General features: G+C 47.0%; 2 protein-coding genes across 10 annotated transcripts; both read left to right on the top strand.

Moving 5' to 3' along the window:
• The first annotated feature begins 6148 nt into the window (after positions 1–6148).
• LOC118998774 (UDP-glucuronosyltransferase 3A1-like) lies at positions 6149–23826 on the top strand. Of its 2 annotated transcripts, XM_037063174.1 has the most exons (7): positions 6150–6507; positions 7373–7474; positions 9997–10108; positions 13223–13754; positions 17638–17866; positions 18962–19181; positions 22885–23826. In XM_037063174.1, the coding sequence occupies exons 1-7, from the start codon at positions 6417–6419 to the stop codon at positions 23159–23161; spliced, it is 1563 nt and encodes a 520-aa protein (XP_036919069.1). In that variant the 5' UTR covers positions 6150–6416; the 3' UTR covers positions 23162–23826. The 2 variants fall into 2 exon arrangements, with proteins under 2 accessions (XP_036919071.1, XP_036919069.1); XM_037063176.1 differs by lacking the exon at positions 7373–7474 and having other exon boundaries at positions 6149–6507.
• A 1676-nt stretch (positions 23827–25502) lies between these two features.
• On the top strand, positions 25503–55031 carry CAPSL (calcyphosine like). Of its 8 annotated transcripts, none has more exons than XM_037063168.1 (6): positions 26098–26298; positions 36139–36275; positions 42139–42316; positions 42600–42809; positions 47317–47492; positions 54740–54826. In XM_037063168.1, exons 1-5 carry the CDS (start codon positions 26182–26184, stop codon positions 47488–47490), a joined length of 816 nt encoding a protein of 271 aa, XP_036919063.1. In that variant the 5' UTR covers positions 26098–26181; the 3' UTR covers positions 47491–47492; positions 54740–54826. The 8 variants fall into 8 exon arrangements, with proteins under 8 accessions (XP_036919066.1, XP_036919063.1, XP_036919062.1 ...); XM_037063167.1 differs by having other exon boundaries at positions 47317–47518; XM_037063171.1 differs by lacking the exons at positions 26098–26298; positions 54740–54826 and adding an exon at positions 25503–25593 and having other exon boundaries at positions 47317–47655.
• Positions 55032–55420: the final 389 nt, after the last annotated feature.

The following is a 55420-nucleotide window of genomic DNA, read 5'->3' as shown; positions in this document are numbered from 1 at the left end:
GTGCAGCCTTCCCGAGGCAGGCCCAGCCCTCCAGTGGGGCTGTGAACATGGACCCCAAGCCCAGGCACCGGTGGAAACAGACCACCGGGCTTCAGGGAAACGCTGTGCATTTCCCGGTCAGACCTAAGCATCAGTCCCGCCTGGATGTGTTGCTGCTCTGACCCCCCAAATTCCTGTGCATGGACTGCATGCCTGGTGGCCTGCGCATTGGATACCATTGTTCACAATTGTTTCTCCAGTTTCCAAGAGCATTTGACGGAGTTCAAATGAATACAATTGCACTATTTTTCAATAACAAACACTCGAGCATTGTGTTTCTCATACCCCTTATTGTAAGGGGTATGTTTATTCCATTTTGGATTTTGTTTTGAAACTGTGTTCATACGGACACTCAGTAGAAAAGTACTTATTTCTTGCCAGTTAACAACAAAAACCTTTGACCTTTAGTTTCCAAGATGCACCTTCAAAGTTCTCTTCATAACTGCCTTGACATTTGGGGTTCTGTTAATTTTCTTTTGCTTTTTTGTGTGTTTTCACTTCTACTTGATTTGTTTTTATACCGTGTTCATGCATTGGAAGAATTAACATCATCAAAATGTCCATACTACCCAAAGCAATTTACAGATTTAATGCAATACCTATTAAAGTGCCGATGGCATATTTCACAGACATAGAACAAACACTTCAAAAATTTATATGGAACTACAAAAGACCACGAATAGCAGCTGCAATTTTGAGAAAGAAGAGCAAAGTAGGAAGGATTACAATACCTGATATCAAACTGTACTACAAGGCCACTGTAATCAAAACAGCCTGGTACTGGCATAAAAATAGGCACATAGACCAATGGAATAGAACAGAGAGCCCAGAGATAAACCCAAACCTCTACAGTCAATTAATATTCGACAAAGGGGGCAGTAACATAAAATGGAGTAAAGATAGCCTCTTCAACAAATGGTGTTGGGAAACCTGGACAGCCACATGCAAAAAAATGAAACTCGAGCACCAACTTACACCATACACCAAAATAAATTCAAGGTGGATAAAAGACTTAAATATAAGCCGGGAAACCATTAAAGTCCTAGAGGAGAGCATTGGCAGGAAAATCTCAGACATTCCACGCAGCAATATTTTTACTGATACGTCCCCTAGAGCAAGGAATATAAAGGAAAGAATACACAAATGGGATCTCATCAAAATTAAAAGCTTCTGCATGGCTAAGGAAAACAGTATCAAGATACAAAGAGAAGCAACTGTTTGGGAAAACACATTTGCCAATGATACCTCAGACAAAGGTTTAATCTTCAAAATATACAAAGAACTCACTCGACTCTACTCAAAGAAGACAAGCAACCCGATGAAAAAATGGGCAGAGGACTTGAACAGACATTTCTCCAAGGAGGACATACAGAGGATCCAGAGACACATGAAAAGATGCTCGATATCGCTAGCTATCAGAGAGATGCAAATTAAAACCACAATGAGATACCACTTAACACCAGTCAGAATGGCTATCATAAACAAAGAAACAAACAACAAGTGCTGGAGAGGTTGTGGGGAAAAGGGGACCCTAGTTCACTGTTGGTGGGATTGCAGACTGGTACAACCACTATGGAAAACAGTATGGAATTTTCTAAGAAAACTAAAAATGAACGTACCTTTTGACCCAGCAATTCCACTCTTGGGAGTATATCCTAAGAACCCTGAAACACCAATCCAAAAGAACCTATGCACCCCGATGTTCATAGCAGCACAATTTACGATAGCCAAGAGTTGGAAGCAACCTAGATGCCCATCGGTAAATGACTGGATCAAAAAACTATGGTACATTTACACAATGGAATTCTATGCTGCAGAAAGGAAGAAGGAGCTCCTACCCTTTGCAAATCATGGATGGAACTGGAAAGCATTATGCTGAGCGAAATAAGCCAGGCAGTGAAAGACAAATACCATATGATATCACCTTTAACAGGAATGTAAACAACAAAACAAACAAGCAAGCAAAATGTAACCAAAGACACTGAAATACAGAACGTGCTGACAGGGTCCAGAGGGTAGAGGGGAGAGAAGCACAGAGTAAAAGGGGATGGACTCACATGAATAAGTATGAAGGACACATGGACAATAACTAAGACGGGGGGCGGAGATGGGAGGGAGGTGGGGAGCACTGGTGGGGTGCAGGGCTGGGAATACAAGAAAGAAAACTGTACTTGAACAAAAGTTAAATTAAAAAAAATTTAAAAAAAGTTAAAAACAAAAAAATAAATAAATAAATAAATAAATTTCATTTGTTTTGCACGGAAAAAATACAAGGTCTGTCCAGGAAGTACCCAGGCATGTACTATGAAAAATAGAGACATTTATTGACAGAGATACAAGAAACATTGAATATAGGACAGCAATACCTCAGTCCTCTTCAAAGTAGGCACCCTGGGACCTCACAATTCTCCCAATTGCCATCAGCTGCCCTATTGTATTTTCCTGAATCTCATCAACAGGCTGAAATCTCTTCCCTTTCAAAGATGATTTTAGTTTTGGTAAAAGCCAGAAGACACAGAGTATCAAATCTGGGCTGTAGGGGGGCTGAGTCACCTGGGTGATTTGATGTTTCACCAAAAAACTGCACAAGATGTGATGTGTGAGTGGGCATGTTGTGATGAAGCTGCCAATCACCTGTTGCCCATAGCTGTGGCCTTCTGAATCATCCAAATAGTTTCTGCCAACGAATGTTCAAGCCTGACACAAAATTTGATGCTGATTCATTACTCAGCCATTTTGAATGCAGTGGCCACACAGTGCACATGCTCATTCAATTTCATCTACTGCCCCCACTGACTAGTACAGAGAAGTTGTCATTGTTCACACATGTGCATTCCAGTCCACTCTCCTTGGCTGTCAGGCTGCATTGATGTCAGGCAAACCGTTCTCATTATGTTAACAATGGCTGGACTTTTTCAGTACAGACCTCGTAGATGTCAAGCTCTTCCAAACTTGATCTCTAGATTCAGTGTAATCCCCAAAGTTACTTAGTAGATATTGACAAACCAATTCTAAAGTTTACCTGGGGAGGTCAAAAACCCAGAAGAGCCAACGTGATAACTAAAGGCAAAGAACAAAATCAGAGGGCTGACACTACCCAACTTCAAGACTCAATATAAAGCTATAGTAATAAGGACATTGTGGGATTGGTGGAAAAAATAGACAAATGTTCAATGGAATGAAACACACAGCCCGGAAATATTTCCACGTAGACATAGTCAATTGATCTTCAACAAAGGAATAAAGGCAATTCGACGGAAAAAGGAGCCTTTTTGACATGTGATTCTGGAACAACAGACAACCACATACAAAAAGTGAGGCTACACACTGACTTTAAAACGTTCACAAAAATCAACTCAAAATGGATCATAAACGGCCCCAGCCAGGGGATTCAGTTAGTTGGAGCATCATCCTATACACCAAAAGTTTGCGGGTTCAAGTCCCCTGTCAGGGAACGTACCTAGGTTGTGGGTTTGATCCCTGGTCCAGGTGCAGGAGGCAGTCAATTTTGCAGTCAATTCTTTGCCTTGGGAGGCAAAGAAGCATGACCTTGGCTGGGGGTTTTAAAAAAGGACCACAAACCTAACACTTTAACACGAAACTAGGAAACTTTGAGAAGGTAATGTAGGAGAAATCAAAGTGACCTTAGACTTAGGAATGAGTATGTACATCACACAAAAATGTATGTTTATGTGAACCATGAGGCATGTACAAGAATGTACATGGCAGCATTAGTCATAATAGCTTCAACCATGAACAGTTCAATCCGCAGAATGGATTTATTCATTCCACGTGCTAAACGCATAAACACCAACATGAAAATGAATTAATTACAGCTATGCAACAGAACAGCTGAAACTCATAAAATGTGGATCAAGAAAAGCCAGGCATAAAAAAGAATTTTGTGTGATTGTACTTAGATAAAGTTCAAAACCAGCCAAAACTGAATTGTAGAGTTAAAAAAAATGAATGCACTGGAGTAAAACAAAAAAATTATGGAAGATACTTCCACACATATTAAGCTACCGCCTACCTTTGGGGAGGAGGAAGGGCGTAGTGACCAGGATGGAGCACCAGAGAAGCTTCTGGATCACTGCCTGTGTTCTCCGTCTTGGGCGGTGGTTTAGCGGAGTTCACTTTGTATTGAATTGCTGAGCCGGATGTGCTTTTGTGTGTGCTTTGTTATATGTCCATGTCATTTCATATCGAAGTTAAAATAAACAGAATTAAATTATATAACTTAGCATGTAAGGAATGGAGGAAGCTGCGTTGCAGGGTTTTAAGGTCATGGTGATACCCAGAAGGAGGAGAGATATGACTGTGTTACAAAACAGACACACAGGGGCCTGGACACCGGAAGATGGTATCCTAATACTGTCTGGACCACCTACTGGGCTCGATTGCCCGCTACCAATCAGAAAGACATCTCTCAATGCCAGAGATTTGTGGGGAAGAAAAAGGAAATGTTTATTTAATGTTATATGGACTTAAGTGGTGACCTAATGTCTTCATTAAAATATCAAAGTCCTTTAAGATACCCACAGACACACATAGCTCTCCCTTCTCCCCCTGCCCTAATTCAGGGTACCGTAACTCAGGAAACAGCACACATCCGTGTTTCCAGGCTGCTGTCACCCTTAGCTGTGTCACCGTCCAAGCAGGATCTCTAATTAATCCAAAGTCATGTGGCACCTTCTCACAGTCTGCTGGCAAGAGTTCTTTTACCCATTTTTCCAGGCAAAGTCTCTCCTGCTTCCCAGGCCACCTGTCCAAAGGGCGCACCCAAAGCTGCCTGGGCCTCTTCTACCAGAGCTGCAGGGGTCTGCACTCTGGCCAAACCTCGAGGTCTCCATTCTTCCACCAGAGCCAAGAGGGTCCTCACTTTGTCAAAGCCGCGTGTTTCTCCCCCCAATGGCTGCTGTGCCTGGGTTTCAATCCCCGTGCCCATCTTCCTCTGTACCCCTATTTCTGACTCCTCCCACAATCAGTTACACCTGCCAGCATTCCTATATTATTCCAAGTTTACTGAGCTGCCATTGTGAGTCTGGGCAGGTATGGCCCCATGTCCTGGAGCTAATCTTCTCTAAGCTCCCACACAGGTGCTGTAACTCAGGGGACCTGCCCCCCAGTTACATCTTGGAGGGAAGTGACTTCCATGCCCCTGGCTCCAAGCATGGCCACAGCTATTTAACATATTCAAGTGACCTGCCAAAGGCTATAGATATGTTAAATGACCATGTCATGGATTAGCTGCAAGGCTGTGGCTGTACAAAACAGCCCTGCATGTTCCTGCTCCATGTGTCCCTTCCCCCTACTCACACCTGTTGGGGAAGGGGTGGGGACATCTTATATGTCTCTCCAGTATTTCCTAGACACTTTGAGTTCTGGACCCCATTCCAAATCCCTTTTTTAGGGCCCCCTTCTTGGCTGCACCCTGTATCAACTGGACTTTTTTAAGGATGCATTCTATCATTTGGTGATCACTAAAATAACAGCAAAAATAACAGGATATAGCTTCAAATAGAGGACGGATGGAAAGATCTTTTACAAATCCAATTTATTCAAAACTGCAAAAGAACAGAAACAGCCCCAAACTAAATGTTATTGTTTAGAAATGCATTCATAACTGGTCAAACTACAAAAGGCGCGTGAAGTGATTTACAGTACTTTTTCGGTCAGTGGTATCACTCAGAGGCTAGTAAGGGCAATGTTTTGGGTCTTCACCTGGGTAATTTTTTAATACATGCTGATAATATCTATCTCTCTGCTCCTCGAGCAGGCAGAACGCCCGTGCCTGCCCGGCGACAGGTGCTCACTGAATCTGTGCTGACCCGGTAGACGAAGGCAGGGGTCTGCTGTCGGTCCTCGGCCCGCAGCGAGTTGCGCAGCTGCTGGTTATCCGTAGCAATGGTGGTGCCTCCTTAAGCGTCGCCCCCTCTAGGGCTCTCCCTGCGGCGCAGGGGCGGGGTTGGAGATTCGGTGGGTGACGCTATGAGAATGAGTAAGAAGGGTGCGCGACGGGGCACTCAGAAGTCGGGAGAAAGGCCCAGAGGAGGGGACGTGGAAAACCCGAGGGTGGACTGGGCTTGCAAAAGAGCTGGCGCTGCTCGTGCTGTCACCTGCCCGCCTCCAGGAAGGGAGTTTCTCCCACGTGGTTTTCACAGATGCAGCCCAGTCCGGGATTTCTTGGCAGGATCCAAGTGATAAGCCAGCAGAGCAGGAACCTGGGGCGAGAAGAGGAGGGGCGGGTGGTAGGGAAGCCTGGCCACACACCCTGGCTCTGATCCCTGTGCTCTTTGGTCCCGGCGTGTGCGGTGATCGCCGTGCGGGGCCCCGGGGCACACAGGCTGTGGCTCGGCGCGGCAAGGCAAGTCGGAATGGCTGGGCAGCCCGTATGGCTTCTGCTCTGCCTGCTGTCCTGGCTGCCGCTCCTGGAAGGTGCCAAAATCCTGACGCTGTCCTTGTTCGGTGAGTGAGCGGAGGCGTCACGGAGCTCGCTCCTGGGCTACTGGACAGAGAGGGACCCTGCTCTCTGGGACCTGTCCGGTCCTGGCTGCAAGAAAGCTGCCCCGAGGGAAAGCACCAGGACTTCCCTGAAGCTGAGAACAGGCCAGGGAGAAGGGGCAGCCTGCCTGAGCCGAAGTCCTAGGACTAAGGACTTCGACTACAGGACGTACCTGTCCTGTAGGTCTCTCCTTATTCCCTCATGCAACCCAGGCCCGCAGACTTAAGGGGGTCTGGACGGTGGGCTCCAGGTATCCAGAGATGTCTGACTTCCAAGGGGAACCACGCTGAGGCCCCAAACAAGTGCCTCCTGCCGAAAGTATTCACACTACAGGGAACTTGCTAGTTCCACCTGGGTCTCTGCACGGTGGCTTCCTTGTTTCACTTTTTGGCCATTTTCCGGTTTTCCCCGTGGCAAAGAGTTCCCTGGAGGAGGATCTCAACAGTAGCCCTGATTTGCCGCCTGCCGTGAGAGGCCACCTGCGTGCTATCCTGTGTGGTGCACGATTGGGAGACATGGCCCTTGTTACAGTGTCATCTATTTCCTGGGAGGGGGATGCCTTAATCTCTATGCCCACCAAAGCTTGTCGCATTGACGCAGAGCCCCTGGGTCACAGGACAGGGAAACTGTGTAGATAGTTGTTGGAGGCAAGGCTCAGAGAGCCAGAAGTCAGTCAGCAAGGGCTCGGAGGGTCCAAGCAGGAGCGGAGGAGCAGAATGAAGCTTTGTTCACCATCCCACCAGGCCTTATTCGGAAGCTGCCCCATCCTGATCCCCCATCCTGGCTTTTCTCTCTATGCCCCTCACAACGCTGACGCCTTACTCCTAGGGGGGAGCCATTATCTCCTGATGGACCGGGTGTCTCAGACTCTTCAAGATCATGGGCATGACGTGACCTTTCTGCAATCTAGTGAACTGAGTTTCACATCAGGTATCATAGCTTCTATTCCCCGCCCCCCATTTACTTATTTTTAGAGAGCTAGAAAAGGAGGGAGGGAAAGAGGGAGAGCAATGTGTGGTTGCTTCTCACACCCCTCCCCGCCTAGGGACCTGGCCTGCAACCCAAGCAGGTGCCCTGATGAAGAACCGAACCGGTGACCCTTTGGTTCTCAGGCTGGCACTCAATCCACCGAGCCACACCAGCCAGAACCAGGTATCATCACTTTGGACCAGTACTGTCTAATTGAAATATAACGAGAGCCACAGATACAAGCCCCATAATATAACTGTTAGAATTCCAGAAGCCAGATTTTAAAAAAATTAAAAGAAACAAGTCAAACTAATTTTAATAAGATATTTTATTTAACCCAGTATATCCAAAATACCATTTCAACATATAAAGAATGTAAAAACCATTAATGAGATCTTTTACATTTGTTTGCATGAAGTCTTTGGAATCTGATGTGTATTTTACAGTCTATACTGGCCACATTGCAAGTGCTCAGTGGCTACCAGTGACTAACAGTTGCTGGACTGGACTGTCGCGTTTGGACTCTCCTTCCGTAGATGATAAGATAGGAGTGCCTTGCCTATGTTAAATTTTCTGCCAAACTTTATTTGAGTCCTGTGAACTATTATAATAAAAAAGGATATGTTTGTTGGTGCATGGTTACTGAAAGGCCCATCTTCCACCCTGACTTCAGCAAAAGAGTTTGAAGTGCTCTTTGGCTTTGCCCCTTGGCCTCGGTGTGCCTCTTCCTCTCACCCCGCACCTGCATCTTCACCTCTCCAGGCAAACGCTCCATACACAGTCCCATAATTGAAATGCCACTTTGTTCATGCTGCTTGAAACCTTGCCTCTAGTTTACGAGGATTGGATCAAGATGGTTGAGAATGCTGAGAATCTCAGGAAAAGAATGCAGCGAGATCACAGTGGACACTGATTAAAAACCTGACGCAGGAAACATTTTCAGAACCAATATACACAAGTCTCCATACCGAAAAGTCCCACTTAGCGCCTCATGCAAGGAATAAAAAAATGACCCACGGCAAGGCAAATCATGGTGCAATTTCAGAGTACCAATGACTAATAAAAAGCATCCTAAAACTTTTCATATACTCCAGTGATGAATAAGACTAAAAAATGACATCAAGCTTCTTAGCACTGGCATTGCACACAGGAAATCAGCAAGATTTTACAATAAAATAGTCTCAAAATCTTTGCTTACCATATAAATGAAAACCTCTCAAGAAGTAGAAGTAACTACAGGGTTAAGTCTGACCGCAATGACAGGCTAACCAAGGAAGGAGAAGACAAAGTGGCAGAGAACAGACTTGATGCAACAAAAGTTCAGCAGATTTGCTGTAAAATGTCAGCTATGCCGTTGGCCGGGCAATGGCGGGTCAATGGCCGGTCAATGGCTGGTCAAGGTTGGATCAATGAAAGGAAGCAGGAGGAGCATCTCCGGGGGAAAAAATTATTCAATAAATTGACCTTATTGAAAATTGCATTAAGAGAATATTGGGGGGAATTGGGAGATGGACCAGTAGGCCCAGAAACAAAATGAAACAAACACGACTAAACAAATAAAAAGGGAAAGCAATTACTTAGCTGCAAGGCATTTGGGGAAATCTCAGTGGAAGTGTGAGATGAAGAATTGATCACAGACTCTCAGGACCTAACAGGACAAGAAAAATAGATTTTACAGAATTAGTTCAGGAAACTCACTAAATGGCAATAGCTACAACAGTAAGGAAGCACAGCAACAATACCCTGGGGATGGGGGGGGGGGAATCGGGTTTCCAGAGTTGCCACAATGTACTGTTCAGAATGTTCACTTTCAACAACAACAAAAAACAATGAGACGCACAATACAAAGAAACAAGAAAAATATGTCAACAGAAAGCAGGGAACAGAAACGGTTCACGAGGAAGCCCAGGCAATGTATTTACTAAACAAAGACTTTAAATCAGTGATTATAAAACTACTTAAGGAACTACAGAAAGTTGCAACTAAAGAACTAAATGAAAGTATGAGAACAATGAGAGCAATTGCTTATAAGTCTGAGGTTTTCTTCTTTATTATTATTGATTTTAGAGAAAAAGAGACACACAGAGAGAGAGAAACATCACTTTGTTGTTCCACTTATTTATGCATTTACTGGTTGATTCTTGTTTGTGCCCTGGCCAGGGGTCAAACCAAACCCTGGGTGTATTGGGATGACGCCCTAACCGGCTGAGCTAGCTAGGGCGTGAGATTTCTCTTGAGGATAAGAAATGTTCTAAAATTGATTGTGGTGATAGTTGCACAAGCCTGCAGACTTACTAAAACCCACTAAATTGTACACTTTTCAAGGGTGAACTTAGGATATTTGAATTATATTGCAATAAAGATCTTTTAGAGAGGAAATTTTCTGAGAAATAAGGGAAAGGACTAAATTGAGTTTTGACATTCCTTTTGATATCTATAGGTGTGTGACATTTAATCAATTTTTCTCTTCTGTGTCTTCTTAGGTTTTAAAGTGGAGAAAAAATACCAGGTTGTCGTTTGGTCTCCTCCTGAAGACTATAATCAGGAATACAAAAAATATGTTGATTTCTTTTTAAATGAAGGTTTGCAGGGAAGGTAATCATTTTTTATTTTAAGTACACATACAGCCATTATATTTGAGAATTATGAATGGGTGAATGAATGAATGGGTGGATGGGAATATCTCAATCATCCCTGAACCTGTCATTTCAGATAGTCTTGGGGATGTGGCACTCTGGCTAACATTCCCAGCACGTTCAGCTTTCAAGCCCCAGTGAGTAAAATTTATCCTTAGGAACTGGGGATGAGGGGAATGTCACCCTAAACATCAATTTAAAAAAATAATAACAAACTCCTCACGTTGCTTTTAATCTCTCCATCTCAGGGCTAATGATGGGGAACTCATCGTTTCATTGTTGGGTAAAGTCATGGTTACTCTCTTTCACTTCCTTCTGTCCCTTTCTCTTCCATAATTTTTTGATGATAAGCTCACTTGCAGAGATTGATTTTTGCGGAATTTGAATCTGGCCATTTATAATTCATTCAATGCAGAACTTTGGGACTCGCTCTCCACCTTACACAGAGTGAGTCATGAGGCTCAACGCTAGAAATGCCACTCATCTGAAGCTCAAAATAAGAAGAAAGTACTCATCTTAATTATGAAAGCATTGCAAGGAAAACCATGCCTGTCCGTGTTAATTATGTCCTTGCTCCTCCTTCATTTCTGCTCAAAAATGCTGCTCCTCAGTCGAGGCATTTTATGTACTACCTCCTCCATTTTACTTACTCCTTTTCTCTAAACTTCTCTATACCACTGTCTTACTACTTCGTTGTGTACTTTGTCTTTTTCATTAAAAGTATTCATTGGAGATGTAATGTGTGCCAGGTAATGTAGGTGTTAGAGATAGAGCAGAGAATGAAAAAAATTGAAAAAAACAAATAAACAACAAAAAACCCAACTGACCCCAATGCTTCCCTCTCTTCTCTTCTCCAACCAGAGTGTGTGGGGAACACACACTTTTAGAGTGTGTCCCACGCAGCCTAGCACTGCATTTCTGCAAGTCTTTTCTCTCCCCATGTTAAGTTAATGTTTGTATTTTCATGAGCTAGTGTCCAGAAATTTATCCTGCATGCCCTCAGTTTCTCTAAACTATCCCATGTGTTACTTCGAATGTTTTTTTTTGAAGTTTAATTAAAAAACCCCCACCATATTGGCAGCTAGACTAAGTAGATGGTTTCCACACATTCACAATGCCTAGTTCTTTCTTTTGAAGTACTGAGAACACTTATTAATTTTTAACTTGTTATTTGGAACGCTTTGCTCAGCATGTGCGTTTTCTGTTACACTGTAAGCTCCGTGAGGACAAAGGCCAAGTTTTCCTGTCATAGTACGTGGCACATGGTAGCCACAAGGACACATGTATGGCACTGCAGATCCAATCTGCAGGTCAAGAATTATTAAAATACTAGACCAAAATATGTCGCATCTTTCTTGACTAGCTTTTGGCAGTTACTGAAGCCTTTGATTTGTCCCATATATAATTAGGAAAATGATCCTGACTCGAGCGTTGAATTCAAGAAGCTTCTTAGGCTACTCTCTTTATGGCTTTAGCTAGCTGTTTTTTTTTTTTTTTAATTTCAATTTTTGTTGTTTTTTTGAATGACCCCATCAGAGCACCTTTATCAAATTCACTCCTTGGCCTAAGCTGACTATGCATTTGCTCACCTTTGTTTTCCCCTCATAATGTCAGGTCCTTTAGGAAGACGCCGTCTGTCCGCCCATCATGCTGCCGAGAAGCCAAAGAAGCTTCTCTCGCTGCCCCAACCATCATTGGCCACCATCCGTGCAGAAAAGATTTGTTTTTACTGACACCAAAGTTGTAACAACTTTTGTCCCAACGCTATTTCACTTCGTCTTACTCTTTCCTCTGAACCAGCGTTAAATATAGTTGAGCCATTACAAAGTATGCGGATGATGGTGCACCCGCCCCTCTTACGTCAGGACAGATGCTCGTTTCCTCTCTCTCTCCCTCCAGGATAGGAATTCTCAGTGCTGTCTGCACCTTGCAGTCGCTTGAGGAGCTTGGAAGGAATACTTAGGTCTGCGTTCCACCTTCAGCATGTCTTGTGTATATTATTTTTGGTGCACTGCAGACACAGACATATTCGTAAAGCTCCACAGAAATGAAACAGTCAGAGTAGAGACCTGCCGTGTCTCTGCCCCCCTCCCTCATGTCACGCCAAGGACAGAAGGCAGGGGTCTAAGTGTTGGGTCTTCACTTTGGCAAAAGGCTGACTGCCGACTCAGTTCACGAATTGACTGCCTAATTCCTGGGCATAGGAAATGGGATATCACTTGTTAGTTGATACTCTGTATGATTGTAGCACACGTTTAAACATTATTATGAGAAAATTCAATAAATCCTCCCTCAAAAAAAAGAAAACCTCAAGTAAAGGCTGCCAGTGGAGTTAATCCTCAGTGGGGTTTTAGGACTCTGTGTCACAGAAAAGGCCCTTGGAAATGGAGCAAAGTACCAAGTTCTTATTGACTGGCCTTTAACAGGGGCCCCTGGCAACAGAGACCGTTTGGGAGGGTTTTCTGCTGGTGAAGTGTGAAGCTAAGGGCTGAAAGTGGGAGCCTGGCAGATGTCCCTGGCACAGAGCTTCTAGAGGAAAATGCTCTTCCCGTGGGAGACGCTGTTCCTCCCCTTCAGTTCATGGGACCCTGTCATCAGGGTGCTCACGTCCCCAGGAAAGCAGGTCCTACACTTGAGAGCACTTGAGAGCAAACCAAGTCAGCTGATCCTCCAGGCTCACACAGAGCCGAGCATACTAAGTGCGCTTCAGCCTTCAGCTCTTAGAGATAGATCAGAGACACTGGCCGTTACTCGTCAGGTCCCCCGGAGCAAGAATGGCATCAAAATACGGGTGGGGTGAGGAGAAGAAAGGAGGAGGGAAGAGAGCAGGGTCGTTCTAAGCATCCAAAAGAATTGTAGCAAAGACAAAAACAGGGGAGAGCCACGGTGGATCTGGAGGTCAGAAGAACACCAGTGTCTGGAGCAGAAAGTTCTCCCGCGAGAGCAGCAAGGCGGGCAGATGGCTGCAGGGTGGGGGTCGGGGGGGCTTTTCCTCATGCTCCAAGAGTCTTTCGGGGGTTTTCCGTTGCATCCCTTCCGTTAATATTGAATCTCTCTCACTTCTATTTTTCAGAGACTTGCTTACAAACCTGCTGAAGTTCATGAAGCTGCATGCAATGCAGTGCAGTCATTTGTTGAGAAGCACAGATATCATGGGTGCCTTGAAAAATGCGAGCTTCGACCTGGTGGTGATTGATGGCTCGGACAGTGGTGCTTTCCTGCTTGCCGAGAAACTTGGACGCCCTTGGGTGGCCATACTTCCTGTCACGTTCGGGGGCCTGAGTTTTGGGCTGCCCGAGCCTGTGTCTTACGTCCCGGTGTTCTCGTCCCTCCTGACAGATCGCATGGATTTCTGGGGCCGAGTGAAGAACTCTCTGATGGTCCTCATTTCTGCCTGGGTAGAATGGTCTATCAGTGCCCAGTTTGATGACCTGATAAGAGAACATTTTCCAGAAGACTCTAGGCCAGTGTTATTTCATCTCCGACGAAAAGCAGAACTGTGGTTTGTTAATTCTGACTTTGCCTTGGAGTTTGCCCGGCCCCTGCTTCCCAACACTGTTTATATTGGAGGTTTAATGAGCAGACCTGTTGAACCAGTACCCCCAGTAAGTAAACCCTAGTACTCAGACATAATGGAAGTGTAGGTTTCTCTTTGAAAGACAGTGCTAAATGGTTGTACAAGGTGATTGCACAATTTTGGGGCGGCACCAAGCAGCGCCCCAGAGTTTCGGTTATTCCACATCAAACACCGGTCGCAGTCGGTCTTTTTACATTAGTTCTTCTGGTGAGGGTGCAACAGCCCCTCCAGTCTCCATGTTCATTTCACGTGCTGTCGATTCTGTTGAACGGTTCTCTATCTGTTGATAGTCATTTTTTAATTTTCCTTTCTGAATTGTTTGTTGATCTTTAGCCCATTTTTAGTTAGGGTGTTTGTCTGTTGATTGTAGATTTGTGAAGGTTCTTTATATGTTCTGGATAAAGATCTTTTCACACTGTGAATACTTTTCTCAATCTGCAGATTGTTCATTCAATTTCTTACTGTTGTGCTTCGATGAACAGAAGCTTTTGTTGGGTTGGCCATTTAGTTCATTTAGTTTTTTTCCTACGATGACTCTAGTAGCACCTGGTTGTCTTTAACTCCAATCAAAACAATTTTGTTAGATTGTATTGTGACAGCTGGCATATCAGCCTGCATTTTAAAAAAACGTATTAAAACTGGTCCATTTTTGTGCAGCCATTTTAATATTGGAGATGGAAGAAAATACACAACCTTTCCAGCATATTATGCTTTATTATTTCAAGAAAGGTAAAAATGTAACTGAAACACACACATACGCAAAGATTTGTGCAGTGTGTGGAGAAGGCGCTGTGACTGAGTGAATGTGTCAAAAGTGGTTTGTGAAGTTTCTTGGTGCTATTGACATTTGGGCCAAATAATTCTTTGCCATGGGCTGTCTTATGCATTGGAAGATGTTTAGCAGCACCCCCAGCCTCTGCCCACTAGAAGCCAATAGTGAGAGCTGACATACTCAAAATATCCAAATCAATAAAGTTATTCGCAAAAATGAAAACCGCATTTTTTTATTTTATGGAAAAAACTAAACAGACTTTTTAGCCAGCCCGATATAGTTCATGAAGCCTGGTTTATCGATGTTTTTCTTGTGTGATCCGAGAAATCTCTGTTGATCTCTAGGTGATGAGGATATTCTCCTGTGCTTTCTTTTTCTACAGGCTTCACAGTTTTAGATTTTACAGTTAGGCATATGATCCATCTTGAGTTGTTTGTGCATGAATGAATGTAGAGGTCTATGATATTTTTTCAATGGTCAGTTGTTCTTCTGTCTTTTTGATTCTCCGAGACACAGTCCCAAGTGCTTAGGTCCTTAATACGTGCTCACTAAAGGGTCACTTCTGTTATGAATTGGTGGGGCTAGTGAGAAACCCAACTCTCATTTTGTCTTCTAACTATTGCTTCTCCCCCAGCCCTGTAGCTTTACTAAATACAGAGCTCGTTCCAGCGTCTGAACTTCAGCCCCCAGAAAGCCACACCCAACCCACACTACAACCTCTTGTTTGTAGTCAGCCAACAAATGTCTTACAACGGCTGCCTGCTGGGGCTTACCACAGGGTTCTCAAATTGTTGGACTCACTTGGGGATTTTTATGAAACTACCAATGCTGAGGGCCCACTTCCAGAAATACTGACTTAATTGCTCTGAAGTGCAGCTTGGGCATTGGGAAGTTTTATTTTTTAAGCTTCACCTGCGGATGTGCTCTCTGATTTAAGAGAGAGAGAGACAGAAACACTGATGCGGGGAAGAAAGATGGATCTGTTGCTTCCTGTACTTGCCCTGGTGGGGGATCAAACCCACAGCCTGGTGTGTGCCTGGCTCTTCTGGGGTGCAGGGTGACGCTCCAACCGTCTGAGTCACCCAGCTCGGGAGCATTGGGAATTTTTTAAAGGCGTCCAGAAGATTCTAATTTTTAGTTGAGGTGGAGAATCATTGACTTAGAGGAATACTGGGGAACATTTGAGAGGGCTGTGCCTGATACTGGGGACAGAGCTATCGTGAGGAGAAATATTTCTAACAACCAAACAGCTCCCGCTTCTCAGACACAAGGTGATTAATGTGTGGGACCTGGCGGCTGCCACGGGCACCTCGTCAATTCTGTCTGCTGCCGCACTGTCAGCCTCTCCCAGGCTGAGCCCGGAATCCCGCTGACTCCAGCCAGCTGGACCCTCCCCACTGGTGCTTCAGAGCCATGCAGTCACACTGTTAGCTTTCCTCCAGGTGTGGTCCTTAGCTCATCTTTGTCAGCTTCTCCTGGGACTGTTGTTAAAAATATAAATTCCAGGCTTCACCCCACCAGACCTACTAAATCAGAATCTTCAGATATGGATCCTGGTAATTTATATATATATATATTTTAAAGAGCTTTTACTTATTTTTTTAAGAGAGGGAAAGGGAGGGAGAAAGAGAGGGAGAGAAACATCTTGGTTGCCTCTTGCACCGACCCAACCGGGCACTGGGTCTGGGCAATGCTCAACCTGCTGGCTGGGCCACAGCAGTCAGGGTCGGTGACGGACATTTTAAACAACACCCAAACTGCCTGTCTGCAGACTCGATCTTTGAGAATGTAAGACTGACTGAGGCTGTCATTATTTGTTACTCTTTTCTCCATAGTCTGTGCTGTGTCCTGAAATAAATGAAAAAACTAAGTTATTTTCACTATGAATTCTGCCCACGACTATTCTAAGAGAAACGCAGTAGAGGAGAATCTTTGTTCTCCCTAAATGTTGCTCTATTTTGCTGTTGGGTAGTGAGAAGAATTTGGACTTCAGGGTCAGACACAGCTTGAACTGCATTCTGGTTCTACCATTTACTTGTTGTATTCCCTCAATCAAGTGACTCATCTTCTCCGAGCCTCAGCGCCGGCGGGTGTAAGAGGAATAACGCAGCGCTCGGGACTGTTGGGGTGCCTGGGTGAGACGTTTTTAAGGATTCCCTTGAAGTGCTTGGCACGTGTTGGGTGTGGCTAACTGGTACCGGTCAGCATTGCTGTTCTTACATCTTCTTCATGGCTGGTGAACAGGAGCAGAAAAACCAGACACCAGCTGCTTGGCTTTTACGGGGAGGCAAAGGTCCCGCTGCTCCTGCGGCTGTGATGCTCCAGGCTGTGAGTGGGGTTGCAGCTTCGGATGCATTCCTGAGAGCACCCCTGTCTTTTTCACCAGGGCTTGCCTTTCCCTACAGCAGCCACCGCAGTGGGAAGGGGCAGTTTCACACTGTGAGGAGCAGCTTGTGGAGCAGAGAAATGTAGGGTGTGGTGAAGAAAGACCCTCTCTGAAGTGCGCTCTGAGAACATTGAGTCGAGCGGAGGTTGAGAGGAGCACAAATGCCCTCGAACTTCACAGCTGGCCTCTGGCAAAGACCACATAGGTGTTTGCCATTGGCAAGCTGGAAACTCTTAGAAGATTGGGGAGAACTCGAGATTACATTGTGTACATGTGACACAGGCACCACGTGTCTTTCTCTTTCACTGCCCTCCAGCACTGCATAGCTCGGCTGCCTCCCCAGCGAGGTAGATGGGGTCCAGATGCTGACCACGTGGGGGTCCTGCTCTTGTCTCCCAGGTTCCTCTGGGGCAAGCCCTTGTGCAGGGGGAGGGCTGCTGGTGATACAGCCCTCAGGAGGGTGCTATAAAAACTGTCCTATCTTCCCTTCTGACCTATAAGAGGAGAATTTGAAATGTAGTGCATCAAATTATGAAGCCTGGAGAGAAAGGGTATACTATTTTTGTGATCCTGATGAATCAAGGCTCAGAAAATCTCTTTCAGGCCAGTGGGCTTCAGCAGATGGTAACCTGTAGAAGGGGGAGTCTTTGATTTACCGTGAACCGGGGAAACCCACATGAAAAGTGGGCTCTGTAAACAGTGTGACTCTTATTGGCAGCCAGGCAGCAACTTTATTGTCTTTCCTGTCCCCAGGAATATGAGAAGTTCATTGCCAGCTTTGGAGATGCGGGTTTTGTCCTTGTGGCCCTGGGCTCCGTGGTGAGCAATTTTCCACCCCAGATGCTCAAGGAGATGAACAGTGCATTTGAACAGCTGCCTCAAGGGGTGATATGGAAGTGCAGCCCTTCTCGCTGGCCCAGAGACATCAAACTGGCAGCAAATGTGAAAATCGTGGACTGGCTTCCTCAGAACGACCTCCTGGGTAAGGGCACCCTCCCTCTGCAGGCAGCAGCCAGCAGCCAGCAGCCAGCAGCCAGGTCTGTCTTTCTCTCTCCTGCTCCTTTTGCTTTAGGGCGTATTTGCAGCTCTCACCCGTGTCTGGGCACTGCACCATTGTGTGAAAGGAAAGCATCTGGTAACAAAAGGCAAAGCATCAGAACAGGCCGGCCCTTTGGGGTCACTTCCTGCCCCTTGTAAGCGAGACCCGTGACCTGCAGCCACTAGTGTTATTGGGGTGAGGTGACTGTGGCCTTCTGCAATGGACAGGTGATCAGGACTAGCCAAGGCATCCAGGAAGCACCTATAAATGTGTGGGGCATCCCTGTACACGCCAGGAGGGGAGTCTCTGTGGCACAGCAGCCCGGGGCCACCTGTGCATCACACACAGACCCACATGTGGACACTGAGCTAATGCTCTCTCAGCAGAGGCGTGAGGGACTCGGGTGCCACGGTGTCTTTCCGATGTGACAGAATTCCTCCTTGTCCTGTCTGGGATGTCATGATGGCATCTCTGAGGGGTTCCCTCTCTGGCCCATGCTGCATTCTGGGGACACCTCGTGTGCATAGCTGCAGTTTGGGTCAGTTACGGGGTAAACTGGAAATACAAATTTTTGGTTCTACCTGAGCAAAGGTACCTCAGTGGCCTGTGGTCGAGCCCCAGAATTGCACTTTACAAGAGCCCATGGGGGGTTTCTGAGCCTGGGATAGACAAATGCTTCCTCAACACTTTCTTTTGCTCCAAACGAGAGAGAGGCAGTGTAACAGGGACTGGCAATACTAAGGCACGAAGCAAACCACCCCCCCCCCCTCCCCGCTTAACAAAGATGTGAAGGGACAGTGGGCGGATCAGTAGGCGGAGGCTGGGAGACAGTGCACTCACTGTTGTCTCTGGTTCAGGCCTTATACCCGTGTTTCTGAGGATGCTCACAGAGTGCCTCCCGGGAGGTCGACTCTTCACATGGGTTCCCAAACGCCTCTGGATTCTTCCGCTACCATGGTTCCCCGATGCTGCTGCTTGTCCAAGTCCTGGCATTGCTTTCTTCAGTATCATCCTCGCTCTCTTTCTTCTTTATTCTAGCTCACCCAAGCATCCGCCTGTTTGTCACTCATGGAGGGCTGAATAGCGTGATGGAATCTATCCAGCATGGTGTGCCCATGGTGGGGATTCCTTTGCAATGGGACCAGCCTGAGAATATAATTCGAGTGGAAGCCAAAAATCTGGGTGTTTCCATCCGAATGGAGCAGCTCACGGCGGAGACCCTGGTTCGTAAAATGAAGCAAGTCATCGAAGACAAGAGGTGTGTAGTAGACCTGGCTGGAGGTCCTCCTCCCCTGAAATAAGATAAAACTCAGCCTTACGATGCCTGCTGACCTATTTTCACCCAAGGCCAAGGTGAAGAAGTGATCCTCACGTTTCAGTAAGAGGAATTTGGGACAGATGTTAGGGAGAATTTTCTGCCTTTAAAAGATACTGGACACAAGTTCTTCTCTCAGAGTCTGTGTTCTCTTGACATGCTTAATGTGCAGTTCGAACCAGGTGCGGGGCAGGGGGGTTCATTTCACTTCTTCAAATACGGATTTCTTTCCCATAGAGGACTTTGTCCTTAGCTGTTCCTGGACATTCTTTCCATTCGCCTGCTATGACACCTCTTCAGAGAGGCCTTCTCTGATCCACCCAGGCACCCTGTGTAACTTCCCTCACAACATGGTTCATACTTTATAGTTCTGCTATCTACTCACTTACTCATTTCTTGACCTTCCCTCCAACGAGAATGGAAGCTCCGTGAGCAGAGGGGCCCATATCTTTCTTACTTCCCACGGCCTACCTCATTGCCCTGCACAGAGCAGGCACCAGGAAGCAACTGGTGGATGAAGGAAGAATAAGTCAATACGAATCCTCTGAATCAGGGTCCAAGAAACTCACTTCGGTGCCCAAGGTCTGTGAGGCCCTGGATTGTGAACTGGTAAAAAAGAAACATGTATCTGCACATATACATTTTCTAGAGGGTGCTTTTATCATGTTCATCAGATTCTCAACACAGTCTACTAAGGTCCAGAAAGGCCAGGAACTGTTGCTTCTGGAGGGGTCATTCTATCCCTGGAGTGGTCTCTGGAGGTTGTTCAGCATGATGCCTGGGGGAGGGCGGGACCCAAGTGACCCTTTCGGCACTCAGCCCCCTTCCTGGCTGGCAGCACATGCTTGCAAATGAATAAATTAAGTGGCACAGGCTACTTAGAACCAAGACTTCAGAGCCGGCCTTTGTGTATCAGGGTGGGGCTCTGGTCCGAAGGACTCCCTGGGCTCCTTTCCTCGGCCCCAGAGGTTCTCAGAATCCGTGCCTGCTCTTGCCTGCGGCCCCCCTCACTGTGTGAGGCTGCCTCCGCACCAGGAAGGGACATCCATCCTGCATGGATGCAACTTCAGGTCATGGCCACAGGCCTGCCTGACATGGGCCCCAGCAGGCTTGACCTTATTACTGTATTTTCCTAGTCATCTTTCTTACCCCCTTTCCTATTATTGCCTTACTATATTTTTCTTTTCAGTTACAGTTAACACGCATTATTATAGTAGTGTCAGGTGTACACTTGGTGGCTAGACATCACATAACTCACTGAGTGATCATCCCGATAGATCCCGTACCCGCCTGGCCCTGAACGTTGTTTGCAGAACGTTACTGACTATATATACACTCTCTGCGCTGTGCCCTGCACCCCGTGACTGCTCTGTAGCAACCGGTTTGTACTTCTTAATCCCTTTCCCATTTTCAACCTGTCTCCCCAACCCCCTCCTTTTACTCTCTCACTTTTGAAAAAATTTTTATTTATTTATCTTTTTAGAGGGGAAGGGAAGTAGAGAGGGAGAGAAATATCAATGTATGGTTGCCTCTGCCGAGGACACACAATGTATCATGTGTCCCCTGCCGGGAACTGGCCTGCAACCCAGGCATGTGCCCTGATTGGGAATCGAACCGAGATCCTATACTCTCTCACTTTTATCTTCTCAAAACTCCAGCGTGTTTTTCTCACTCTCAATGTACGCTCTTCTTTGTTTTATTTTCCTGAAAGAAAAGACAGAGGAGCCATCAGCAAAGAAGTTCTACATGTGCCCACCACCAAATTTACCAGCCTGCCTGCCTCCCTGCCTTCTCTTCTCTCCCTGCGCTTGTGTCCATGTCCCAGGGAGGCCAGGCCCCGCCCTGGGATGGAGGGTCTCGGCCTCTCGCCCCTCAAAGCCCTTGCTTCTGCACTCTGTCCCACTCTCTTCTGCATCATGTGCTTTTTCCTTTCTTTTGGAACATTTTTATCAGTTAAAAAATTGCTGTAATAACTCTCATGCTTTTCTTCAACTTTTTATTTTGAGATGTTTCAAACTCTCAGAAAAGTAATGAGAATAATGCAATAAGCACTTGTCTACGCTTCACCTATATTGATCACTTATTTACATTTTGCTTTACTGTGTTCTCTCCCTGGGTCCCTCTCTTTTTTCTGCAGAATGTTATAATGGGTATAAATGGCAGAATTCTTTGAGAATTTGTTGCAGATGTCATCATACTGTCCCTCTAAAGACTTGAGCATGAGTCTCCTGAGAAGGAAGCTGTTCCTGCATAACCACCATACAGTTATCTGAGTACAGGAATCCAGCTTCGGAGGGTCCTGGACTTCAAACAAGCTTTCTCCATCCTTCCTCGCGCTGTCAGACCTGCTTTCCAAATCTAGGCTCTCCTTTGCTGCAAACTCTTTCAAGGAGCCATCCAGCTCTGCCACCTCTTCCTCTTGCCTCATCCGTCATCAGCTTCAGGAAGGCTCCCTCACTGCACCAAACGGTTCTCAGCCAGGCTGCCAGTGGTGTCCATGCTGCCAAAGCCAATGACCACTGTCAGTCCTCATCTTGCTCATCCCACCAGCATCCTTCCTGCCAACTGGTCACTGCCTGGTCCCTGCACAGGGACTTCAGTGGACCCAGACACTGTAGTCCGTTTCCCCCCTTCACTGGCTGCTCCTCCTCAGTCAGCCTCCTTGGCCGATTTCTCTCCAACCCCACAGTCCCCAGACTTTGCAGGGCTCCACACCAGGGCCTGGTCCTTGGGTCTCATCTCATTTGTAATCCACACTTAACTCGTGGGTTCTCGCCAGTCTCATGGTTTGGAATACCCTCTATAGACTATTAATTTCCAAACTGATGTCTACAACCCAAACCTCTCTGCTAATTACAGTAATCTTTCGCCTTCCTGACGGGCATCTCTCCTTCACCATCCGGTTGGCATCTCAAATGTGCCATGACCACAGACGAACTTCGGGCTGCTCTCAACACTCTTAACCTGCTGGCCAGATACTCCCCACTTCCGTAAATTGGGACTCCACTTTTCTTGGTTATCAGGCCCAAAATATAGGTGCCTTTCATTTAACATTTGTAAAAATTTGAATAACAAACACAAGGAAGAATAAGAGAGATTTTATTTTGTTATTATTCCAATTTATAAAATTATTTGTTGTTCTCGGAATTATAACTCAAAGAACTTGCTAATTTAGAATTTATTTTGTAATGATTTGACTTTACTTAGGTCGTGAAACTTGCAAGAAAAGTCCAATTTGGGAATCCTTCAGAGGTTCATTCCAGGATGGTCAGAATCAGTGTGGGCCTCAGAATTGGCTGAATATTTAACCTGTGGCCTTTGACATTCCTCTGAACTGAGGATGGCATTCGGATAAGGGAGGGGCCAAATTGGGGTTACAGAAGTAGGTGGGCAAAACACAGGGTTTGTTCTTGGATTAGTATCTATTAACTATCGTAGCATTTTTCATACGAACAATTGTAAGCCTGCTTCGGCCCCACTCTGTGTATGCATGCATACATACAGAGTGTGTACATACATGGGTATGTACAGCGTGAGTACATATCTATGTGTATATATAAATAAAATATGTATATGTTATATATATATAGAAGATACATATACACAAATACATATGCGTATTTCCTGTGTGTGTGTCTGCCAACAGGTACAAGGCGGCAGCCGTGGCCGCCAGCATCATCAGGCACTCCCACCCCCTGACCCCCGCCCAGCGGCTGGTGGGCTGGATCGACCACATCCTCCAGACAGGCGGAGCGGCGCACCTCAAACCCCACGCCTTCCAGCAGCCGTGGTATGAGCAGTACCTGCTGGACGTCTTCTTGTTCCTGCTGGTGCTCACCCTGGGCACCGCGTGGCTCTGTGGGAAGCTGCTGGGCCTGGTGGCCAGGTGGCTGTGTGGGGCCAGGAAGCTGAAGACGGCCTGATGCATGGTGCTGACTTGGAGGGGGGTGTTGGTGTGGGGGTCACCGTTTCTCAGGAGCCTTCCACCAGTTCTGGCAGCCCCTGTTCTCCACATCACGTTCATTTGCTAATTTTTGCTACAAATTCCTGCTCTCCGGCTTCTTCCTATGCTGGAAATTCCTTACTCAGCACAGTTGCCTTCTTTGCTTGGCAGTCGGCAGGGCTCAGTCTTTGACACTGTCGCTGGAAAGTTTGGACCTGTGACCCTTGAAGCCCATTTTCTTCATCACGCCCCTCTCCGAGGCACCGATACTGCTCCGTTTCATCGTTCGGGTCGTGTCTCCTCCGAGTCTCTCCCTCCTTCCTGCTTCCACTTGTCACAGAATAACGAACGCCCAAGACAGGTGCTTGACTTAATCTTATGTTTTCTATTTGCTTCTCTTGCAAACTGTCAAAGCTCAGGAAGCCTGTGCTTGTGCCCTCGGGGCCTGATGTGCAGCTTTGTAGGGGTCCGTGTCTGGCCCCCCTGCCTCCATGCCCCCCCCCCCCCACACAGAGCCCTCCCAAGTCTCTGAGGACCAGCTTTGAGACTGCGGGGCAGTCATGGCCAGAAGGGGCCCTGGTCCACTTTCTATCACTGTGCACTATTTTTTATTTTCCATTAAAAAAATAAATTCATGAAAAAGAAGTGCATTTCTTTTTAAACTAATGGTGCCTTTGTACCTTTTGACAGTGGTGTCTTTCTGTGAGTGGCGGGCTGTTGGGAGCTGCATTCACTGGGGCAGAAACCAGAAAAACAGAGGCTGGAGCTGCTCGGGATTTATTTCTTCTGTTTCTCACGCACAAAAAATTATATACGTAAGCTGACTCTAAAATTTCAAGGTAGTCATTTTGGATCCTGTCAGCACTTTGGAATTTGAGGCAAGAAAAGGGAAACCTGGAGACAGAGTTAAACCAGCCCCTGGAGCTGGGTCTGCTCTTTTTAAAGGGATTTCTCACATGTTTCTTCTACCCAGAGTCTTCCAGGTAAACCCCATTAGTCAGAGACCCGAGTTGCCTGAGCACTCCAGGCTGCACGGAATGTCTAAGAAACATCTCCCAGCCCTGACCGCCCAGCTGGGGGCACCACTACTCCCACTAGCTTGGGGGAGGGGTGTTGGGAAGGAAAGGAATGACCTATGGGTCACAGGTGGAAACTAGCGCCTTGGTCACCTGTGGAAGGCAGGCAGGGCGTGGCTGGATTAGCCGTTCAGTTCCGTCTGTGACCCTGTGACTTGGTGACTTCAAGGGCAGTCTTAAACCCACGGCACACGGCGGTGGGTGGAAAGCAGACCCGTCGGAGGGGTGAACGTGCTAAACATGAGCAGCGAGTCTTTGCCGTTGCGAGGCGGGTTGAGCCTTCCAAGTTCTTTCATCTCCTTACAGTCACTGAGTGGGATAGCAGTGTCATTTAGAAGGGAAGGACACTCACCAGAGACAACCCCAGAGGGAGAGGAGAGCCGCTGTGCAAATCAAGGCAAGAGCCTCAAAGCCTGCTGCCGGCTCTTGGGGGCTGCAGCCCCCCGCCAGGGCACAGGACTCCCCGAGTGAAGGCTGCCTGGTTTCAGCCCCGCACAGGCCCCTCCCGTGGGCAGCCCTTGGCTGTGAATGCCCTGCCCTACCCCGTGGTGGTTCTGGCTGGTGCGGTCCTCCCTCCCAGGCCCACACGTGTGGAGGGCAGTCTGATGACCGGCCAAGGAGGTATCTCGGGATACTCTGTCTTAGGGACGTTGATGCCCCTGACACCCAGGGAAGCTCCTTTCCGAGTGCCAGGCTGGCCATTAATCACTTTATTTTTCTAAGTCCTCAGATGAAATGTGCCGACTGTTAGAAAAACACCTATCAGTGTACGGTAGGCACAGGAGGAAACGGCATCCTACCGGGGGCGGTGTGGACCAGGAGGGAGGGCTCTCCCTCACCGGCAATCGCACCTGCCTGCTCCAGTGTTGTGCTTTGTCACCTGCAGCGAGTCATGGGGACAACAGAAGGGCAGGACGGCATGGCCTAAAAGAATTAAGAGAGTTGCTGAACATTCTTTTATAAAACAGGTGAGGCAAGTTCTGATACCTTTCTTGAAACCAAAGAGTTGCCAGCAAAATTTCTCGCTGGCTTCCCTCTCAGGGTAAACAGCTTGGGCTTTCTCAGTCCTCGGGTTTTCTAGGCAACAGACTTGTAAACTTGAGAAAGGGTAAGGCCAGGATGGGGATGGACAGCGACCTGAGCCAATCAGGCTGTGAGTCTGCCTCAGTGATTCCAAGCCGTCCAATTGGCAGGAGGAGGGCAGACCAGAGGGTGTGATGATAGGTAAGAGGGAGGAGAAGGCTCAGGGGAGGGGAGGGGACCTCTTCCCAGACCTAAGAGACAGCGTCCATAGTTTCAGTTCCAAGCAACTGGTGGCAACAGGCTAGCATTTAAGGTAAATCAATTTTAAAAAAAAGTCCTATGTTGATTTAATCACTTTCTTATGTTTAGCCAAAAAATGAGAGAGAGATATTGAAGAGAGATGTTCCTTTTTAGAAGGAAACTCTAAAGGTTGATGAGATTCTTGGCTGTCAGTCTCGGGGGGAGGGTGGAGTGGGGGTATAGCTTAGCCCCAGGAAAGGCTTTGCCCCCTGGGAAGAGGAGCGGAGATACAAATGCACAGTGAGAAACCCCACTCAGGAAAGGGGAAGGGCGTGAACGGCACTGTGTGGTAGGTACTGGAGTGTAAAGTGTTTGGGTGACCTGCGCTACCTGGCTGGCATGACGGCTGATGAAACTCAGCCTCAGGCAGGTTCAATCAGGGAGGAGAGAAGTTGACAAGGAGGGTTGGGGACGAAGGTGCCGGAAAGGAGTGGTCCAGGCGATGTGCTGAAATGTCTAGACCGGAGAGGGAAGGAAATATCCATGAGAACGCGGCAGGTAATGGCTATGATGGAAATGCAGGGTCAGGATTCTAGAGGTTTCGTAAGGTCACGGGCATCTGTGGCTGGCAGAATGAAACCGGAAGGTGACAATGTGAGAGATGGTCTGGGAAAGGCATGCGGAACGGAAAGCGAGAGCAGAAGGTGGTAAAAATCACAGCGCTCCAGAACCTCACGGCTACATGGATGGACTGTTGATGACCTCTGAGGTGGCCCAGGTTGGTGGGGACACTTGGCATGGAGAGGATGTCTCAAAGGCAGCATTCAGAGTGTCGGGGATTTAGGAAGGGACAGAGAAGGGGTCACCATGCATGGTGGCATTTCAGAGACTGCAAGCTTCCTTATACCTAGAACTGGGGGTAGGAAGTACCTTTATCTGAGAAGACTACAGAAGCAGAATTTCTTATATAAATTCAGGTACCAGCTAGGAGGAAGGCATTGTCCCAAGCAGTCTCATGGCAGGAAATGGATGGCATATCCAGAATTGGTAACGGAGAAGAGTTTAAAGACAATTTACAAAGATGTGGGGAAGGCTAAGGGATATCGATAGGGAATGAGGAAACGCGGCGGGGTTGCCACAGTGAGGAGGGAAAATTGTCCTTAGACCTGAAGGTCCAGAAGAGGAGCAGGTTCGGGTCTACAGGGAGGGCTGCCTTTGGTGGAAGATCGTGGTCAGTGGCCACTGTCGCTGGGCAGAAGGGAAGCTGGGAACAGAAACTCTCCAGCGGTCTGGCTCCTCCTGCCCTCTGATTGCTTGCTGGTGCCTCCCATTGGTTGGACCTAGCAGGAAGCCAGGGAGCAAGGACATCTGGCAAAGGCAGTTGGCAGAGGTCAGCCTCCTGGAGCCCAGCTGTGGATGGAGAAGGGATTGGGGCGGTGGGGGCTGGGCAAACAGAACACTGAGCCGACTGCGAAGATCATCTGTTGTTGAGAGGCCAATGGGACTTTGGAGATTTACAATGGGACAGGGATTGAGAAAAGCCTGGGTGCCTCTTATCGGCAGGTGCCCTTGGTCTCAGGGGGGGCATGCCTCTGTCAGTATCTTGTGCTGGGGATGGAGTGCCTAGGAGCAAGGAGTGGGGGTGTTCAGCTTGGGGAATACAACCCGGGTTCAAGCGCTGCTTTAAAGGTGTTAATTTATGAGTGAAGGCGTTACCTTCCTGAATTTTCCTTGTAAAATTTTGCTCTCCATTCTAATCTCAGACGATTTCGTATAAAGGAAAGCAATGAGGTTGCTGAGAGCAGGGTTGTGTATCAGACACAAACGCGCTGGCTTGGGGAGCGGACGGCCGGTTGGTGACCGAGTTGGAGAAGGGCCACGAGCTGCTTCTCCCACCCCTGACACCGGGAGAGTGGGCAGCACTCGTGGCGTTCTTTGGAGCCAAGTCCCTGGCTCATTTCTTGCCACAATTCCATCGCCTCTGGTCTTAGAATAATTAAAAAAATACATCTTATAACCTGAAGTGAACGCAAGCTTTCCTTATACTGCAAACTGAAAAGTGGCCTGGCGAGAGGAGGGCAGCCTGCGGTTCAGAGAGGGGGTTGGAGATGCTCTCACCATCTCTGGAAGCCCTGGGTTGGGTGCGGCAACGTCTGGAGGCCTCTGCCCGGGCAGCAGCCTCCTGTGGGTGAGGGAGCCAGGTGCAAACTCGCCAGTGACTCACCGTGTGCCACTTCTTGCCAAGAGTGCTTTTGGACTCTGTCTTGTTAACCAGCTTGTCCTAGTTTTTATGTGCGAATGGTTGGTTGCAACTTGTTGGAAAAAAGACTATTTTCTGACGTGTTGTGTATAACGTACAGAACACCCCTGGGGGAGCAGCAGGTTCCAAAGACGCTGCTCAGAATCTCCTTCTGCCGTGCTGCCCGCACCAGAGCAGCCCTGCTGCTCCTGGTTCCGCTGTGCCCGCATCTGGCAATGTGGGAAGAGCCACGCACCCTCTAATACACATGGGAGCACTTTGCAAACTGTAGGAGTTATCAAAATCTACTTTATACCAGATGCATTTCCTGCCCTAAACAAACGGACTGTGAACAACTTGTAAAACACAGGCTGTCCCTTTCACAGCCGTTGAAACACATAAACAAATGTGTGGCTGTTTTCCAAAAAGTCTTTACTTACCAAACTGGGTAGACTGGAACTTTGGGCCAGTGGGCAGTGGCTGGATGTCCCAGATCCAGTTTATCTTGGGTTATGTTGCCCTGAACTCGGAGTGCCCTTGGTCTCTGCCCATGGAAAGGTGGGTCTTATTTGCTCTGAGGGATCAGGGATTGAGAAAGGAAGAGTCATCTATGTGCTCACTTCTGCTCCCTGGGCTCACCTTAGTAAGGTTACTTAGGACGCTCCATCAGTGGGTGAGCTGGCTGCTCCCGACGTCTCCAAAAGCCCCAGGGTCCTGAGAGCTGACCCGGAAGTGCTCACACCCTTACTTTCTGGAAAGACACTAGTTCTTCTGCCAAAAGTGGAAGAAATTGCCAGTTGCCTACTTACTAGCCGGTCTTCTGTCTTCTCTTTGTAAACAGAACCTGGGGGGTGGCAAAGTACCCAGCCCGAAATCAGAGTTCCCAGCTGTCTCAGTCTGTTCAGGCTGCTGCAACAGGACACACAGACTAGGTGGCTTGTGAACAACAGACATTTATTTCTCACAGTTCTGGAGGCTGGCCAGCCTCAGGCTGAGGCACCAGCATGACTGGGAGAGGGCAGTCTTCCTGCACACAGATAGCACCTTCCAAAGGCCCTACCTCCTAATACTACTGTCTTTATGAGTTCGGACTTCAATCAATGTTTGAATTCTGGGTGGACGCAAACACACAGACCACAGCTCTAGCCTTCTTTGCAGGAGTGGCCAGTGAGATGTAAGTGGAAGGGGTTGGGTGGCATCTGCCGGGAACCATTTAGAAGGAGCCGACTCATCTGGGAGCAAATGTGATCTTGCTCCCACCTCTTTCTCTTTTCTGTTGCCTGAAATGTGGATGTAATGGCTGGAGCTGCCAGGGCTCTTTTGTAACTTTGGGCAACTTTGAGGGAAAAAAACATGGTTAGAAGGATAGTAGTTTCTCTGGGGCTTGATGACTACCTGAGTTGCCTTTAGACTTTCTTTTACAAAAGTGGAAAATAAACCTCCATCATTTTCAAAGGCAGCCTGTTTCTGTTAGGAGTAGCTGGGTGGAATTCCTGCCCGATAGGCCGGCCCACACCGAGGCCTTCACTCCGGTACCGAATGTCTGTCCATGACCACTTTGTGATTTTCTGCAAGTATCTGCTTAAAGCACTTTTCACCCTTAGAGGGTGAGAAAAGGATTTTCACCCTTTTTTCATCTCATGACATATAAACTAATTCCTAAAATTCTTCCCCACACCAAAAAATAGATTTTCTGCCATAAAAAATAGGTATAATTTTGATCCATTCGCACCAGATGGCTGTTGCTCTGTTGGCTGTTGTTGCTTTTTCACTTGACAATCTGAGGAAAAGGAGGCAGCGCCCCTGGCTACACGGTCAGGTGTTGCGTGTTTTAAAACTTCTCGTGGCATACCAGCAGGCCACAGCACGCGGGCAAAACTATCGTGGTTTAGAGCATGAAGGATGCAAGTAGTTGCTGGCTTTCTAAATGGCTATAAAACAAGCATTCAGTAGACAGATGATTCCAAAATAAGCATGGAAAGTGACTGTCAAATTGTTACTCAGGAAGTGATTGTGTGAGCTGCAAAAGGGAAGAGGGCAGGCAGGGCTGTGGCCTCTGCTTCCGTCTCAGAGCAGGGGAACAGGCACCGCTGCAGTTTGTCCCTCCAGCGGGTTGGATGTCACTGAGGCCAAGGCCTTGTCAAACCTGACAAAGTGGATGATTAAGAAAAAAATACCTGGTAGGCTGGTTCCAAGAGTACAATCACTGAAGCCAGGGAGTCTGGAAGACAAGTTTCATTTTTTATTTATTTTCTTTTTTGGAAAACAAATCCAGCCAAAGCGTAGGGTAGGTTAGATAGTTGCTTATCCGGCTTCTTTAACACCTTCCATCTGGCAGGCTGCCTGCCTCAGCCTAGATTGCAAGAAATTTCTCGGTGAAAACCCCAGAGACTTAAGGCAGAGCAGAAGGGGAGAGGGAGATGGAGACTGCGAGGAGAGAGCTCCTGAGAGAGTGCCTGTGGCTGCTGATTCCCCGGGGAAGCTTGTCACAACAAGGGCCCTGGAACTCTGGGGCCTCTGTGTTTTATTAAACCTGGGTTTGTAGTGTACTGTATTAGTTACACGGGTCCATGAGTGTCCTGCTAAGCAGTTTCTCTCACTCTCTTCCGTAGCCAAAAACGTTGAGAGGCTGTTATCGAGAGAAGAGGTTATAATGGAGTTACTCTACTTCTCTTCCCAGCTCTCAGGGCGAGCTGAGCCTCTCCTCACTGGATTGGTAGTTATTTTACCCAGGTGCAGGTCAGTATGTAGGGCCACCCCAAACACTGCAGGAATCAACTTTTGCCAGTTGTAACAGTTAGGAATTCTTTTGGCTGCAAGTAACAGTGGCCCTGACCAAGGATGGATTAAACAAATAGAAGCTTATGTTTCTCACATGACAGGAGTATGAAGTTAGGCAGTTGGTTATAGCTGACCCAGTAGCTCAGTGATGTTAGGACTCTACTTGGGTATCTCTGATTCTCTTAGCCCTTCCCTCATGATTGCATAAAGGCTGCCATACTCCCAGATATTGCATTTGTGTTCAAAGTAGGAGGCGAAGATATGAGAGTGTTCTCTCAGAGCCCTCAGAACTTGCAGTTGGATCTTTCTGGCCAGCACTTGTTTCATGTGGCCTCGACTGAAACTGAAATGTATAAAGAAAGCACATTGGAATGACCTTTGGATCAGCAGTGTCTGGGAAATCATCTGTCAGTCAAATTCAACAAAATTAAAGCTACCCTGAGGAAGGTAAATGCCTCATTCATTGGTATGGTGTGGCACATAATGAGTATTTAATAAACCTGTGTTGAATTTAGTGCCCGGCCTACAATGAGGCAAGGTGGATACCCTGGGTGAACTAATTAAGAAAGTGCTCACTCTCAGGCTTGTGCATGTGCAAAGTTGACATTCGTCTGATCCTGAGATTGAGGGCCTCCTTAAACATCACGCCTTAGGCACCTACCTGACCTAGCTCTAATCCCAACGGCCCTGGAGGCCCAGGTCTTTCTCTGGAGCCCGGCTTCCGTTTGGGACTGGAGATTCTTTGTGGTCATTGTCAAGGGCTCTCAGAGCATGTTTAGCAGCATCTCTGGCCTGTACACACCAAATGCTTTAGCCCGCCTCCCTACTGTTCTGACAACCAAAAATGCCTCCAAACATTGTCAAATGTCCCCGGTGGGAGGCGGGGCAAAAATCATACCTCTTTGGGGTCACAGCTCTGTAATATCACCTGACAAATTAGCGCAGTCTCTCGTGTGGCCGAAGTGCCCAGGGTGCTTAGATGGACTGAGCTCAGATGGGTTCAATAAGAGAACTCAGATCATGACACAGGCCTGTCACTCTCTCTCTCAGGGGGCTCCCTGGTGTTCCCAGCAGAAACCGCGTCTCCCTTCAAGGTGTCCTTGTCTTTCCTTTCCGACTCAGGGGAGGGGCATCCCGCTCACCTGGGGGTCACCCTGGGATCTAATGCTTATCCCGGAGGGGCACTTTCCAAGGGCAAACTTCTGAAGAGCCCAGGTTGTTGCTATCTGTTGTGCAGTAGTAACTTGTTCAGTGAGTGAACTGGGTCAGAGCGGGGGCAACCTGCGCCTTCAAACGTGGTCCGTGGTGTGGCCTTTCCAGTACAGAAAGGCCCACGGAGTCGAATCAAAATTTCAGCCTCACACCCAGTTCCCAAATAGAGAGAGAAAGAGTAAAAACACCTCATGTCTGTCATTTCCATGGGGACTGGTCCCTACGCTCAGGGTCAAGACTGAGCTAGCAGAGATGGGAATAGTTTTGACTTGGATGTGAACTTGATACAAGGCAAATATGGGTCCCACCCCCTGGGAACCAGAGTGAAGCCCCACGAGTTCCATCAGTGACTACGTGGTACATTGGCTTTTTCCTTTCTTTTCTCTAAAACACAGAAGGTGTTCTAAAACCCCATGGAACTGTTATAGCAACTCCAGGCCGATTAAAATGGCTGATGTGATGGCTCAGGTATTTAAATTACACAGGTCCCTAACAACGTTAAGGTCAAAGTCAGGACATGGCCTGGCTGGCTGTGGGGAGAGTGGGCTTCCAGCTTCCGGGGCAGGAGAGGCCTTTGGAGGGGCTGGACTGCTCTGTGGGCCATTCTCACGGTGGGACGTGCCATCTGCTCAAAGGGACAGTCTCCTCACAGTGGGTGCCAGGGACCATTTGGTGCACCCCTGCCCAGCTGCTCTCCCTCCTCAGCCAGGGGTTGGGGGGTGCAGGTCAGGTGGGACAAGACTGCCTGTCTTCTCTGGGCACCCACATACTCACAGTACCTTCCTGACACCTAATTCTGCCCCTCCCCCCTCTTACACAGGCCAACTCCCTCTGAAGTTCACCGGAGCTCACCACCTCCGCTTCGGCTCCTCCACGCCACCCTCCTTTTCATGAAAGAGACGTTGAAGAGTATTGTCAGAGGACCCACAGTGGGAGGGCCCTTCAGAGGGTGGAGTGAGAGGTTTCCTCTGGACTTTGCTTCCGAGAGGGTGTGGAAGCTCTGGGGGCTTTCTCTTTCATGGATGCCTGGTGGGGGAGGGGTGCTCCTTGACCCTAAGACCCTCCTCTCTGTAGCGGGTTGTGGGATGTAGACTCAACCCAGCATTGGGGGGAAGGGGGAGGAGGGAGGAGGGAGATTTCAGAATGTGTGGTTCAGTCCATCGTTACCAGGAGGCACCAAAGACAACCCAATAAGGTGCAGCTTGACGGCCTTCTACAAAGCAGACTGTCACCCCCCAAAGCTAAATGCCCTGCTGGCTCCTGTTGCTCTCAGTACAGAACCCTGCACAACCGTGTCCCGAGCTCTTTGTGGTCTGCAAATGTCCCCTTTCCATGTTCCTGCCCCATCTTTACCCAGCACACACAGCCCGAATTTTCCAGTCATACTGAAAGTATTTGTATTTCCCCACTATACTATTTTCTCTTTCATTTTGCCCTTAGTGCTTGGAAACTATACCTCACCCTCCTTTCTTCCATCCTCATGACCCAAGTCTGAGTAACTACCACCTTCCTGGAGGATTAAAGCTTAGCCATCACCACCTCCTCTGTGAGGTCCCCCAAAAGCCCCACTTCAAGGCTGGGGTAGCCTCCCTATTTCGATTCGTTGCAGTATTGGGGTCGCACCTCCCCCTCCTACAGGTTGTTCGCGCTGTCTGTTTTGCTGCCTTTTACGTTCCCTAGCACAGGGCACAGGCACTCACTCATCTTTTGTAGACATTTTTTGAAGGACCCATAGCGCCCCTGGCCGGGGGAACTGAATAGACAGGACGCCAACACGAGGTGGCGCTGCGGCCACGTGCATCGGGAGGGTAGTCTATTCCGGGCCTCGCGCGGGCTGGGCTGGATGCTCAGACTGCAGTCCTCTGGAGTCGGGCACGGTCTGTGCAGTGCTGTGATCTTGGTGGCACACGTGTGGGACAGACTCCCGCCCTAGTACATGGTGCCATGGAGCAAACTTCAGAAGCTCTGAGTATTGCCCTTCTTCACCAAGACTCTACCTGAACCATCCCAAGTTCAGAAGTAAATTTTCGGTATGTGGTGCCGCTTACCCACCCCGGACTTCTGTACTCAAGTTTAAGATTGTAAGATATTCAAGGGCGTGCTTCTTAGAGCCATCTCCCCGTTCCAGCACTGGTGCCTGAAAACAGCATGCAATAAATATCACTGTATTTTGCCGCGTATAATGTGCTCCCATGTATAATGTGCACTCACATTTTTGGCCCAAACTTTCAGGAAAAAAATCTTTAATTTTAATTTGTTAATTCAATGTTTTATTTATTTATGTTTAGAAACAAAACTGATTATTGTATTCAGGGTATTATTTTGCATATGGATATCATTATTGCTTTCTAGAGTTACACTTGTAATGCATAAGCATAAATAAAGTAATTAAAAACATTTCTATAGATATGGAATTAGTAATATTCATGTATAATGTGCATCCTTATTTTTCCCTCAAAAATTTGGGCAAAAAAGTGCTCATTATACATGGCAAAATACACAGATATTTGTTAATGAACTGGGTCACTAAAGACTAAAAAGGACCAAAACCATGATTTCACTTGTACATGGAATGTAAAACAAAAAATAAACTAACAAGGTAAACAAAAACAAACTCATAGACGACAGAATGGGAGCCACCAGAGGGGAAAGGAGGTGGTGGGGTGGGGCAAAATGGGTAAAGGGGGTCCAATACATGGTAGTTGAAGGCACACAGGTGTCTAATGACAGCGGTGTACACCTGAAATGTATGTGATGTTAGTAACCAGTGTTACCCCAATACATTTGAGTCTGATGAGGGCGTTTTAGGTGGCACGGTGGGCTGGCAGGAGAGAATGGCGCCCTGTTTCTGAACATGGCAACGTACAGTCCAGAGGTAGCTGCTCGCATCGTCGCTGGGCAGGATTGGCTGCAGGAGGGGGCGGGAGGGGGTGCTCCCAACCCCGCTGTTCTCCTGTGTGGGGACGCAGTGTATTACGAATGGATTGTGTGTTGCAACGTATTTGATGTGTGGCCCAAGACAACTCTTCTTTTTCCAGTGTGGCCCAGAGACGCCAAAAGTTTGGACGCCCCTGGTAGGAGATGGGAATCTGTAAAAAGGAGCAAGTGCTGGAGAGCCCAGATCTTGGTTTTTGGGAGGTGTTGTAGGAAATGAAGCTTGTGTAGGATACACAAGCATGTGTATCCCTGAATTATCTATTATGGTCAGTTTTCGGTCTGAGATTCCTCTCTAAGGTTAAAGAAGGAGAACTTTGTGGGCACTGTTATGGGTTGTATGGAAGGAGAGCAAACTTAGAGGGTGCAGGTCGAAATCCTATCCTAATGTGGCCTTCAGGGGAAGTGCCAGCACTTGGCCGGCAGGGGGCGCCCTCGAGTAAAGGTTGGATTCATTCTAACACCATTTTTCTGCAGCTTAAATACTGTTTTTTGTATGTCCACCAAGCTTTCTTGTTCTTTTCATTCACAACTCACACAAGAGAGTAATATATGGAGTGCCCCATTTACTGGGGTAGCGGGCTCGTATGAAGATTTGCCAGGCAGGAGCGGAACTTAAAAGATCACCTCATTGTATCCCTTTATTTAACAGAGGAGAGGCATCAGAGGGCCTGAGGTCGGCCACCGGGAGCGTTCTGATGAGTCAGGACTAGAACCTGGGTCTTCAGGCTCCCAGCCCCGTGTTTCCGCTGTTGTGCCAGTTCTCAGAACCCGAGCACCCTGCAGCAGCCGGCACATCGCTCATGGGCCTCCCCCACCCTTTCTCCTTTTTCTGGATATTTAAAACACAGAAGCCCAACTGTAGGAAAAAAAGCTAAATCTATTTGTCAGGAGAGACAGAGTGTATTTACCCTTTTTTTTCTGTGCTGAGAGTGTAGTTCAGTATTCAATGGGCATTAACCTGTTCACCAAGGAAAACATATGAGTTACTGGTAGGGGTCACTAAGGCCCAAATGCTGAGAATCTCAGTGAAGACAGAAGCAACAAAAATTAGTGCTTGGTCCAGAAATGAGACTGTTAAACATGCAGTCAAAGGAAAAAAAGGAAATTCTAAATAAAAGAATAAAGCCTAGAAGGTTGTCTCAAAAGGAGGTTAGGGGCAGGGTGCTGCTTTGTGACAAAGGAATGCTGAGGATCAGCCGTAGTTTCGAAACTGTTGTCCAGGCGGGAGAACTCTGCTGTCCTCAGGACCAGGGAGGTAAGTAGGAACGACGACAGCACGCAGTTGGTAGGCCTAAACCCAGGGAACTCTGGGAGTTTGAGACGGTCCTCAGGAAGCGAATGAGAGAGTGTGCTAGGAATTTCCTTCTCCAGGAGGCTGCTGCCACCTGGCCAGCCAGAGGCTGGTGATGAGACCTTCGCTCTCCTAACAGCTTGTGGATTTCCTCTCAGATGGCAGGAACGGCACGGCATGACCGAGAGATGGTGATGCAGGCCAAGAAAAAGCTCACCACAGCCACCGACCCCATCGAAAGACTCCGGCTGCAGTGCTTGGCCAGGGGCTCTGCAGGCATCAAAGGGCTTGGCAGGTAGGACCCCTGAGGTGGTGGGGACATGGAGGACAAGGCAGGACACAGCCCAGTGAGGCTGATGCTGGTGTGGCCTCCTGGGCTCTCAGTTCCTGGATGGTCAAGGCAGAGTTTGGAAGAACTGATCTTTGAGGTTCCTTGCGACCATTTTTGGTTTTTAGTCCCAGATTCAGCAGGGGTCATGTCTGCTACAAGAGAGGGCAGCTGCTGGGACACTCGAGGTGGAGGAAGAAGCTTGACTGGTGCTTAGAGACACCTGCCAGGACCAGGAGAGCCGCTCCCTGAAGCTGTGACGCGGGGGTTTGGAGCAGGAGGCAGGGACAGTGGTTTAGACACAATCGCAGAGTCGGCGGTTGCGCTCTCAGGCACTTGTGTCTCTCTGCCGTCCAGGAGCCCGGAACCGCCTGTTGGATAACTAACAGCTCCCATCCATGGGGCTCTGCAGCTCTGTCGTTGCTGGGCTGTGGCTCCCTGGTAAGCTAGGCAGTCCTCAGGACTGAGAAGGCCAAGGGCAAAGAGACTGTAGGCCCTTCTGACCGAGTGCCTGCCCTGGGCCAGGCATTGTGCACAGGACTGGGGTCGCACGCTTGAGCAGGCTTCTCCACAGCTCATGCAGAGTTTGGATGAGGAGGCCAAGGGTCACAAAGACAGGAATCTCTGCAGTGTGAGAAAGTGTATGTCAGAAGCGTACAGGGTGTGTCCTGGCTGGTGTGGCTCAGTGGATTGAGCACCGGCCTGTCAACCAAAGGGTCCAAAGGGTCGCTGGTTTGGTTCCCAGCAAAGGCACATGCCTGGGTTTTGGGCCAGGTCCCCAGTATGGGGCCTGCAAGAGGTAACCACACACTGATGTTTCTCTCCCTCTCTTTCTCCCTCCCCTCCCCTCTCTCTAAAAAGTAAATAAATAAACAAATATATAAAAGAACTGTACAGGGTTTTAATGGCAGGGAAAACCAGCCTCACATCTGGAGGCTGTGGAAGGCTTCACTTCCAACGAGATACACACTGAGCATCGGGGATGTCATCATCAACAGTCCTGAATTCTCGGACTACAGCCAGCTCTGTCAGAGCCCAGGCTGTCACAGTCCAGCGGGAAGACCAGCCCACCTCCCTTCGATGTCCTGTCACTCTGACCTTTCCCTCTCTCATCCGGTGTTCACTCACTGTGCCTGGTGCAGGTCCCTCAGGAAGGCCACCCTCCCTTCCACCCCTGGGCCCTGCAGTCCGGTCCCTCCTGCTGCCAATCCCATCTCCACCCATCAGCCCCAGCGGCCCTTTCACAGTGAACTAGCCTGTTGTGAACAGACACTGGCTCGTCCTTGGCCTTTTGCTGGAATGTGTCCTCTGCCTCCTGGCCCTTCCCCAAATCTTTTTTTCAACCCAAGTGGAAGCTCTTTTCCTCTTCTTTCCCCTCATGATTAGGCTGGAGTTATGGTTTTGGGGGGCCACAGAAGGAAAGTGCCATTTTCACAGCATCACACCAAGGATGCACACTGTCAACATGATTTCTCACTGTTGATGTTGACCCCGATCACTTACCTGAGATGGTGTTTGTCTGGCTTTAAATGTGAAGTTACTCACCCCTCTTTTTGGAAAGAAGTCTCTGTGCCAAGCCCCTGAAATACAGAGAGTGTGCTTTCCCTCCTTGAGGGCAGAGTATGAACATCATATATTTGGAATTCTTCTATAAATTGGTCTTACTTCTGGTCAAGATGGCAGCACAGGAAGCCATGGCTCGCCTCTTTGCATAACCACATCAAAATTACAACTAAATATAACAACCGTCTCTCAGAACCATCAGAATTTGAGTTGAACAAAAGTCTGACAACTGCGGGATTGAGGAAACCACATCCATCCAGACCGGTAGGAGGGGTGCAGACACACAGTGGGCTGGTCCCACATCGATGTGTGGCAGATAGAAGTTTGGGAGGGAGAGCTCGTGAGTGAGGGATCCCAGCCCCACACCAGGCCCCCTGGCCCAGGGTTCCAGTGCCAGGAACCAGTCCATGTGTGGACTCACCTACTCAGACTCACATCCTCTGAGCTCCAGCACTGGGGTAGCAGCTTGGAAGGTACCAGTGACATAAACGGAGGAACTAAAGTGTCTGGCATCCAGGTGAGCAGAGGCCATTGTCCTTTTTCTAAATCCTCCCCCTACAGAGCCGTCAAGCTGGTGTCATATCAGAGACATTGATTTGGAACATAATGGAACAAAAAATAACCAATAAGGACAATGAGAAGAAAAAAGAATCTCTCAAAATGAGGATGGTGTAAGAAGCCTCTGTGAAACCTTCAAGAGGTCCAACGTTCACATCACAGAAGGGTGCCAGAAGGAGAAGAAAAAGAGCAAGAAATTGGAAATCTATTTGAAAAAAACAGTGAAAGAAACCTTCCTTAATCAACCTAGCCAAAACTGTTTGATCTGCTTGGAGATCCCCGGAGACTCTGCCCCATGCAACTTACGGCCCCATCCACACTGCTTTTCCATATGAATGGCTTGTCTTGCTCATGCTTCACAACTTCCTGAATCCTACCAAATGAGAAACAGCTGGTGAGGCCCGAGACCCGCACCAGCAGCAACCAGCCAAGATTCACGGTTTGGCTTTGCCTGGGAATCTGCAAATCCAGCACAAGTAGCAGCCATTTCAGACTGCTTTATAGCTCAGGCAGGGTGGCCCCCCGCCAAAACACAGATGAGGGCTGACCTTGACCTGAACAACTCAGGAACCCCCAGCACCAGTGCACATAATGGTTAGCTATAGGCCGCATTGGAGCACCACTACCTTGCCCCCACACAGCTGATTCTCCATGAAGGGCAGATGTTGGTGGTCAGTGGTCACAGCCAATCCCTGCAGCTGGCTGGCCTGGGTAAATCTCTCCCATTGATCTGCCAACAGCAATCAAGGCTCAACTATAAGAGGAGAGTGTACTCAGCTCTCACAAAGGATGTACCTCAAGTATCCAGCTTGGGTGATGGGGGAGGCTGTGCCACTGGACCCTACAGGACACCTACTACATTAGGCCACACTACAGGGAGTCAGGGAGTCAAAGCAGCTCTACCTAATACATAGAAACCAACACAGAGAGGCTGCCAAAATGAGAAGACAAAGAAACATGGACCAAATGAAAAAACCTATCAAAATTCCAGAAAAAGAGCTAAATGAAATGGAGATAAACAATCTATCAGATGCTGAGTTCAGAAAAATGGTTATAAGGATGCTCAAGGAACTTAGGACCTCAGCAGCGTGGAAAAGATCCAATGAGAAACTAAGGATACACTAATTGAAATAGAGAACAGTTTGCAGGGAAACAGAGTGGATGAAGCTGAGAGTCAAATCAATGATTTGGAACATAATGGAGCAAAAAATAACCAATGAAAACAAGAAAAAATAAAATAAATGAGGATAGTGTAAGCAGCCTCTGAGAAAACTTCAAGAGGTCCAACGTTCACATCACAGGGGTGCCAGAAGAAGAGAAAGAGTGAGAAATTGGAAATCTATTTGAAAAAATAATGAAAGAAAACCTCCCTAATTTGGTGAAGGAAATAGACATGCAAGGCCAGGAAGCACAGAGTCCCAGACAAGATGGATGCAAAGAGACCCACTCCAAGACACATCATAATTAAAATGCCAAAGGTTAAAGATAAACAGAGAATCTTCAAAGCTGCAATGGAAAAGTAGTCATTTACCTACAGGGGAGTTTCCTTAAGACTGTCAGCTGATTTCTCAAAAGAAACTTTGCAGGCTAGAAGGGACTGGCAAGAAATATTCAAAGTCATGAAAAGCCAGGACCTAGATCCAAGATTGCTCTACCCAGCAAAGTTATCATTTAGAATTGAAGGGCAGGTAAAGAGCTTCTCAGACAGGAAAAAAGTCAAGTTCATCATTCCCAAAGCATTATTATATGAAATGGTCAAGGGACTTATTTAAGAAAAAGAAGATCAAAAGTATGAACTATAAAATGGCAAAAATGCATATCTATCAATAATTGAATCTAAAAAACAAGCTAAGCAAACAAGAAGAACAGAGACAGAATCATGGATACAGAGAGCATTTTGACAGTTGCCAAATTGGTGGGGGTGGGGGTGGAGGAATGGGTGAAGAAGTGAGGGGATTAAGAAGAACAGGTAGGTAGTTACAGAATAGCCAGGGGGTGTTAGGTGTATTATAGAAGATGGAGAAGCCAAAGAACTTATATGCATGACCTGTGGACATGAATGGTGGTGTGGGGACTGCCTGAGAGAATAGGGGGTTCTGGGTGGAGGGGAGCAAGGGGAGCAAAATCAGGACAACTGTAATAGCATAATCAAGAAAATGTAATTAAAAAATAGGCCCTGGCTGGTGTAGCTCAGTGGATTGAGCATGGGCCTGCGAACCAAAGGATCGTGGTTCGATTTCCAGTCAGGGAACAGGCCTGGGTTGCAGACCAGTTCCCAGCAGGGGGCACACAAGAGGCAACCATACATTGATATTTTTCTCCCTCTCTCTTTCCCTTCCCCTCTAAAGGTAAATAAATAATAATAATAAATCTTTAAACAATAAAAGAAAAAAGAGAAATCTATCTTTTCTGCCACATTTATTTATTTAATCATTTATTTGAACCAATATGGACTCATGAATATTTATTTTATACTTTGGGTTATCATCCAACACTGCTTTATTTTGTTGCTCACACTGTTCCAGTTTTGGCCTTGGGAGTTCGTTCAGTCAGCTCCTGCACCCGGTTGATGTATCCCCATCAGTGCAAGGTTGTGTGTGTGTGTGTCTGTGTGCGTGTGCGTGTGTTTGTTTTGAGCGCTTTCTCACTTTGAGGTACAAAATACTCACAGCTTACCCTGCATGTTTTCTGCCCCTGTCTCAGAGTCAGCAACTTCGCTAAGAAGCCCAGTTCCTTTTACTGGAGGATCGTATTAGAAACCAGGATCTAGGCTCTAGATGTGCTTGTTGTTAGTGGGTGTTACTTCTAGGCCCTCTTAACCTGGAGATGCATACACGTCTATACATGTGTCCATCTGTGATCGTCTGTGTTGGTATTAAGCTAAACCTGAGTTCATGCTGACACACCTAAGCTCTCACCGCCCGAATCAGATCATTCCAGCCTCCTCCTCAGGGAATCTGTTAATCCCCCCTCATTCCAGCAGCAAGAAACTTGGCTCCCACCAGCTGCTGTCCATTTACTTAACTGTTCAAGTCCAACACACCTGGAGAGTGACATCAGCGCTGTTGGCTCATGCCCCCCGGGAAACACCTTCATCACCTAGTTCGAGGTGCTGCCGTGCGGCCCCTAACACCTGTGGTCTTACTGACTCAGCTCATTTCCAAAGTCGCTCAAGTCAGTACCTTCGCCCCACCTCTTCCTTTTAGTGAGATTGCTTTAAACTTCCGTAGGACAGTTAGATTCCTTTGTCACAGACTGCTTTCCTTCCTGGGATCTCCAGACCTTCTAAGGAATTTTTTAAAAAAATGTATACATTAATGATTACTCTATTCTGTAAATTTTTATGGGCTTTAGCAAGAGCTTAATGCCATGTATCCACCACTATAGTATCATACAGAATAGTTTCATTGCCCTAGAATTCCCCCATGCGTCTTGTCTCCCCCCATCTTTTTACTGTTTTTACAGTCTGGCTAAAATGCCTTTTAATTGGAATTACACAGTGCATTGTTTCAAAGGTTTGTTTCCTTTTATGAGACGGAAGAGGCTCTCCAATTTCGGGAGGAGGGTTCAGAGAACAATCTAAGACTTGTATTTTACTTTGAAAAATCCTGAGAGTGGTTTTGTTTTTAAATCTTTGTGCTTAACCTTGTTCTTTGTGGGTTTCTTCTTTGTGTGTATGTGTCTGTGTGTGTGTGTGTACTTTCTTCAGAGTGTTTCGAATCATGGATGACAATAACAACCGAAGTCTGGATTTCAAAGAATTCGTGAAAGGGTTAAATGATTATGCTCTGGTCATGGAGAAGGAAGAGGCAGAAGAGCTTTTCCGGAGGTTTGATAAGGATGGAAATGGAACCATTGACTTCAACGAGTTTCTTCTCACCTTAAGGGTAGGTGGCCGTGTGAGTCAGTGTGTCTGCCGAGTCTGGCTTTCACGTGGTTTGGGTTGGCTATCTTGAGGTTTTGTTTTCAGAAGCTGTTAGTGCCCCGTGAACTTGATGGGCAGGAGAAGGAGAACAGATGTAGGGGCCTGGGGAACGATCACAAGGCATGTCACTAGTGGCCCACAAACCGTCGCACCTCGTTGAGGGGAATCAGATATTTTATCATGTAACATACAAAACGGCTCATTTGCTTGTGCACGTTGCTGTGTTTTTCCTTCTATTTATGTAGCCTCCAATGTCCAGAGCCAGAAAAGAGGTAATTATGCAAGCTTTTAGAAAGTTAGACAAGACCGGAGATGGTGTCATAACAATTGAAGACCTTCGTGAGGTGTACAACCCAAAACACCACCCCAAGTACCAGAACGGAGAATGGACTGAGGAGCAAGTTTTCAGGAAATTTCTGGATAACTTTGACTCGCCCTATGACAAAGATGGACTGGTAAGTAAAAGAGCTTCATCTAAGTGAGATTTCTTCTATCCCATTTGTAACTGTAAATAGGTAGGAAATAGGTTCGAAGCCTTAAAGATACTTCCATTACAGTTGTTATCTGCAGAAGTAGATATTTCCTTAGTGACTGCCTAGAGAGTTGGGAAATAAAGCAGTAAAAAGTGTGCGTGTGTCACGCACACTGATGTATCAGTAGGGCATCCACAGACAGGTCAATGCCCACACCTGGAAAAGGCGGTACTTCGATTAAACATTCCATTTCACGGTTAGCATATTTACCATGCACAGCCAGCCACTTAACCACGAAGTAGGCTATAGTAAAAACGTGTAACTTCAGGATGAGACCATAATTCAGGTTTTTGGAACGTGGTTCACAAGGCATTTCAGGACTGTGCTTTTTACATGCCTTCTCATTTGTCGTCACACCATGCTCTGCGGAAATGCCATTTAAGGGAAGCTTTCGGTGAAAAGAATGCCAGATAACAGAATTTGCTGATTTAATCTTTAGTAGGCTTTGAGATCAACTTGCATGTTAAAGTACAGTAAGTTTAAAGCCGAGTGAAATAAGCCAGTCAGAGAAAGACAAAGCCCATACAATTTCACTTCTGTGTGGAACCTAGTGAACCAAGTAAACTAACAAAAAAAATAGACTCACAGATAGAGAACAGACTGACAGCTGTCAGAAGGGAGGGGGGTTGGGGGCCTGGGTGAAAAAATACTTCATAGACACAGTACGGTGACTGCCAGAGGGAAAGAGGGGTCAGGGAGGGAGACGAGGGGAACAGGGGGATAGATGGCGACAGAAGGAGACTTGACCTTGGGTGGTGAACACATAACACAATGTGCAAATGATATATTATGGAATAGTACACTGGAACTTGTATATTTTATTAACCAATGTTGTCCCAATAAATTCAATAAACATTTTTAAAAAGACCTCCCCCCCCAAAAAAGACAAGCAACTACCCCTTCTCCATTAACTGTTATCTTCAATTTACAAATGCATAGCTTGGTAGGATTAGGAATCTCCAGAACTACGTTTAGGCTGAGACCAAAATGCCCCGTGTCTCATCCACAGCTGTGAATGGACTTAGGCGCCTGAAGGCTACGGTGAGAGGGAAGAGAGTTCCCTCCTGGGTTGATAGTCAGCAGCAGCAGAAACCACGGAGGCTACCCCTGACCCTGTGCTGCCGAGGACATGTTAGTGGGACCATGGGCGGGAGGAAGAGATGGCGGTGATAGGTGGGGGAGACAAGCCTTCCCCTTCTGAAGGGAATTTCCCCCAACTTTTTCCACAAAACTTCGCGGTGAGTTCTATCAACGAGAGGCGAGGCGGGTAGCAAGGAGAGCTTTCTCTCTATGACATTTTCTTGCCAGGGACAGAGAAACACCTTCCACTCTAGACTGAAGGGATAGCACAGATAGATTTTTAAAAAGTGGGGTGCGGGGAGGGTCCTAGATTCCGCAGAGCAGCCAACTGCTTGGGGACAGAAGTAACAGAACCTTCCAATGTTGCTAGTCTTTGATCTGTGACATGGCAGTGGAAAAATAGTCAACTGCCACTTCCCCAAATTAGCCCGGCTCTGCATGGGACCCCCGGGGGCATTCGCCTCCCCTCTGCAGGTGGTTCCTCCTCCTCACCAGGGGAACCTCAGCTGCCCTTTGCTTTAACCCAAGTCAAGAGGGCCGGTTGTTGTGATTCAGCTGATTTAAAATTCCCACCCCTGTCCCTGTTGACATTTATCTTAAAATGCCACGTTAAGCTCATACACGTCACTGGGGTTTTTCGCACTTACAGCTCTTACTATCACCTGAGTAGCACAGACTCTGACCGTCATCTGGGCTTTGTATCAATAATGCAAATTTCTGTCTGCGTGGCAAAACCACACAATCTGATTTGCGGGTGTGAGGAGCTCAAGAATTTACAGTTTCAATAAGTACCCAAGGTGGCTTTTATTCATGTTCACATTTGAGATTTTGGCCTCTAAAAGATTCAGAAATGCCTGTGTTTAATTACTAAATGTAACATATGCATTAACCTCATTTAGCTTAATTAAGGATCTGGGCTCCATTTACTGAGCACTTACTATCTGCTGGACCTCGTGTTAAGGGCTTTACAGAGATGCCTCATTTAATAGACACCATGGAAATGTTTCTGGAAAGTGACATGTGGCTTAACCTTTTGTACGCCGAGTCATGTTTTAAACACACAAGGACCTGTTGATGTAAAAAAAACTCCGTGTAAATTCTTTGAGAGAGAGAATAATTAGCCCTTAATTTATATCTTTCAAATTGAGTTGTTTTACATATTAAGATTTCTTACGGTGAAGTTATAGCCACACTTAAAGCCAGGGCGTTCATTTAAGCTTACAAAATGCAGTTGCTATCCCAATAAGACAGAATTTAGAATAACACACAAAAGTTAGCATATTCCTTAGCCAAGACTGATGTGCAAATTTATGAACTTTCAATAGGTCGGGCTTAGCTGTCACCTGGCATAAAGTTACTGGGGTTGACCGCAGCTCAGGGATTGGGTGTCTCAGGTCCTGCGCTCAGACCCCACCCCCGGCTCTCAGAGCGGCCAGTGCGCCAAAGCCACTCGGGGAGGGGTGAGAGCAGCGAGTCCTGTTCGGAGCAGGGCCTGCTCACTGGTTGGGGGAGATCTCTCTCCCTCTCCTCCTCCTCCTTCTTTAAATACCTAGGTTTTGAAGTTTACATGTGTGCACACTATCATTATAAATATTTAAAAAATCTCTTAGGACTATATATTAGTCTTTGAGGGAATATGAGTCTGTCCTGTATAGCAATTTTTTTTACTCATTAAAACTATTTTCAGTATATTACAGAGTGTATGTAGATACCCCGAACTTCTGGTATGGGTTTTCTAGTCTGGCGGGAGCAGAGAAAAAGGGGCCTGTCTTCTGTATCACGACCCAGACATCTCTGTTGTTCCCAACCGGGAACTTTCTCCCGTCAGTAACATCCACTCTATCACTTAAGCGTAGCGTAGTCAAGAGGCCTGGCAAAAGAAGGGGTGTCCATTCTCCCATTTTTTCTAATGCCAAACAAAATCATTAATTAATAATAGCTATTACTGTGGAAAAGTAATGGACTACATCAAGGACCGCCTAATGGGGCAAATCACAGAACTCGTGGTTCAGGCCATTCCCAACGGAAGTTGAGTCCCAGGACACAATCCGACTCAGAGTTCTCTAAGAGTGAGTGGTGGCCTTACTGGAAGTGACTCGTCTATAAGCTCTGACTTTTGGCTTTAGGTAGCCTGACTTACAGGTGGGGTTTAAGGCTGTGTAAGTGGTGAGTATGAAGGACAGAAATCAAAAGGAATTCAAGAAAGGAGGATATTAATGGTCCTCTCATTTTACTAAGAGCTATACACACTTATTTCAACTTCCAGACCACAGATAAACACAGTTTAAATATTAATTCAGTCCAATGTCTTCCTACTGCTTTTTGCTACTTTGGGGGATTGGGGCTGGGAGTGGGTACAGAGAGAGAGCTGTGGATCCTCTACCTTTTTTCTCTGTTTACTTATAATTTCAGAAAAAAGGGTAAGTGGGTCAATCGGCTCATATGATTCTTGGAAGAGACAGGTGGGTACTCAGTGGGAGAGGAGTTTGCTGTTACGGACTGCAAAGGGGTTTTGAATGTTTTACAGATTTCACCATCTGTCGCCTTTTTAATCCCTCATGGCACTTAAAATCAAGGGCTAACTAGAGAGCCCCAGATGTCTAACACAGCCACCACACCAGGTCTGTGCCCTCCCTCACAGGCAGGGCGCCGCCTTGGGCTGAACTGACTGGTTGCGGACACCGGACGGGAGGAGGGTTCTTCTCTCGGAATCAGCCAATCCCGTCAGCCGGCAGGGTTGGAGTGCCGGTGTCAGCTCCACCTGCTACACGGAAAGAATGTAAAATCCAAGTGTAGGTAAAGCGTTCGTTGATATTCCAAAGGGACAGTTACAGGCATAGGGCAGAGAGAAAACCTCCCAGGGCAGTGGGGACACATGATGCATGGGGCACTTTCTTTTTTTCACTGATGTTGAGCCTTGAACAAGTAATTTGTCTCTTTAAAAAGCACGAAGCCATGAAACGGTCAGCTAGAAATCTGTTTCTTTACCCACAGGACAGAACTCCATTTTTTGAGAGGGAAAACATTATTCACCCCGAACTGGGGACAGGAGGTGTGATTTCTGACGTGTCACAAAAAGAGAGTGTCGACTATGGTTGAAAACTCCCAATTCTTATTCTGAGTGTCAACCTCACTTCTCTGCACAGATGGGCTTGGCTCTTACAGAAAGACAGAACCTGTATCTCACTTTCCACTTAGGTTACCAGCTTGGAAATTTTCAAGACTCTCTTTGTCTCTTCTCCTGGACCACCTGCCACTGCCACGCTTGCCTTCACTTTTCCCTTTGATCTATTCCTCAGCGATGGCCCCTGAGAAGCTCCCTTGATGGAAATCTCCCCTTCGTTTACAGGTGCTGCAGGTGGGCCCCACTGAAATGGTGAGAAGCAAAGTTTCGTGTTTGTTTCTAACTTCTCCCCTGCAGGTGACCCCCGAGGAGTTTATGAACTACTACGCGGGGGTGAGCGCATCCATCGACACCGACGTGTATTTCATCGTCATGATGAGGACCGCCTGGAAGCTCTAACCGTATGAACTGGGGACCAAGGCCATGGGTACAGCCACGTGGCTCCAAATGATTAAACATCAGCCCCTGGACAGGATCATATTTGAGTTCATGTGCATCCCAGTGTTTCTTCCACGTCAACAGCATTTTCTAGGGCAGAAATAAAGACACTGAGTAGTTCATGTGCCCCGACTTCTCTGAGCCTGTTTCCTTAGATCTACAACAGAAGTTAGTTGAAATAAAATCTGTGAAGCTCCCTGAGCCAGGCTGATGATGTATGGGCGTCTGATACACATGAGGTATCTGCCTTGGCCAGTCATAAGATTTGGAATATTTTAATTATAATTCCCGCCCACACGTACACAGTCTGTCTCCACTTCCTTTTAGATGGTTCGTTTCCGGGTGGGAGAGTCCATCTGTCTTTATGACTGTGAGTGTTTAAGTACTTCAGTCCCAGTGTGGGGACTGGAAGGAGACCACACGTTGGTCTCAACTTCCATCACTAGATCTTGAGTTTCTCTGCCCACAGTTTAGGGAAGCCTTGGTTTGGTGAACAGGCTTAAATGACATTTTGGGGTCACTTTAAAGGCTGGTGTGAGACTGAAGGCCATTTCCTTGAGCAGCAGAGCAGGACTGTTCAAAGTGTTTCTGTGGCTAGAGTCCGAGGCTTGGCTGAGCTCTCTGACTCTACATGGGACGTCCTGCCCTGGGAGCGGGCAGACCGTATCCCAGGCCCACACCTGGAGGAGTGATCCTCTCTCTGCTCCCTGCAGTCAGCCAGCGGGGTTGAAGTTCCCACCAGCACAAAGAGGTCAATGTGACGTCGACTAGCATCAGGGGCACACTCCGAAGCAGGCTGTCCATCCTGACACTACGTGGCTCAGGGCATTCCTCCCCTCCCCACTCTACACCTTTATATTGCTAATGTGTGGGAATCTCCCTAGGAAAGTCCTGTGAGCCAAGGCAGCCTGAGCTACTGGAACGTAGAGGTTGAAACTACAGCATTAGCGCTGGTGCTCTGTGTCCAGGCCAGAGAGAAACACACAGTGACTGGCCAGCCCTCTGGCTGTGGTACTGGACGCAATGACCACTCTGCCCTGCTCCTCAGGGACAGCCCCCCTTCTTAGCACCTCTGTCCCTGGCTGTACTCATGCCCTGGTTTGAGGATGTGGGTTGCAACAATGGTATCCTTTAAGATCTTTCATATTTAAGTGACTGGATTGAGGGTCTGCACATAATCGCCATGTTTTGTATCAGTTCACTTGTTTACTTTTCATTTCTCAGACTTGGAAGTTGAGATAAGGATAGACACTGATCTAAAAACCATGAAAACAGATGTTTTCAGATGTGAACTATTGTAGTCATTAAAGAGGACACCTTGCTTTGTTGGTTGTTGAGAAGCTTANCAGAGAGAAACACACAGTGACTGGCCAGCCCTCTGGCTGTGGTACTGGACGCAATGACCACTCTGCCCTGCTCCTCAGGGACAGCCCCCCTTCTTAGCACCTCTGTCCCTGGCTGTACTCATGCCCTGGTTTGGGGATGTGGGTTGCAACAATGGTATCCTTTAAGATCTTTCATATTTAAGTGACTGGATTGAGGGTCTGCACATAATCGCCATGTTTTGTATCAGTTCACTTGTTTACTTTTCATTTCTCAGACTTGGAAGTTGAGATAAGGATAGACACTGATCTAAAAACCATGAAAACAGATGTTTTCAGATGTGAACTATTGTAGTCATTAAAGAGGACACCTTGCTTTGTTGGTTGTTGAGAAGCTTAACTGTCATTCTGGTCACAGGCTGGGAAAAGGACTTATTCTGGAGGCTAGGGGCCTCCCCAGAGAGAGAAGCTAGCTCTTTTGGAAATTAATTACACAAGTCTGGTTTTCCATTGGATTTACTGTCTAGGCTTCTATAGAGGCCGGCAGGCCAAAGATGCCAAGCATTATGAGGAATACATAGACATGATAGAGAAATGCCGAAGAAATTATGAAGAAATATCCATGTTTTCTGCAGTGTGCACCTTACAGACTGTGGCTAGAGAGAGGTCCCTGGTTTCCTGGACATGGTAGATTTGAAGCTTACTGCTCTAGATAGATGTGGGTCTTTGATTCTGGCTATGACTCATGCCTCTGCCTGACTGGGGCCGTAGAGGTAGCATGTGATTCTGAACAGGGACTAGGTTGCAGCTATCAGCCTCGTCTTCCCCTGCTGTACTTGGCTTCCTGTGTAATTGGGGCACAGGGCACAGCTATCAGATGGGAGATAAGCCGTGCCTCCCGGTGTAGCTGGTCCCATTCAGTCGCCTCCCTGCTAGCAGATTTGGTCTGGGGCCACAAGCCATGATTCCACTGAGGCCCTCTCGCCTTCTGTAGGTGAGAGATCTAACAACCTTACAGCCCGGTGGGAGGAACACAGAAAGGTCATCGAAGATCATTCATTAATACTTTTCTGGATCTATTTTCTGTTTATTTAACCTACACAATTTAAACATTACCCCATTGCAATTTAAAAAGTAAATGTTTGGATTAAAAGATAAAACACAATAAGAAGCTTACGAAACAACCCTTGGAATGAATATCTTACCTTTCAGGCTTGGACACCAGATAGGAAGTAAACGATCAAACAAATGAATAAAAGAACAAAGGGAAAAGGATGCAATCAACAGCTTTTTATGTGTGTAAAAACAGGAACAATGTGTGTAAAAATTCTGAGACCCAGGTTTGGTCAGAACCACCGCCACCCCCCCCCCCCATCAGCATTGAATCTGGATTTTCTAACTCCCCCAAGGGCAACCTAGGTGAGGACAGCAGGGGGGGGACTCTGACTCAGCCTCTGGGTCACACCCTGCCTGGGTTCCATTTGTAATGCGGATGAGAAATCTAAGACCCGCTGAGTTCAATTGTAGGCTGGTCTGTGGGGCTGATTTCCACAGACATTCTAACCTTAACGGGATTTCTTCCCAGACCCAGACGGCACTTCGGAGGACCCTGTGTGGTTCTTTGTGGTTGGATGGCAGGTTGGGGGCACAGTGCACACCCTAATAGCAAGAAGCTTTGAAGGCAGGGCAGGGGCCTCCTCCATGTAGGCCACAGATTGACTTTGCACACATCGAGGTTTTAGGTTGAACATGCGCCCCATCAGTATGCACTGATTGAGCCGCTGCCATGTGCCATGTCTAGGCCAGGCTGTGAGGGTAGACCTGTGAGCTAGAATAAATGCAAACAAAACCACTGGCTTTCAAACCAGACTATCAGCCTGTGGTTGTTAAGCGATCAGAGAGGCAGGGAAGCATAGGTTCTTCAACTCCCCTCTCTGAGTCTCATCCAGCTTCCAGAGCCAGGACAGGAGTGGCCACTCATAAGGCAGTGTGTTGGGGAACTATGTAATGCATTTGTTGAATGTAGACAGTCTGTCAGGACAAGGCAAGGAAAGTCCCTCTCTGTTCTCGGAGGCAAGTAATTGGCTCTTCTCTTCTCTTGGCCAATGCAGGTAGTTCACTGAGCCAGGAGGGTACAAGTGGCTGATGTTTCACCCCTCATCAGGCCACCTGGGGATGCTACCTGTTTTGCTGACGTTTAATCCAGTAGAGAGGTTAAATTAACCAATGTATTCTTGGGTGGTGGATGGGTGCCTTCTCCTCCTCCAGGAAATTCTACTAACATCCTCTGAGTAGTATACCTTTTTAGAGTTATGCTCACCTCTTTTGGCATAAAATGAAAAACCTCAAAAATTCCAGTTTTCAAGATTAGTCAACAAACTTGCTTTTCTGGAAATTATAGGCTATTCTTTTAAGTAAAGACCCTGTTGAAAGTGGTAGCAACATTTCAAATTTTAGAAATGTTTATGATTCAAGGAAAAGCCAAGTTTCTAAGAGTCTAATAGATTGTTGTATAATGTTGTTTGCGTGTAACTGATACTATCGAAAGCCAACATCTCTAAGCATGGTTTTATTTCTCCAAATTGCTTATATGAAAACTGCTTAATGTTGATGGAGATAGTTGGTTCTTTGTGATAAAAAATACCCCACTAAGTAAAACCCCTAAAATTATGCTCTAAAACAGATTCCAGGGTAATCTGTTGAAAGAAACCTGAACAAATGATTGATGGGGGTTCTGAGACCACCGCCGTGTGAGGAGCATCCCCTCTGTCCTCTCAGGGGTGTGGTGAGCGTTGTGGTACAACAGTTCTTCCTCTCCAAGCCTCTCCGTGGCTTCTGGTCTCATCCTCACACCTGCTCTACCAGAGTCGGCGTTATCCCTCAGCAAAGCAGAGTGAAAGGTGTTTCTCAGGAGTGAGACGCACTGACAATATGAGCAGCTGCCTGACCAGTAGCTGAGGTTTTGATGCAGGATCTTGCAATTACCAGAAAGGTATATTGCACCAGGGAAAGAAAATCTCATCATGTAATAGCCTACTTTTTTTTTGTTCTAGATGCTTCTCCCTATTCATCATAAATGGAAATTATTTATTTGTCATCTCCCTGGAGGATGATATGAGCCCTAGCAGCAATTTGTGTTTCACCAAAGGGCTTGTGAGCACTGTGGGTTTCCAGCTGCTATTCTTGCTTCCAACACGGAACCAGTGACAAGCAGCTCCGATGTGTGAAGGGGCACAGCCAGCTTTACATTATGCTGCCCATGTAATCAGCATTCATCTACATCTTCCTTCTAGGTCCCTTCATAGTAAATCTGTGAGGGACCTAGAACTTAAGTGCCTGGAATGAAGCAAGAGCTGAGTATCTAGTTTGTAATCCTGTCATTCGAGACTTGAGTCACTTTTTCTTTACTGACCTGAACACGTGGCCCTCAGAGACTGGTATTGATTCTGGGAACATCATGATCTTGAACTTAAAAGGTCTGAGTTGCTGGTTTCCTAGAAATGCTCAGGCCACCTGCAGAATTGATGCTAATCTGTGCTCTGAGAGAGAGCCTTCCAACAGAACGGAGACCTGCAATTGAGGGAAAATGACAGGTGGCTGAGCGGCTGCTTCTTCCAGGGTTGCAGCGAACCTCACAGTGTTTCCACGTTGATGGGATAAAGCACTGTGCACACACAGGCCATAATCGCGTGTCAGGCACTACCTTAGGAAACCTGGATCACCCCTCTGGTTTCCGAGGAAACAAAACACCGATCCACAAGTTTCACACTTAGTCATGCCTAAAATCTCATTTAGCAGTATCATGCAATATCCATTTACCTTTCTTTAAAGCTGCAAAGTGAATATGGTAGATTACCACTAAATCAAGGTGCTATGGTAAATTACCGCCAGTTGAGTTCATTTTGATTGAGTTTGAGTGAAAATTTGTTTTACCCATCCTAAAAAGGGAGGGTGGGGGCTGTTGAACAAGCCAGCAATTTAAGGAAGGGTGTAGCGGCTGCGCCTACCTATATTCCTATGTGTTTTACAGATTCACAGAGATATTTATTGGCATATAAATGTAATTAGTATGTCAGTCATAAGAATTTCCCGCACGCCCTTTGAAACAGTCCCAGGCCCCTTGGTAGCCGAAGTGCTTTATTTGCGTAACTGTAACACCGGCTGCTTTCTAGGTGGGGGGTGTTCTTAGATGTCGATCTTTTCTTGATAATATTTCAAAATTGAAATTGAATAGAAATTACGCTCGACAATAAGGTTAAAGCAGAATTTTCAAGATATCTGTCCTATAAATTAAAAATAATATTTTTGTTTGTAAAGCTATACATGACTCCTAGTGGTAAACTACGCATGCATCGAAAGCAAGAACTTGTCACTAAGGGCAGTCTTTGGGACCTCATTTCTAGAACTAGAAATTAAGTTTTTAAGGTATGAAGTTTAATTTATAATGCCAACCATGTCGTTTTTTTCATATCATCAGACTCGGCCTAGCTATCAATGTGGTTCTGATTTAAGAGAATTTCCTCAATTTACGTTTTGAAACATTAGCTACACTTGTAATAAAAAGTTTATCTAGCTTTGTATTAAACACCATAAAAGTGTTAACATGTATATTTCTTCTTATTAGCTAACACGTTACATACCAGGCTGCTTTGGAAGTTTGCTTCCCTGATGGTGCTTTTGGACCATTAACCCTGATGGTTACTTGTCTGATGTTTCAGTAACAGGTGACAAAAGTTCTTCCTTGAAAACGACAAGGGCCCATTTGAGCTGTGCTCTCTTGTGCTCTTAAAGGAACAAAATGTAATTACCCACAAAACCATTCTTTTGACAGGCAAGAATGAGAGCTTGGAAACTGGATGCCAACATTCCTTTCCCTGCAGGGTTGGATACTCAGCTAGCCGGCCAAGCCAGTTCCCAGAAGGCCCAGCCGCTCAGGAGTCTTCTGAGACCGTGGGGAATAGTTTGCTCAATGGGTTGGTGTTAGGCAACAGGAGAGGTTAAGAGGAGGCAGAGACAGATGGAGCCCAGGGTCTGACTCCTGCTCTTTGTGTCTTGGCTTTTAACTTCATTGCCCAGTACAGGAAGCCTGGGGCCCCTTGTGAAGCACTGACACGTACCCCAGACAAATTGAGCAGTTGGAAGAATTGGCTTTCAGCACCTCCCCTAGAGCTAGTCACCACGCCCTGCTGCTGAATGCCAGGCACCATGGACTCCTTCCCGGAGGCCCAAGCACTCTGGGATGCGCCCCATTCGCTGGTTCTGTCCCTACCTTTGTGTTTGGTCTAGACTCCCATTCCCCTAAAGGGTTTTTATCTGTTCATTTAGTCACTAGGTCCTCTGTCCTACAGTATTGATGACAAGCACAGGAACGAGCAGACAAAGTCTGACCTGGAGCAGTACTGTCCTGCAGGACTTGCTGTGAGGACAGAGATGTGGCCTGTCTGTGTTCTTCACGACGTCAGCCACTAGCCACCTGATGGCTATTGAGTGGCTGAAAATGTGACCGAGGAACCCAATTCTTCATTATATTTGATTTAAATTAATTTAAATGTTAAGAAGCCACATGTGGCTAATGGTTATTGTACTGGATAGCGCAGTTCTAGAGACTTTTATCTTAATCCAAAAAAAAAAAAGATGGCTATGGGGGAGCTGTAGCTGGCCAGTGGGCAGGCGAGTCCCTGGTGGCCCTTGTAAAGGCCCCATGTCAGAGAGCTACCTCAAAGGGGAAAGGCAAGCCGGGGACCCCCCACCCCCACCTGACCCAGTTTAACTGCTGGGGGCAGATCAAGCTCAACCCCAAGTGAAATATTTGAGGAAGAAGGTAAAATGCTCTACTACGATGCACACTCTGACACCGTTTCCTTCTTTTTCCCTTGTGTGCCCTTCAGGTTTCAGAAGAAGAGTTTTTGAACTATTATGCTGGTGTTAGCGCTTCTATTGACACGGATGCCTATTTCATTTTAATGATGACAAACTCCTGGAGATTATGACTTCTGTCTGTTAATTCTTCTGGAAATCAGGGACTCTCGCCGAGTGGGCTGAGTTTGAAAGAAGTCCAAGGCTATAGCTTTTAATAAGGTATAAACTGAAGGTTCAGAAAGATCTGGGGTTGTCAAGGCAATTGAACTTCACTCATCTTGCTTCATTACCGGGAATGCGTTCATTTCCTTGAATGCCTGAAGGAAGGAAGGGAGGTGGGGAGGGAGGGAAGGAGGGGACCACGAAGGGAGGCTGGGAGGTAGTTCTCAGGTGAAATAATAGACTTCTTGCCACAGCCTTCCTCTTACCAGGTGTAAACAGCCGCGTCCCCACACTGTCATTCCTTTGCTGCCCTGGGAATCTGTAGCAGGAGGTGCTCACAAAAATATTGTAGGGGCACCTGACTGTAAAATTTCCTGAGCTTACTTTATTCTAATGTTTCTCTTGGTGAATACTTTATAAATAAAAATGATTTTATTCTAAGAGTTAATGGCTTTGGGGCTATTTTATATTATACTTCAGAAGCTTTTAAACTCGGCCAATCCCCATGCTTGCATGAAGAGGGGACAGGAGGGCCTCCGGTGAGGAAA

Source organism: Sturnira hondurensis, unplaced genomic scaffold (assembly GCF_014824575.4).
Source record: "Sturnira hondurensis isolate 20B ecotype Veracruz unplaced genomic scaffold, ASM1482457v3 Scaffold0014384, whole genome shotgun sequence".
Classification (NCBI taxonomy): domain Eukaryota; kingdom Metazoa; phylum Chordata; class Mammalia; order Chiroptera; family Phyllostomidae; genus Sturnira; species Sturnira hondurensis.
This window is presented reverse-complemented; position numbering and strand designations above follow the sequence as displayed.

Coding starts and splice junctions, on each gene's coding strand:
- CAPSL (XM_037063168.1), top strand. CDS start 26,182: ATGGTCTGGGAAAGGCATGCGGAACGGAAAGCGAGAGCAGAAGGTGGT. Junction 42,317..42,599: donor AGTTTCTTCTCACCTTAAGG/GTAGGTGGCCGT, acceptor CTATTTATGTAG/CCTCCAATGTCCAGAGCCAG. Junction 42,810..47,316: donor CCTATGACAAAGATGGACTG/GTAAGTAAAAGA, acceptor CTTCGTTTACAG/GTGCTGCAGGTGGGCCCCAC.
- LOC118998774 (XM_037063174.1), top strand. CDS start 6,417: ATGGCTGGGCAGCCCGTATGGCTTCTGCTCTGCCTGCTGTCCTGGCTG. Junction 13,755..17,637: donor CTGTTGAACCAGTACCCCCA/GTAAGTAAACCC, acceptor TCCTGTCCCCAG/GAATATGAGAAGTTCATTGC. Junction 17,867..18,961: donor TCCTCAGAACGACCTCCTGG/GTAAGGGCACCC, acceptor TCTTTATTCTAG/CTCACCCAAGCATCCGCCTG.